Raw genomic sequence first — 60,447 nt, forward strand, 5'->3', positions numbered from 1 at the left:
AAAAATACACTTGATAAAAAAATTATTATCAATAGACAAAAGAATTGATGGAGCAAAATTTTTGACATTTTTATTCAATGGAATTATAAATGACCATAATGATCAAAAAAATCTATTGAAATACAAGAAATCATTAAAAAAAGTTCCTATAATGACGAAAACAAAATTTTCATAATTTTTTTTTTTTTTTTCAAATTCATATTTAACCTATATACCATTTGATAGGGAAAATATTTCCATTAGATAAGACTGATGATATTTCACTATCAAGGATAACGAAATATGACGTAGTTCAACAGTGTAAGGATAACCTTGGCACAATTTGAGGAAGTTAAAGGAGTAAATCATATCCCCGACATATCTGGCAACAAACGGATCTCCTCTTATCTCGCACAAGCGGATGATAAGGGAGACCTAAACCATCGACATCGGCGGAACCAATTTGATTCCAATCGACAACCATAAATAGGGCACCAAGCCATTAAAGAAGGTAAGTGAAAAAACCCCTAAACATGATATACATAATTATTATGTAATACAATTACAAGTACTAACTTAATCGTCGGAGGGTCCTTGGCTAGCACCCCACCGGTGCCATTCGAGGTGACGTCCCTTTATTTTGCAGGTAAACGCCGTCGTTCCGAGTCGCGAGGATTTTCGCATCAACAGCTGGCGCCATCTGTGGGAACCGATTAGTTCTCTGAAGAAATAATAATCCTGACGCGACTTGGCTCGGACGACAAGATGAAAGTTTCCGATTATGGAAACCATCCTAAAGTCATCAGTTGACAACAGGTTTCCATGTTCTTATATAAGGATGTGTCTCTACATCATGATTACTCGTCCATTATACTGGGGGCAGAACAGTGGGTTGCGTGATGTCATCCAGTGTACGATGACAATAATCAAAATTTAGTATGTCGACCCAGGCAGTCCAATGTGGTGTTTTCCATCTAGCGATGCTTGGTCCCCTCACTACTGAGGTTTGGTCCTCTAAGACCAGACTCTATCTCATATCGGGCAGCAGCCAATTACCAACGCCTGATCGTTGAAGACTAAGACATAGTCCTCCTACACCTACATAAGTGGGTAGGTCTTCACCCATCAAGAAGATCACTACCAACAAGGGGGTCTCTACCTACTAGTAAAGCCTCTACTACTGAGGATGTCTCTAGCAACGAAGTCTCATTACTTCATCCGTTTTGCAATTAGGGTGGCCTTCTACATCCAAGGATGTATCAAGGCATTCAGGACCAAGGAGGTCCAATGTCCCTCAAGATCCCATGTCTAATGAGGTCTGTATTCCCAAGGAGGTTCTTAAGTTAAGGGTGATCATTGGCAACGAGGTATTGGCCACCAGACCGTCATCTGTCAGCCGTTAGATACCACGCCCCTATCTATCAGGCATCAAGCCAGTCGCTGGACACTAAGCCTCCACCTACCAGACGACAATCGTCACCTCTCTTCCCTTGCAGGAATTGCCTATCGACTTCAGATTATGTAGAATTTTGGATTGATAATCCATTACAGGTTAATTTTCAATAATTTTTTCTAACACAATCTAATGTTTTTAGACAACTGTAAATTGTTGCAGCACCAGGCACTCTGTCCGCTGTATAAACGTCTATAGAATGGGTCATCACCCAAGATCCCACCATCAGGGGCAGAATAATGGATCACACGATATCAATCGTCGATCTACATATGATGACAAGGTTTAGAAGATTGACGTACCAACCTTGGTACATCGAGCTAATCGGGTTTCTAGTCTTTCTCCTTTAGCGACCCTTCGGGGACACTAGTCCTCCAAGATCGGTGCCCGATCCTCCGAAACCATAACCTGGTAAATCTCTACACATCGGGAAGGGTACAACCCTTGGTTATCATAAATCAAGGCTTGGTTATCTGAAACCAAGGCCTAGTCAATTAAGATTAAGAATCGATTGCCCAAAGTCTACAAAGGCTTGGTCATCCAAGATCAGTGCCCAGTCACCCTAAGTCTGGTCATCAGAGACCAAGACCAGGGCCTAACTGACAAAAGTATGGTCATCAGAGATCAGGACTTAACCTACAAAGGTCAGGTCAAAAAACGTTCCTCCCCCTCATGTGTTATACCTATGTGGTAATTAATTCCCTTACTAAAGGGACGAGCTGAGTGAAACTCGTAAAACATAATTCCCTTAGTAAAGGGACGAACTGAGTGAAACTCGTAAAATTTATTCCCTTACTAAAGGGACGGGTTGACTGAATCCCGTAATCAATATCCCCGTATTATAAGGGATAGTAAATAAATGTCTTGTACTAAAAGGACTCGGGCTGAATGAATCCCGTAATCACTATCCCCGTACTATAAGGGATAGTAAATAAATGTCATGTACTAAAAGGATCCGGGCTGAATGAATCCCGTAATCAATATTCTCGTACTATAAGGGATAGTAAATAAATATCATGTACTCAAGGGAATAATACCCACGTGAATATTACCTAAGGGAAGATTACCCACGGTAACATTACCGAAGGGAAGAGTACCCAAGGATACCAAAAATAGTACCCAGGCGCAGAGTACCCAAGGGTACTAAAAATAGTACCCAACCCAGGGGCAGAGTACCTAAGGGTACCAAAAATAGTACTCAGGGACAGAATACCCAAGGGTATTAAAAATAGTATCTAACCCAAGGGCAGAGTACCCAAGGGTACCAAAAATAGTACCCAGGGGAAGATCCAAGGATACCAAAAATAATATCCAAGGGAAGAGTATTCAAGGGTACTAAAAATAGTACCTAAGGAAAGATTACTCGAGGGACGATTACCCAAGGGAAGAGTACCCATGAGTAGGAAAAAAAAAAAAAAATGTTATTGTTTATGTGAACAATACCCGCGGGTACTGTTCCCAGGGCAAGAGGAAAAAAATAATAATACTGTTCATGTGAACAGTACCTGCGGGAATAGTACCCCCGGGTACTGTTCCCAGGGCAAGAGAAAAAAGGGAAAAAAAGTTACTGTTCATGTGAATAGTACCCGCTGGTACTGTTCCCGAGGGCACAGTGCCGTGGCAAAAAAAAAAAAAAAATCACATTCCCAAAGCTAGACGAGCAAGCTTGGTAATAGGAGGCAACTGATAGGGAAAATATTTCCATTGGATAAGACTGATAATATTTCATTATCAAGGATAATGAAATATGACGTGATTCAACAGGGTAAGGATAACTTTGGCACAATTTGAGGAAGTTAAAGGAGTAAATCATATCCCTGACAAATCTGGCAACAAACGGATCTCCTCTTATCTCGCACAAGCGGATGATAAGGGAGACCTCAACCATCAACATCGGCGGAACCAATTTGATTCAAATCGACAGCCATAAATAGGGCACCAAGCATTAAAGAAGGTACGCGAAAAAACTCCTAAACATGATATACATAATTATTATGTGATACGATTACAAGTACTAACTTAAACGTCGGAGGGTCCTTAGCTGGCACCCCACCGGTGCCATTCGATATGATGTCCTTTTATTTTTGCAGGTAAACGCCGTCGTTCCGAGTCGCGAGAATTTTCGCATCAACATCATCAAAATTTAAAATTTTGTTTTACTAAATTAGCTCAAATAAACATTAATAACAAATAAAAAGTCAGATATCACTGTTTTAGAGAAGTTGGTACCAATAGCTTCTGCAAAGGTTCTTCCAAAATCTAAAATGTTGGGTAAAAAAAAAAAAATTTTACCAAAGCTCTTTGAAAAAAGTTAACCAAACAATAGCTTTCAAGTCCCAAAACGAAAACCAAAATCAGCGTTTTAAAGCCCATCCAAACAGGCCAAACAGGCACTTCAAATCTCGTCTCTTAGCAAACAACATATATGTTTGGTAATGTTTGAGAAGTTTTTGAAAGGCTCTAGAATGACTTTTAAGCCTTGCAAGTCCTTTTCCAAAAATACAAGTACGTTTCACTTAGAAGAAAGCTTTGTATCTTTATAATTTGTCAGTTTCTTGTCCATCTTATCCAACATAGAAATTGTAGCAACCTCTAAATAAGCACTTTCCAACAATCCACGTCGACAAAGTGGCTGAAACATTTTCTTCATTAATTTACATATAAGATGCATACAAAACGTACCATAAAATACATACTGGGCAGACATAGATATATATACATATATACATATATATATATATATATACACACACATATTCATAAGTAGTAAGTGGCAGATAAGATGCATTAGTACTACTACCATATTATACAAAGCACACAGTAACAGTTCAACCCAATAACTTCAACTACTTGAACCTCTCTCTAGTCTCTGGTAGTATGAAACCTCCATGCGAAAAGGTAGTCCTTGGACTCGCAGGACAACCTCACCACATCGGTGAACGCAATCACCGTCCTCTTCTTCTCATCGCTACCCCATTCGATCATTACTTGGCAACAAAACCCGCTAGCCGTGACCGGAACACCCGAACCCGAGAACCGGAGCGTCACCTCCCCACCAATCCTCTTGCATGCATCGCCCGACCCGTCACACGAGCCGAGCCACAAACACTTGGGCTGACCCACCATCTCCTTGTAGGCCGAATTGGTCATCCTGACATTGTTGTTGGAGTCCGAGACGACAGCTGGGAGGGCCTCGGACTCGACATCCTCCTCCACCTCCTCTCTCTTCTTCGTCGGAGGCCGGATGGCGTGGATCGGATTCGGATTCGGGTCCTCACAGATGGACCCGACTCTTATGCTCGATTCGACCGGTCGGACCGGTTGTGGAGCTATGACATTGGAGGAGGTAGTGGGTCCCCCTATTTGCCACAAGAAATCTCTCTCTTGTGGAATTTCAGCCTCTTGGTTCAAATCAACACCATTAACTCCTGTCTCACCATCAAAAAGACATGGAATAAATGGAAGAAGAGGGAGTGTGATCAAGTTTGGCTGGGGTCGGACTTGCGTTCCCGTTTTGGAACGGTTTCGGACTCGGGCTTGGGCTTTGGCGTGGTATTCTGGGGTGAAGGGAGTAAAGGCGGGAAGGGTTGGGAGTGGGTGCTTAGGAGGACCACCGAGACCGAGACCGAGCCCGAGCCGGAGCCCATGAGAGGAGCCTAGTAAGGACATGTTGTTGAGAGAGGAGGAAGTGTTGAGCCCATGAGAGGAGCCTGGTAAAGAGAGGCTGTTGAGAGACGAGGAAGTGTTGAGCTCATGAGAGGAGCCTAGAAAAGACATGTTTTTGAGAGAGGACGAAGTGTTGAGCCCATGAGAGGAGCTCAGTAAAGATAGATTGTTGAAAGAGGTGTTGAAAGAGGAGGAAGTGTTAGGGTTGTTGAGACTGCAAGGTGTTGGTGGTGGTGGTGGTGGTGGAGGAATAGGAGCGAGAGGAAGGAGACGACGAGTGGTTGTGGTGTTGGTTCTTGGTTTCTTGATGGTGGTTGATGCAAGTGAAGACCTCCCTCTCTTCCGGGTCCTGGTGGGCCTGGTCTGCAAATGAGACCAGACGTTGCTGAGATAAGGAGGCTGCCTAAAGTTGATCTGATGATGAGAGAGAGATGGGTTCTCACACACTTGATTCACAGGAAACTCGGGCTTTGGAGCTATGGGCCTGAATCTGGACATGATCTCAGCTGTTTTTGTTGCGTTAGAACAATGATGATGATTCATAGTCTGCATCATCTTGGGTTAGCAATGGGGGAGATGTTTAGAGAGAGAAAGTGAAAGTGAGGAGAGAGAAAGTGAGAGTGGTGTAGGGGGAGGCTTTGGGTTAGGAGAGGTGGGATTATAAGGAAGGGGTGACCAATAAGATATGGGCAACATGAAGAAAGGAATTAAGGAGAGAGTGACACTTGCTAGTGTTGGATGGTACGTGTTTGAGGGATTTTACCAGATGGGGACTTGTGGGTCCATGCATGCTTACACATATCACATATACCATCGGTTACACATGTGAATGTCTGTATGTATATATGTGTTTTTGTCTGTATCTTCAATCTTCATATATGCATCTGGGTATACAATTCGTATATATAGAGAGAGAAAGTGATGAATTTTGGGGCTGTATTGAAGAACGCACCAATGAGGCGGTGGAGGTTCATGCGATTGGACCGAGTGAGGGAGGCCTTTTTAGATGGTAACGCGTGTGGAGGACGGTTACATGCATGAGTACACCTATCAGGAATAGGGTTTGTTTGGGTACGTTATGTTTTGGGAACTAGTTTGACTGTACAGATTAGTCCCTGCTAGGTCATGTAAATTACTTGTTTGGGTAATGGGATCTGATTGGTGGTTATAGAAAAAGGAAGTGGCCGGAGTGGGGACACGTGGCACGTGTTTAAAGCGTGCCTGCTTTTTCCGACCTAATGTACGACGCTTTTTCTGGTCTATTCCCCCACAGTCAATCTCTTCATCCGTCATCTCAACATCACTTTGTCTACAGATTTAGAGAGAAGCAGTCGAAAAATGTATAAGATATGAATTTTATTGAATTTAACCTATCAACTGATTCGTGGTTTGGGACTATTAATAAAAAAACATCATATATTTACACTAACAGGTTTGGTAAGGCGTTTTGAAATTTGAATTACAATATATATATATTTTTTATACCAATTTTACCATACCTCTTTTAATTTTAAAACTTTGATTTAGTGCTTGTCAACTAGCTTCAACCATTGTAATTAGATGCAATATTAATGTAAATGTATTACAACAACATATTAACGATTCTAGACAAGTCGAGTCCAATACTATCTTAATCAATTTTTCTACTAAGCGAGTTTAAAAATTGAGTTCGAATTCAACTCGTTTATTTAACGAATGAGTCCAAATCGAATCTTAAATGAGACGGATAAAAAAATGCGTTTATAAATATGTTTTTTTATGTAAAAAGGTTAAAAATATTAGCACAAAAATATGAAAAAATATGAATATGTTCGAGTATACTACTTTTTTCTGTTTAAGATTTGTCATTACAAATTTGAGCACGCATAATGTATTTTTTTTTATTTTTATGTCTTGCATATTTCCATTTCAATAATATAAAAATAAAAATGATAAGAAAATATGAAGTGTTGTAGAGAAATTGAGAATTTTAAAAAGATTGAAGAGTTTGTATAAATTAGTAGATTGAAGAGGATTGTAGAGGAGTAAAGAGTTTATAAATATGCAAGTGGAGAGTTCTAATAACTAAATTTTAACTATTGATTATAATACTTTGGAAGAATAATGTCTATATATAGGATTCATGAAATGTTTTGTTTATGTGAAACATGAAACAAACGGTGTCATACTGACATAGACACGTCGTGAAGTATTGACGTCACCAAATATATGGAGAACGGTGATTCGATTGTTTTTACCGGAAGAGTGTATTTAAGAAACTAGATTCCTGACGTAGCAGAATTCTGGAGTTTCTTCACCACGATTGGTTGAAGTACTGACACTACCATTTGAATATTAAATGAGAGAAAATAATATTTTTATCTGGCAAGGTAGAGAAGAAACTTGATTACTGACACAGAATCTTGAAATCGACCCCACCACGAATGAGTGAATCAAGACTTGCATCTCTATTGGTACTCAAACTTGTCACGTCAGCTCTATTACTCGTAAATCAAAACTTGCCGCCAGCTCTATTACTCGTAAATCAAAACTTGCCGCCCTACCTCTGCTCAAACTTGTGACTCTATTGGTCAACACCATTACCTTTGGTGCTCAGCACATTGCGATTTTATTGGTTAGAACGGTAAATCTAGTGAAGATAAAAATAAATTGTTTTTATGCGGTGAGTCTATTTTAACATTCTTTACGTGGCAGAACCCTAAAGTACACGCACTTTAACAACAGTAAATCAAGACTTGCACATACACGTGTGTGTATATATATATATATATATATATATATATATATTATAAGAAACATGGATAATGTACATCTCAAAATGATGGGAATTAAGATTATCTCAAAAATAATACTCCTATATAATAATTTTTTTCTTTATTTTATTCCTATAAACGTAAATAAAATAATTAATGTGAAGGTTAGAGCTCGATTTTGTTATTATTATTATTATTATTTTTAGTTTATATTCATTTTTTAATTAATCCAACTATGTTCAATCAGAAAATAAAATTGGAACAAACGTATTGATACCGTCACGAAACCTCTAGAATAAGTGTAGGCGCTTCAGTGCGGACCTAGTATGCCTCCACTGGAATTTTTTTTATTTGTTTAGCTACCTATGTATTTTATTAAAATTTAAAAAATTTCCCCACTCAATTTTTTCAAATACTCCATTATATATACTCTTGTCCCACTGATTTTTTTTATTTTATTTAAACAGTACTAAAGTAATCCGCGGCTCTCACTCTCTGGTTAAGTAATTAGATTCCTATGATTATTATTATTATTATTATTTATTTAAAAGATACTAAAGTAATCCCCATCTCTCACTCTTTTGTTAAGTAATTAGGTTCTATGATTATTATTTTATTTTAAAATAATTATCTTGAAATTCTTTTTTTTTTTTCAATGGCACCCCCTCAATAGAAATTGTGGATCCGTGACCGGGTGCTGCCTTGTATGTAGTAGAAATATATTGTATTGCTTGGTTTAGTTTTCAGAAAATATAGTTTTATTTTCTAAAAATTGAAAAAAAAAAACTGTACGGAAAGCTGTTGAATAATCTACTTCTGATTCAAAAAAATAAAAAATGTTTTCTATAATTCATTAAAAAAAAAAGGACTTATTTCCATATAACTGCATTTTATAGTTCTCTGAACATAGTGTTGTGTTTCTTAGTTTTTAAGAACTATATTTTGATTTGGGGTGATAATTTGTGTTCTTGAGCCATAATCGTGTCGTGTCAACCTAAGAGCATTCTACTAAACAGGTCAATCCGAACACTACCTGTTTAATAACCATGTCATGAAGACTAACCCGACTTATTTATTAAACAGGTTACACGTGTTAAACTGGATCTAAAATTAAACATTATATTATTTAGATTATTTATAATCCTTAAGTACTATAATGAAAAACATATGTCGAACCAAATTATTAAATAGTCTCTAGTCCACAATATAGTAAGTTAAAAAAGAAGTTTAGATAGTTATTACAAAATCTAAATATTCAAAGCGAGAAGAAAAACATCAAACATTCCCCATAGCTAAGTAGGCAGATAAAAATATTTAAATTACTCTAATCACTTGAAAAATCATAAGGTGTGAATTAGAATGAAAAGAAATGACCGTTAAGAATTATGTCTCAAATTCTCATTATTATTAGTTTCTATTTTAGAGTGTATTTTTTTATGGTAATTTCTTATAGAGACGTGAAATGGGCTCTAAGAAATTATAATCCTTGTCCACAAATGAATTGGGTATGTAACTCTATGAATAGACACTTAGGCTATTATTGAGAGTTATGAGTTGAGAGAGATGTAACCTCATGAGGGAGTACGTTGATAGTAGGGGTGAGTTACGGGTTTAGTAGAGTGAACACTGATGGCGAAAGGGAGTCTGGTGGAATAAACGGAGAACTCGGTCAAGAGTTTGTGTGCATGGTCCATTGTTAAAATTTTCTACTATTGTAATATCTTTACATATACAGTGAATCTCTTCGCATCTGTGGATGTAACCCTGATTTTGGGTGAACCACGTATATATCTTGTGTTATGGTTTGAATTGTTGTTTTTCTTTCTTTCTTTTGCTTCCGCTGTGCCCCAACAACTGGTATTAGAGCCGAAGGTGAAGGAAATCTTGAAAACACAAGAAGTCTCAACATGTGCTACAACGGGCTTCAGCTGTAGGTAGAGTCAATCGGCTTAGTTACATGGCATGGAGCTTGAGTAATCAAGGTGGAGCCTTGGGGTTTTGACTGATTGAGCAACGTATAGTGGGGATAATTTGAGCTCTACAATAAGATTGAGAAGATTGAAGTCGCAGAGAATTGTCCAGATTCAATTGCCATGAGAAGCGGTGATTGACGTAATGGAATTTGAGCCAAGGTGAAGATTATTAGGAATTATATCTCAAATTCTCATTATTATTAGTTTCTATTTTAGAGTGTATTTTTTACGGTAATTTCTTATAGAGACATTAATTGAGCTATAAGAAATTGTAATCCTTATCCACAAAGGAATTGGGTATGTGACTCTATAAATAAACACTTAAGCTATTGTTGAGAGTTATGAGTTGACAGAGATATAGCCTTATGAGGGAGTACGTTGATAGTAGGGGTGAGTTACGGGTTTGGTAGAGTGAACACTGATGGCGAGAGAGAGTCTCGTGGAGCACACGGAGAACTCGGTCAAGAGTTTGTGTGCATGGTCCATTATTAAAATTTTCTACTATTGTAATGTCTCTGCATATATAATGAATCTCTTCTCATTCGTGGATGTAACCTTGATTTTGGGTGAACCACGTATATATCTTGTGTTATGGTTTGAATTGTTGTTTTTCTTTCTTTCTTTTCCTTCCAATGTGCCCCAACAATGACAGCTAAGGAGTTAATGTATATTTTTATTAGGATTTATATTAAAATGACCAAATTGTCTATAGGTGAACGAGTATAAACGGGTTATACGGGTTTAACCCCTCAACCATAACACGATATGATTAATTAATTGTGTTAATCGTGTTGACTTGTTTATGACCCAAACCTAATTAAGGCCAACCCAAATACGTTTATCTCATGTCGTACTCGAATCGTATTGACGTGTCACAGTTTGTCACCCCTAATTTTAAATAAGCCAGTCACAAACCAGGCATATTGATATATAATACATATATGATATTGAACTACTTACTATCTTTTTGAGTAACTAATAATATAAGAAAATTTAAAATTTGTTGTTATCAAATAAAAATGGTTAGATAACATTTTGTAAAAGATGAAACATATACATGACAAAAAAATAGAACATAATATTATATGAAAATATGATTATCAATTATGTCACACATCAATTTAATCATCTATTTGTGGCATGTCCAAAAGTTACGGAACAATAATTACAAAAAGAACTTCATGGCTAACTACGTTGTAATTTATACATCTGTATTTATACTATTACGTATTAAATGTAGAAAGAGTTTCGTAACATTTTTTTATAATGTTTTTTTTTTTTTTTAATATAAGTTTATCTTTTTACTAATTCTATTACTTTTTTTAAAAAATTATGTTATCATTGTAACTCTTCCTCAAATAATAATTTACTCTCTCTCTCTCTCTCTCTCCTTCTAATTTTATTCTTTTTCTAACTCTTTCCTAAATAATAATTTAGGATATATTGTTATTCATAACCAAAAACTTTCACAACTATAACAAACAAGTTTCTAATTATAATTATAAATAAATCTAATAGTTTAGGAATTGTTTCTTTCAAGAGTTTCTTAACCTATATAGCCACAATTCATTTTAATTTATCAATAGTACTTCTGCTCACGCACGTGCTTTTTACTAGTTAATAAAAAATAAAAAAAAAAATGTTTTGGTAACCAATATTAAAATTATTTGATTTAGAGTAGGGATGCAACATGGGCTGGACAACCATAATCCAAGTTGAGCTTCACCCAATTTTTTGTGGATTTGAACAATTATTTTTACAATTAAGGTTGGGTTTGTGTTGAAATTTTTTAACCTAAGCGTAATTAAGGTTGGGCTTGAGTTAAGATGCTAGCAACCTGAGTCAACCAAATCCGAAATCTAATATTATTTTCATATAAATTTTTTAATTTAAATACATTGTATATGATATTCAAATTATTTTCTGACTCTTTTATTTATTTATTTTTATTTATAATGCAGTTAACTTTAACAATTGTGACTTGTGATAGTTTCTTAAGCCCTATTACGTTTTTTATATAGTATATTGTAATTCATAACACAAAACTTTCACAATTAAAACAAAGAAGTTTCTACTTATAATTATAAATAATTCTAGTAGTTTATGAATTGTTACTTTCAAGAGTTTCTTAACCTATATAACTAATAATTCATTTTAATTTATCAATAGTATTTCTGTTCACGTGCATGACATGTGCTTTTTATAGTTAGTGACCAATATCAAAATTATTGCTTTAGAGTAAGGGTGCAACTTGGGCTGGACAACCTGAATCAAAGCTGAACCTAACCCATTTTTTTTGAATTTGAGTAACCACTTTTACAATTAGGGTTGAATTTGAGATGAAAATTTTCAGCTTGAACGGGGTAGGCATGGGTTGAGGTGATAACAACCCAAGCCAACCCAAAATCATATTAAATTTGTAGTGTGATAATGATTGGCCACATAGGTAAAACCCAATTTTTTCTCCACGAATATCGACTCGAGTTGTAAACCCAAGATTAAAAATAGAATGTGTGAAGCAATGGCAAACCAAATACCCCATCAGTCCATCTTGCAGAATGCATAATAATTGCGAAGGAAATGAAAGAATCCTGAGCGAAAAACTTGCTAATAAACAAAGGAATCGTTCAAAAACGGGAATGCAATCATCTTAAGCACTAAAACAAGGTGTTTAGGTCTTGCTACTATTAATTATGTGGTTAAGAAAGTGAGAACTTTAGCTCCCATCTCGCAAAGCCATTAAAGGAAAGTACTCTAACTATCCCTAATCAGTTGACTTGATATATTGACCCAACCAAAAGCCTCTGATATAGCTTTTTTCTTCGGCGGAAATGTGTAGTTTTAGGGTTCGTTCTTTCTCTCTGGGGTAGGGAAGTCATCGAATTTGACAATCTAGCTCAGTTAGCTAGACACTGTCGGTTTAGCAACCAAATTCCAAATAGGCTAAACTGTTGGCAACTAATAAGTACAAAAAAAGACACGATTCCTTTTTTCTCTTGGGATTTTGGGTATGGAATATTACCATGTGAATGTGCAAGGATGAGTTCGGCATGAGTTAAGTAGTTAGGGTTAAATATCGGGTAAGGGTTGGATCAGGGTTGAACATTGGCCTTTTTTTAACTTAATTTCCATAATTGTGTAAAAGTTTTGACATCAATTTATTTTTCTTAAAAAAATTAGAAATCAGTTATTCTTTTTAGATATTTTTTGTTAGTCAACAAACAGTCCAATAAACAATGTTAATGTTTAGAACCTATTTTTTAAAAATTCCAAAATTATCCCTTATTTTTTTCCTACCAAACTACCCTGGGGAAGATGATTAGTTGGGCGAATCTTAGTGTTAGGATTGAGCCTACCAAAAAAAACAAAAAAAAACTCTAGGCAATTTTAGCCCAACAAAAAACAATAAACAATAAACAAAAAAATAAAAAATTATTAATAGTATTAGCCCACCTAAAAAAATTTTAGCCCATCCCATTAACAATTTCTAAATCCGCCATTGATCAAAATTATACTCCTCTCTCTCTCTCTTTTCTTCTTCTTCTTCTTATTATTATTTTAAAAATATATATATATTTATGAAATGTGTTGCTGCTCTTCTATGAAATCCAGCCAACGTGTGACTTAGTAACAACTTCCATACCAATATATTAATGAACACAAACTAGAGACCAAAATCTCATCATGCCATATGAAAACTAAAGTCTCGATCTCGAATCTCACCCTCTTCCCTATGATCTTCAACCATCTCTTGCTGCTTGAGCAAAAACAAGAACCAAAACGAAGAGGCAAATCAATGAAGAGATGTAGTCTCGTCCTTGCCACAAATAGCCCAGGAGATCCTAACAGTGCTATCAATTTCTCCCCCACAATTATTTTTTTTTATTTTTTATTTTTTTATTTTTTATTTTCAAACAAAATAGGGGCAACTAGATGTACCTGATACCAAGGATTGAGAAGAAGAAATAAAGACTTTGTCATGTGTTATTGAATAGGATTATGTGTGGAACAAAAGTTTCAATTTTTTTTTTTTTTTTCTTTTTAAAATGGGAAAATCTAATCCATTGATTCATTAAAATCTGATAATAATTTTCATAAAATAAACGTTATATGTGGAATAGTTCTCTATATTTTTCTCAGAACTTAATCAAGTTTTTATCTTGTTGGAAAGATTTTCACGCTAAAATGCCAAAAACTATGGGAATAGGAAGCAAGAAAAAAAGTGACAGCTAATAACATGACAAAAGAACTTATTGAACGTTTCATTTATACAATTATCTCAACTCGGCCAACCATCCGAGTTGCAGCCACTTTAAACTTAAAAAAATGAATAAGAACTAAATTTAACAAATAATTACTAATAAGTGACCTCAATTTTGTGAAAAATACTTGTTTGTTTATTAAACATTGTAAAAAAATTTATTAGGTGATTTTCCTACAAAGAGAAGCCAGAATTGCGACAGCCAGGGTTTAGAAGTTCTGACAAACACTTTTTTTTTTTGGGGACAGGAAGGATCCATGAGGTCCCAAGCTTCAATGCTGCACTATGATTTCATGGCATAAAATCGCTGATCGTGCCGCCTTCTTCTTTTGCTGGTGTTGGTGGCTATGGCAATTATGCCTTCTGAGGAAATTTTGTGCTTTGGCTCTCTCTTTGCAGTAAATTCAGCTTTGAACTGACCATCAAAGGGATTGCAGATTGTACTTGGAAATCAATGTTTGTATGTATTTTGACCAAAATTAGCCTCAATTGGTTACTAATTAGTAATTACCCGGCAGATGTCTTGATAGCCCAGTGAATTACTGTTTTCGGTAGATTTTAAAGTGATAGGTTTCGACCCTCTACATCTACTAGTCTAACTTTTAACTATTCTTCTTGCCTTGTAATTATCTTTTGTAAAGTTTAAGGTCAATCTAAAACTAGTATTTTTTAATTTTAGTTACTAAAATTTAACTTTCCCAAAAATATAACTGTTATTTTCATCAACATACTAATATATTGTTGTAGCTCTGAATTACAGGAAATTTGTTATTTAATTTTATTCTTAATATATATATATATTTTTGGTGGAATAAAATGATAAAAAGACAAGAAAAGGGAATAAGTTATACTATTTTATAGAATAAATATGAGTTTCATATCTCCCCTTTATTAATTACAGATTTGTAACTGTAGAATTGAGATTAATACTCTCCAAATATTGCAGCAAACCATATCTCACGTAGTGATTACAGTTATTGTGTAACGGTCACATTCATGTTCCAAATCAATTATAAGGTGGTGGTGGTGTTAGAGAGCAAGCATTTCTAAGGTGTGTCAATGGCTAAAGAAGGTGGCAAAGGTGGCGCGAAGGTTGAGGAGGTACACCCACATCCGGTGATGGATCAGCTACCTGGCATTCAGTATTGTGTTAACAGTCCTCCTCCTTGGCGTGCGTGCTCTCGACTCTCTATATGCATGTTCTTCTACACACACATATACACACACAAATATCTATATATCATATTCTACAAGTATATATTGTTTGTCAATATTTTACTGTTTTGTTTGATTTAGGCTTCTGAGTAACCGAGATAAGTTTAATTTCCGTTTCCTTGTAATGGATTTGAATTGAATTAAGTATAAATTCAAGTATCTTCAAGGATTTGTATATGGCACTTTTAAATATTGTTGGGGTTTGAGAATTTTTATTTGATTGATTTTGCTTCTAGCATAATCTGGATAAGTTTCAGTATTTTCCCTTTTTTGTTTTAATTATTTTTATTTTGTTAGAACTCTTTACAAAGTTTTGTCTGTTATATTATTATTATAATTGGAATTGTGAATTTGGGGATTTTCTAGGAATTTGTTTGATGCAATTGGTGACCTATTGCTCTATTTTGGATTGAAGAAAAGAAAGACATTCATGTATGTTATTGTTCTCAAAATGCAGCAGAAGCACTTTTACTAGGGTTCCAGCATTATCTTTTGAGTCTTGGTATGATCGTCTTGATTCCAAGTATTACAGTTCCTCAAATGGGTGGTGCCAATGTGAGGATTTAGTTTTGTCATTTTTGATAATGCCCTCGTTGCCTTTTCTAATTCATTTGCCTAAAAAAATTTCAAAATAAAATTCGAGTCTTGTATCCTTTGCAGGGGGAGAAGGCTAAGGTGATACAGACCTTACTCTTCGTTTCGGGATTGAACACATTATTTCAAACCTTATTTGGGACTCGACTTCCATCGGTGATTGGTGCTTCGTACTCATATCTAATTCCTGTGACTTATGTTCTACAAGCCAAGAGATACAATTCATTCCTAGAACCTCATGAGGTGGATTGCACATATTCTATATATGTATTTACAATTTCTTAGACCTGGAAATGTCAAATTTTCAATTTGTAGGATAAAGATTTGGAGACAGAAGTCCGAATTCCGAATGCGAGAGGGGTGTGGGGCCCGCACTCCCCTCTTTGCATTCGACATTCGGACTTCAGACTCCGTATCACAACACTGTACTTTTAACTTCACAATTTTTGCCTTGTGGGTGGTTTTTTCAGAGGTTTGAAAAAACAATGAGAGGCATACAAGGTGCTTTGATTGTTGCCTCATTCTTCCAAATTGCTATTGGTTTCCTAGGCTTCTGGAGAAATCTTGTAAAGTGAGTTATTATTATAGAATGCTGCTTTTATGCATAGCCATGAAAGTGAAATGTTTTAACCTTCCGGGTACCAATTTTTTTTTTTTTTTTTTTTTTTGGAGTTGGATATCCATTGATTCCAGATTTCTTTATACTCTTATCCAGGTTTGTTAGCCCTCTTTCCATGGTTCCTATTGTGACTTTTACTGGACTTGGGCTTTACCAATTCGGTTTCTCAATGGTAAGTATAGTTATAAATTCTTCAGTGTTTTTTTCTCTTTGATGTTGTCATTTCTTTAATCAAGGCCATGTATACACTCTACTCTTCATGTACGAATTAGATACCTCGGTTGAACTCTCGCCACATACATTTTCAAGATAACTGTATTTCGTAGGTTTCAATTTAATACATTGTCAATCTGTAACAACAAGCTCTCCGTAAATTTAATTCATAATATTGTTGAATATGAGAACACAGGCTCTCTGTCACCGGTCATGAGTATGAATCCAATCTATATTTGTATCATTGCTAGACTTAAAATTCTATGATTCCAGAGATCTCTAATGCCGAAAAAACCCTTCTAACAGTTGTGATTTTAAATTCACCTCATCTTTTAGGGGTTTCCTTCCACTTTCTTCTCAGCAATTTGGATGTATACATGAGTTCGTGTAAACTCTTTGATAATCTGGACTAGTTAAGTCCATCATACATGATTTCACATGGTTCGAAAGCAACTGGTTTTTCTTATAGTAAATGAATATTTGGTCAGAAGTACAAATATTATTTTGCAGTATAGAAATGGCATATTTCAATATATTCTATTAAATTGTCCAATTTTGTTATCATAATAAAATTATTTCACTATTAAAAAGGTCTTTTTTTTCCCCTCCCACTGCAGCTGGCAACATGTGTTGAAGTTGGGCTCCCTGAATTAATTTTAATGGTTGTCATATCACAGGCAAGTAAACTGATCTATTTGTTTTACTGTTCTTCCGTTAAAGAGGCTCGTAGTTCAGTACGTTTCTTCATGCAATATAAATTGTGTGCATAGAAGGATGAGTCTTTGGACTCTTGCTTTCTAGTGGAGTGCTAAGTACTAATGCTCTTAGTTGATTCATGCTTTTGCAGTATGTTCCTCAATATGTAAAAACAAAGAGGCCAATATTTGATCGATATGCTGTGCTGTTCTCGGTTGCTGTTGTATGGGTTTATGCACAAATTCTAACCGCGAGTGGTGCATATAATAAATCTACGGAGAGAGAGTCTATTTGCCGCACTGATCATGCTGGACTCATTGGTGGATCTCCTTGGTGAGATTTTTGCACTCAGTCTTGAATAGGACACATTTCCTTTTTCCTTCTTTTTTATTTATTTATTTATTTTTTATTTTTCTGGAATTAAAGTAACAAATTCCATTTTCAAACCACTAGAAGATATCTCTTTTAAATGAAGCCTGGTCAATAAATGATCTTCAAGTGACAAAGTATCATTCTTAGATTCATCTCAAATGCAAAATTTAATTCTTCAACTTTTATATTGAAATCTGGCTCTTGATTCATCGTACAACTTGAAATTTATTGTTTTTAAATATTAGGGATTCATTAAGGAGAACATCATTTCACTTGTGCTCCCAAAAGGGAGAAAGATAAAAAGTGTCAAATTTGGCAGGCTCTTATCAAATACATGTTACTTTATCAAATCAGGAATTATATTACATTTCTAGAATGGCAGGCTCTCACTGAACTCGCGCCCTCATTGTTGTTGGATTGTCAACCAGTCGATCCGAAGACAATGAGGGTGCAAATTCAATGAGAGCCACCCTCATAGTGAGTTTCTCTATACTAGTTATTTCAAAATCTCTTAGTATGAGAACATTAAACAGCTTTTGGAATCAAGTGAAGAAGGAAGCAAAGCTTGTTTGACTGATTAACATCTCAACTGATCCACTCGGGAAACTTTGCACTTCTGCTAACAATTTGTGATCTTATCCTATGCGTTCTGTTGCAGGATATATATGCCTTTCCCATTCCAATGGGGGACTCCCACTTTTGATGCCGGGGAAATTTTCACAATGATAGCTGCGTCCTTTGTTGCTACTGTTGAGGTGCACTCCTTGCTGAACTTATATTGTATCTCCTAGTTCTTGAATTGATAATATACCCTTGCAGTATCACTATATATTGTTCAAAAAGTATATAAAAACCAGTAGGTGACAAAAGAAAAGCATAAAACTGGTTTCCCTATGCTAAAAATGAAACGTAAATATTATTATGACAGAACCTTATTTTTCCAAGTTATATTCTTTACAGGCAATTAATTTTCCAAGTTAAGAATCGCAGAAAGTGACGACTAATTTTCAAGTTAAAAGATTATTTGCAGTTGAGTTATCCACCAAACTATGCGTATGAAAATGAGAAAACAAAAGATGAGCCACAGTGAAAGAATTTATGAAAAAAGCAAACAGTTCCCAAGATTTAAGATTATTTATCCTAACTAATATTTGAGGTAGGAATTGTTCAGAGTGTGTTTGTGCGTGTGTGTAACAGTGTGTGTGTGTGTGAAGAGGGATGGGCACATCCTTGTACTTCCAATTCGTACTGTGAATTAATTCAAAGTCATGCAAATAGAAGTACATCTTAGCAACACTAAAGAGTCTGGAATATTAATCATATATTAATTTTTCGCAGTCTACTGGTACATTTTTTGCAACAGCGAGATATGGAAGAGCCACACCTGTGCCACCTTCTATTATCAGCCGCGGTGTTGGCTGGCTGGTAGGATTCAATTCTGTGATTCTTTCCCCATTATGGTGATTCTCCATGGGTATTACTGCTTCACAGTCATGCATTCTTTTGAATTTCAGGGGATCAGTACTTTTCTGGATGGCATGTTTGGCTGTGTAACTGGATCTTCTGCATCAGTGTAATAAACTAAACCTTGAGAGATACTTTTTGAGCTCAAGTTCTTCTATGAATGAATTGTGTGTGGACATCTACTCGCCCTGCTTCTAGTTCAAGTGCTGCATGAAAATTGCACCACCTCATAGATCATCACATTAGTCCATATGTACCTTCCCGTCTATCATTAGATAAACTTGCTGATGTTTTTGAAGTAAAAAAAGAGTGGGGGTTGTTGCATAGTTTAGAATTTAGATCAAAGTCAATAATTTGAGGCGTCTTGATTTAGGATCTTTGAATGAATCTATAAATTGGAACTGCCTTTTTTTTTTCCAAGTTCTGTTCTCTATGTGGAAGCATGTTGTGTGTTCTAATATTCTCAATTTCCCTAGGCAAATGAACCCCTTTTGAACTATAATTTTTATGAAATGATCGGCAGATGGGCTACCGTTCCAGGGTAAAAGAGATCGGTTATTATTTCAAAGGATATATCCCTGGAAATGCATCTCGATATTGCTTATTCATATTTTAAACCAACTGCAACTTTTTAAGAATTCTATTTTGTGAAATGCATCAGGGTTCACAAAAAGTAGTAGTGATGTCCCAGCCCCAATCATTTTAATTTTTCCTGACACCTGTGCTTATTGTGCTTTGCTCTATTGATAGTGAAAATGCCGGTCTATTGGCATTGACGAGAGTTGGGAGTCGAAGAGTCATTCAAATATCAGCTGGGTTTATGATCTTCTTCTCTATATTAGGCAAGTCAGCCCTTCTCCCCTTTAAACTTTGCTTATCAATTATTTTGACATAAAAGATCACTTGTAACTTTATATCAACTTAGGAGCATTTGAGATTCATTTCTGTTCTGAAATAGAAATTGTTGCTGAGGACCAGGTAGTGACATTTTCCAAAATTTGAAGAAATGTAAAAAAAATACTGTTACTTGTCAATGTCTATGACCTGCTGTTCCATTTTCAAAATAGTGAGAACAGAAATGCATCCGAAGGCACCTAGAATCTGAATCACTCTTCGTTATCTTGCAGTTCCACTATGCATATGCTGACCGAACCAAAAAAAAGAAAAGAAAAATACAATGCCTGTTGTTCAGACAGTAGATTTTTTTTAACAGTTTCTCATGCTGATATAATGTTATCCCTAAGCAGGAAAATTTGGAGCATTGTTCGCTTCAATACCTTTGCCGGTCATAGCAGCTCTATACTGCATCTTCTTTGCCTATGTTTGTATGTATCTTTCTCCTCTTTAGTCGGTAATTTATTAGAACTCTCTTGTGCTCCTTTCATTGATTGCTCTATTTTCCTTAGTTGAGCCGCACATAAATTCTTTGTTAGACAATGTTAAAGGATTTGCATCTATTATGCCTTTATCTAAAAAGGTAGTATATCTTCTTGGCTTTAAATCATTTTGGAGGAATAACAGATAATAAACTCCTAATTGCTAAAAAATTCTACGAATTTAAACACATCTAGAAAACTCATCGAGTATCAACTAGGAAAAAAAATCATTAACTTCCGTCCAAAAGTAAATGTAGTTTCTTTGAAGGCCTCATGAGTATCATTAGAATGCCTCAAAATAGACTATAGATTAGAATATTTGTATACTACAAACGGCCAACACAGCTAAAATGCTGCCAATAGCCATGTAAATTGCATCTTTAAATTCATCTGCAATTTATTTTGGTTGAGAAGGAACTTTTTGTCACATAAATTCTTATAGACATATGTAAATATCTATACTTTATACATGAGGGTGGTTCAATGAGACAAAATTCGACTTATTTTGTTGCATGCAGCTTCTGCAGGCCTTGGTTTTCTCCAATTTTGCAACCTGAACAGTCTAAGAACAAAATTCATACTAGGTTTATCGTTCTTCCTGGGACTTTCAGTACCACAATATTTCAAGGAATGTCAATTAAGTTCCGGAGTTGGTCCTGTTCACACGCATTCTAGATGGGTACAAACATATACATTCTTGAACTAGAACCTGTCATTGTCTATTCACAATTTGCTAACCAGTTCTCTAATTGATTTTGTTTCATAAAATTGCAGTTTAATGACATAACGTCTGTCGTCTTCATGTCCCACACAACGGTGGCTGCTCTAGTTGCCTTGTTTCTGGATTGCACTGTTTCTCGAGGAGATGATGAAACTCGAAGAGATAGTGGCTCACACTGGTTGGACAAGTTTGTAGCGTATGATACAGATGTCAGGACTGATGAATTTTATGGACTGCCATGCAAGCTTAATAAGCTATTCCCGCCTTTATAAGCATTACGAGTGAAGGGAAAACAGAACTTAAACCGCATATTTGCTTCGCCAGATCAATATAACTCTGCTTTGCTTCACAATCACGTAGGTAGATTTACCGCGATAGGCTGTTAATGATTAGGTAAGTTTGTCCAAGTTTTGCTGAATGTTCCTTTGCTCCAATGTTCTCCATTTTGTATGTGATTTGAATGTAAGGTTTTAATGTAACAGTACTGTTGATTGGTTTTTTTATCCACATTCGATGCCATATATATATATATATATATATTTACAAGCTCTTTGTTGCAAGTGCTAAAGCTATCAAAGCAGCTATGGGACTTTTAAGAGTAGTAATTTATGGACCCAATTCCGCTCCCATTAATGGGAATGAGGTGGTGGCCCCACGAATGTGAGTGGAGTGGTGGGCTCACGTGAAATTCGGTGACTATCGAATTAACATGTCATTCTTTTTAGAGTTCTTACTAAATTTCTATTGTGATTTTATTCCCATTGTGAATAGGATGGGCAACATAAATTTTGTCTTTACTCTTATTTACTACTCCTTATTTCATTTATTATATTTGTTTAGGTAAAGTACAAAAAAACCCCTTGAAGTATTGGTCATATAGCAGAAAACCCCCATGATCTAATAATTTAGCATATAACCCCCTGAACTAACTAATTTGTTGCAATTAACCACATCCGGTGATAAGTCGGTTGAATTTGTTCGTGAAGAAGCACACGCGGGTTACGTGACAACCCAAATTTCTTTAAATGACCATACAACCCTTAACCTTTACACCCAGAACCACTTAAAACACCCAAACACGCCCTTATGCTAAATACACACTGTTCATCGTCAATAAAACAGATATATATGTGTATATATAGTTATAATCACTGTTCATCTTTTTCACAGTGTCCATATCCATATCCATCACAATCGTCATGGCCATTCACATCATAATCGAAACCAACTCCTCCACCGTCCTCGCCATCCCCACCGATGATACCATCACCACTGTCCCCACAACTACACCTTTGACACATGGAAAACTGTTGTCACCTCGGCCAGATCATTCAAGAACAGCTTGTCGGCGGAGCAAGAAATCATTGATCCAGCTCACCAGAGTAAAACCAGTAGAGAGAGGAGACCGAAGGTCGGCGGCGGCGGTAGCGAAGCACCGCGGTGGCTTCCCCCTCCATAAATTGACCCACCCTTCCTTCCCGGAATCGACCCAGCGCTGGTTCGCCCTGCGTTCCTCTCCTTTTCTTAATGACAACGGCTTTGCCCAAATTAGCCTCCGCTCCTTCCCGATGCTTGACAGCGGCAGGGATAGGCTCAATTGATGGTATCGGCTATGATGGAGGCGGCGATGAGCTTGGAATGGGGAGGTCGGCGGATGAGGTGAAGCTCGACACTAACTTGCAATAGTGCTCGGAACATAGACGGCGGTGTGCTCGGCCCGTGGAGACGGCTGGTTCGGGACGGCAACGAATCAGCGACTAAAGAAGTCACGATTTCTGGTGATGGGCTGTTATGAAGAAGCTCGGCCGTGATTGGGTTTGATGGCGGGCGGCGGGACTGAAAGGCTGCGACCTTGGCTTCGGATGATGGCCATCGGATTGGGGTTGGCTTTGACATCGGCGGAGAGCTCAATGGTCTTTGTTTAGCAGAATGAATTTATGCGAAAAAGTCTACCCAATTTCCCTGTTTAGGTCATGTGGCTTAATTGGCCCTATCTGGGCTTGGGTTGTTTTCCCCGGGTCCAGACTTGGACTCGGTTTTGGGGCTAAATTGGTGGTTACTGAAATTTTTAGTGAAACAACGTAGTTTTATGTAAGGGGTAAAATTGTCTTTTACTATTTTCGTTATAATCAATTGGCTGGAGATGTCACATTGGGGTTAATTGCAAAAATTCAATAATTCAAGGGGCAAATTGTAATTCAGAGGGGTTAATTACACATGGTCAATACTTCAAGAGATTTTTTTTGCACTTTACCCCATTTGTTATATATATATATATATATATATATATATATATAACGGGGCCCACAAATATATTACTATTAAATTGCATGCAACTTGCAAATCTAATGATGGCATTGAAATCGTAGCCACAAAGGAACATATCTGATTGGTTAACATTATGTATAAATAGATGATAGGAGGGTTAGCACTGGTATACTGATTGTACCTAAAAGTGAAGAAATAACAGTAATCTCTGCTCTGTGTGCGTTATTTCTCTTCATATATAAGGTTTTAATGTTACAGTACTGTTGATTGGTTTTTTTTATTTTTTATTTTTTATTTTATCCACATTCGATGCCATATCTGAAACTTATTTATGGACCGAATTCGACTCCCATTAATGGGAGTGGGGACGTGGGCCCTACGTGAATTTCAGTAAATATAATGTGAGTGGAGTGATGGGCCTCATGTGAGGCTCGATAACTATCGAATTAACAAAGAGCTTTAGGGCTCGTTTGGCATGCATTTTGTTTATGTTGTTTTTGTTTTTTAGATGTTACAATGTTGATTTTGGCAACAAAAACATATTTGGTGCGACTTTGTTTTATTTATACAGTGCTAAAACACTTCGTGAGCAGTGATCCAAAACTAAAATACCAAAAAGTTATTATTTTTTCTTGTTTTGACAATTGTTCATGGCCCAAAATCATAACTTTGCATGTTTCTATTTCTAATATTTCCACAACAAAATATCATTTCCAAACGTGTTTTCAAATTTTTTTCAAAACACTTTTACAGCAAAAAAACACTATTTCTGTTTTAGCCAAAAATAAAACAAATGCTAAACGGTCCTTAATAAATTACTATTCTGACTGTATTGCCCTTGTGAGCAACATAAATTTTGTCTTTACTCTTATTTACAACTCCTTGTTTCATTTATTATATTTAACTTTTTAAAAATAATTTCATTTTGAAAATTTAATTTACCCTTCTCATTCAGGGTAAAAAAAAAAAAATTCCTCCTCTCATCTCCAAATGTCCAAATCACAGATTGTAAAATTACCTCCAAACCCACGGGCCACAGCATTTTTTTTTTTTTTTGGCGGCAATTGAGTTTAACTTTTTAAGCGATCATATTACTGGCGTCCAAAGAGGAATATATTCCGGGAGTGACAACTCTTTAAATAGAAAATCAGATTGATTTTACCACTTTGCCAACGCAAAATATCTATATTTAATGGAACAAAATTGTATGAATGTCGTCCTTTTTCATAGATTTTGTTTCCAAAGCGACGTCGGACCAGATTTGATTACGGTGTCCTTAGATGTAATTGCAGCACTAACCGCCTGCACCTGATCAAGAATAATACCACCTCTGTTTCATCGCCAACCCTATTGTGTGAATTGGCCTCTGCTACTCTTCAATCCTTTCATTTCACTTCTCTCTAAATCTCTTTCTTTCTCTCCCTATATATATGTACACACTTGTAGATACACATATATACAACTGCTTGATATTGCATTCTGCATCCAGCCTTTATTGCATCGTTGATTCTGATTGAATTTGGGTGGGTTTCGCAATTTCAAGGTATGTCTTTCTTTCATGTCCTCTATCTGAATTTTAATTTTAATTTTATGCATGACCAAAAATCATTTTTGAAACTTTTTCCCTATTTTCAACATTTTTATATTTCTTCATTTGTCAATGAGTCATTGATATCATCACCAGAAAAAAAAAAAAAAAAAATTATTATATATGTTTGGAAAAAGGAAACATTCAAATCCAACTTGTATCTATTTTTTTACTGTATTCGCTTGCAGACTAGGGTTTCCATAAATCTCTCTCCACACACACATAAATATGTGCTTTTTGAATGATCATGTTTATTTATTTTTTATTTTTTTCCTTTTGAGAAATTCAGAGACGACATTCACAACGTGTTTGATTCTTGAGATAATCTGGAAAAAAGAAGGAAATGAGGTGAAATTACATTTTACAGGAAATGGGCAGATCAAAACATCAAGGCCAGTCCTAATTGCACCATATAGAAAATGAATAGATTTTTGAGGGACATATTGTCAAGAAATATTTGAACTGCCATTTAATTGTCATAATTGGAGCACCTTTACTTTTTGAAATCAGCAGCTTCAACAGTTGATTGAACAATTTTTTTAATGAAGAACTACCATAAATTAACTGCAACATAATTCGTTCTCAAGACTATCGAAAGGTTCTCCAAGATTCTGTATTTTAAATTTGTAGGTTTTGCAAGGAATACTTTCATTTAATGATCTTACCATGCAATAAAATGAGTTTCTATATCAAACTGCTCCTAAAAATCATGCAGTGGATAAATGTTGAACCACCTGAATATAGGTTTTGTAACTTATTCATGGCATCATTTGGGCTAGATTTATTGAGGAAGTTTTTGAGAAGCTATGCTTCTTTAGATTAGAGAAGTAATGTGGTGCTTGTTGGTTGCATTATATCATAATCTTCTGCCCAAGGAGTCCTTTATATATATATATATATATATATATATTTTTTTTTTTTTCTTCTTTTCTTTAAGTAGTTCAGTTTATTTATGATGGTTATTAATTTATGATCGACAAACTTTGGTGTTTTCTTGCTTCAAGGGGTGAAGGGATGTTGAGTGGTCGTCGTGAAAATTTGACAGCACTTTCTGAATCATTTGATAGTCAATCCGACTGTGAAGATGGGAGCAGAGCTTATGAAAAGGAAGGGAAGGGAAAGAGACTTTGGAAGAAAGTGAAATATCAGCTTGTTGAATACCATTCTTTGCCAGGGTATTTAAGGGACAATGAATTTATTTTGGGTTATTATCGATCAGGATGGCCATTGAAGCAGGTCTTCCTGAGCATCTTCTCCATTCACAATGAGACTCTTAATGTTTGGACGTAAGAAGTCTATCTCAAATTTTACAAGCCTTAAACATGTTTACCTTGTTTTGATTTGCATTTTCTATCTTCCAGTTAATGTTATTACATTATTCGCACTGGCATTTTCACTTGGAGAGTTTACAAGGTTCTTCTTCTAAAAGGAAGTGGCAACCAATCTTTTAAATTTGTACAAACTCAATAATGTTATATATTAATTATATATTTATATAAACAAGTTGGAAATTTGGTCCATTTGGATATTCTTTTTGGAAGGCCTCTTAATTTGGTCAAACATGATCTGTTATATCTACCCATAGATTTACTTAAGATAACATGCGAACAATCTAATGAATTATAAAAATGAAAAAATAAAAAAAATCTAATGAATTCTTGTTTTATTTTATGTTCCCAATTTCTTTATTTTTAGCTTCACGAGAGACATGTACATACATATTGTTACGACAAACGCAGCAAACCCAAGAACAAATCAAGAAACACGACAGAAAAGGTAACACGACACACAAAGAACACAAAGATTTAGCGTGATTGGCAAAGCCTACATCCACGGTGAAGATCCGACAAAAGAATTCACTATGCGAAATTTGGAGATTACAAGTTTAAGCCCCCAAACCCTAGCTCTCGTTCTCACTCTCTTTTTTACGATTTTCAGTGTCTTTCAATATCCCACTCCAAACCCTAAACGCCCTTATATATCGGGCTACAAGAGAGTACTAATTAGGGTCCACGGCCCACAAGAAAAAAACGGGTAAAATTTTTTCCCAACGGTTTGTCGGGTCGTAAACAGGCTGCAACGCGACCCAACACCAAACTCGGGCCACAACATCACACACACACACGTACACACATATACATTCTGGTTGTAAATTTCTATATATGTATGTAGGTTCGTCACCTCTCACTAAACACACTGTTAACTCCTTGTGGCAGGATGAGGAGGCCTTGACTGAACTTGTCAAAATGCTCTTTGTTGATTTGATTCTAGTTTGAGTGCTAGGCCTTGCTTGTATAGGTTTGGATTAGTTACAAAGCCTGATTGACATTTATATCTTTATTTTCTCCACCTTTAAAGTCAGGTAGCTTTTGAGCCTGCTTGAATTTTAACCAATTCAAACCAGCCCAACTACTTTCATTATCAGTTTTGGTATGAATATTCATTGTTCCACATGTAAATGAATAATAGGAAATTATTTTGAATCGTTAAGTGACCACAGAGAGAAGGTGTTCAATAAACTTGAAGTAGCATGCTTAGTAGTTCTCTGACACCCCTTTTCCTGAAAAGAAAAAAATGGAAAGAAAGAAAAAGTGCTATTCTTAACTTAAAATGACACATTGCTTCATTCCTAATGATGTTGGGACCCAGGTGGGGTTTGGAATTGGTGCATGTATTTCTTTTGTAGATGCACATTATTAGCGGATTTCACTTTGTTCGCTTGCCTTTCAGCAATTTTACATTGGTGTATGAATTTTTATTGTGGGTTGAATGTATTGTGAGGAGGAAAGGGGAGGGTTGGAATCCATATATTGCGAATGTTGGTTTATTAGATTGAATATGAGATGAGTCTAGAATCAACATTATTATTGGGACTGGTGAATGTTTTACCTTACTAGGGGATGACAAAATACTGATTTCCATTTAGCTATGGATAAGGCCTTGTGCTGTTCAGTTAAATTCTTTTTGGCAGCTTGACAATTGATGGGAAGCGAGTAGATTATCTTCGAAGGTGGCAGGATGATTGATCAAAGTATCTTCTCCAGCCTTCGGGAGTGACTTGAGAAGCTTCTTAGGAATGAGTTCTTGGTGTAGGACAAGAACAGACTCAAACAGAAGAAAGGAAATAAGAGTTGTGGGCTGGAAATTCAGATCAACAAAGCTATTCAAGAGTTGTTAGTAGAGAAGAAGGATTGAAAATAACAAAGAAAAGCCTATTGGCATAACACCAACAGAAAACAAAAACCTATTGGAATCACTCCAACAGGGCCTAGGTATCAGAAGGCCTCACACCCTCAGAATTTGTGAATCACTCACAAAGAGATCTCAAAGACTTTTTATTCATTCATTTACTGCCTCACCAAGTTTACATCATATCCTTCTTATACCAACTTATGACCCTGAGATTACCCCTAATTGAGGCAATCAATACTTGGCTCTAACATAATAAAAGTAATCACCCCATAATTGAGGTAATCAATATTTGACCCCATAATTGAGGCAATCAATTGACCCTTGGATTACCCCATAATTGAGGCAATCAATTGACCCTCTTGGATTACCCATAGTTAAGGTAATCAATCCTTACCTAATAGCATAATTAAAGTAGTTAAAAGTCGACCAAATCTCCCAATTATTCAAACTCCATGTGGACCCATATTATCTAGCCTATGCCAACTCGAATCTTCGAATCCTCTTTTTTGGCGCCATTGATCTCCATCAGTTCTTCAAATTTCCTTTGGTTAACTAGAAAAAATAGTCTACAGTTCTTTGGATGGAGTGCTTGGCATCAGGAAGTTTATGCAACTTTATCAAGTCCTTGGGAAGTGGCAGTGAAGATACCCCTATGGAAGATGATAGGCTGTGTAAAAGGTGGTTGGAAGGGAGGTTTTGGAGTGATAGCAGAGAATGGACACAAGATGCCCTTGTAAAGTGGGAATGTGGAAGGGGATCAGGAAAGGCTGTGTGAAGCTATTCAAGAATATAGGGTTGTGGTGGTAATGAGTGTGATACAGTTTTGGTAGGATGCTTTGTGTGGAGATTTTCTTTTTTAGAGAAGTCTTTACTTGTATCTTTATTATTGACTTCAACAAGCAGCTTATAATGCAGATTTGTTAGATTTTCAGAGAGAGTTACTTTTGTGCATGTTTTTGGTCTGAGGTAGAATTGGAGCAATCAATTTTTAAATCATCTAGTGCTCAATTTTCTCTTTGAAATGTGCTTATGAGTAGTGAATTTGGTTTTTCCAGGAAAATTAGACCTTGTTCTTATTTTCCTTTCTGCATGAGATGAAATACTAGATGTTAGGCATTTTTCTTTTTTTCTTTCTTTCTTTCCTTCTTTTATTTTATTTTATTTTTTTTGTATTTTGTACTGCTTGTTCCATGACCTTTCATGAAGAGGAAGAAATTAGATGTATATCATTCACTGCTCTTAACATTATTCACATTTGTTTCAGGCACTTGATCGGGTTCTTTATTTTTCTTTCCTTAACTGTCTACACAGCAATGAAAATTCCAAAAGTCATGGATCTCCATTCTCTGCAACAGCTACCCAATTTTCTCAAGGGAACTGATCTGAACAAGATTCGTGCAGAACTCTTGAAATGTATTCCCTCCTTACCCAACATGCCTGATTTTCATCGATTAGGAGATGAGTTGAAGACATCTTTGCCATCAATGGATTTGTTTTCCTCACTTTCTGGTTGGCATATTACGGAACTTCTTACCAACTGTTTGCCTGAGCAGTTCACTGTTACCAGTCAAACAGATGATTCTTTTCTGGTAATACGTCATATCTAATTATTGGTTTCTTTGGTAATTATATAAAGTTGAATGCTTATTTGTTGAAGAATTGTCAGATGATAATATTTCACTCTTTAGTGAGTGGTTACTAAGTAGACAAATGTGTGAGGCAATTTTAGTTTTAAGGTCTTCATAATTTATCAATCTGGAACAACTATTATTAGCATGCAAAACAGAATGATGAAATTGTCGAAAGATGGCCTTGTATTAGTTAGAAAATGAATACACACTCTTTTACTGGTATGTTTAGTTTTGATTATAGAGAATGGCTATTGTATTTACTTATTTTTCCTACATATATATGCATTAGCAACAAGATAAAGAAAATATATTCTCCAGGCAACCTACCAATTTATTACAAGATTATTGATAGCATTTTTTGTTTTTTCTCAACGATTTTGTCATCTACTGCTTCCCCTTTGTAGTACACTAGCCAGTGTTGGGAATGAAAACCTCGCGTTAAAGAAAAAACAAGGATCATGCCCAAATGTGAAGCTTAGGAATATGGAGAAAAGCAAAGGCAGGGGACCACAAACATGTAACGGGGATTGCATGGTTCAGCACTATATCTGTGGGCAAATCCGTAAAATAATAATTCAATATCAATTTGGAGACTGAAACATTCATAAGATTTAAACATCCATGAGACAACCTGGTGAAACCCATTAGCATCTTTCTCTCACAGCTTGCTTGACCTTATGCCCTTCTGTTCCTACGTTGCATACAACAATCCATCTTCACTTCCATGTTTACATCCGGGGACTTCTGTTTGGTGCCGCTCGTCAACCTTGAACCTTAGGTATACCTCATTTGATGCTACCAAGAGATGAAGGGAGTGTCCAATGGAGAGGATCACTCCCTAGAACCACAATACTCGATTGGTACTATGTTGTGCTGCATAGTCTCTCTCTCTCACAACAACCCCAACACACCCCCCCCCCCCCCCCCCCCCCCCCCCCCTCTCTCTCTTCTAAAATCTCTTTTCCACATCTTCAAATACTAGATTGTTAGAAAAAGTATTTTGGTGTCTTGACAAAGTACTCTATATAAATAAACCATTACCTATTATATCCATAAGAAAGATTTAGGCTTTTTATGTTTCTTTAATTTAGTCGGGGGGAAGAAAATGGAAGGTTAAATAATTCCCATCATTTCCTACTCTATTCAAATAATTTCTAATGAATATCAGGAATCAAGAAAAAGAGAAAAGTAAATAAAAATATTATATATTTGATCCTTGCTTGCTCTCAAGTTTTTATTCGTCCTCTTGTTTCCTCTGAATCTTCGTGAACCAACCGGGGAACATGGATCCTATCCTGTATTACCTTTCTTTTCTGTTACTACGTCTAAAAACCAAACACAGCCTTTGATGTGGTTATTTTCCTATATTAATTTAATTAACACCTAGATGGAAATATATAAGCTTTTGGAGGGATGAAGGGGATAAAACTGAGTTTAATGTACACATCCTGATTCACTTGATTCTTTTTTTATGTATTTCTTTTGGCAGGTGATTCACTTGATTCAGTACTGCAACTGGTTTCAATAATGTTGGAAAGCTAAGAGTCTTAAAATTACATTGAAACAATAAGGGGAAAAAAAAAAAAAAAAGGCGGCTTGATTATAGACAAAAAATTATTCCCTCGGAGGGATATGAAAGGTGTAAAACGGAATTTTATGAACACATCCCCAATTAAGTCATAACTCATGCAAGTGATTTTAACCACATTGGAGGGCTTGGAGGTTTTAAATGGTTATATTAAAAGAATTAGGAGAAAGAAAAATTTTATCTGATTGGAGAGAACTGGGGGATTGGACTAGTTGGCATTTCCGATGCAAAAATAATTCAGATTTGGACACTTAAATATGCCCAAAACCAGTTTTTCAACCAAGCACCCAAAAATACCACACCTGCGTGCTAGTGATATAAGATTTGGTCTCAATATTATGTACTCGACTCATTTCACTTCCTCAAGTTAATTGGTAAATGTGTGTGTGTGTGTTTGTTTTGTTTTTATTTATTAGTTTTTTTATGTAGTTCCTTTTTCTCTTTCTTTTTTCCCTAATTCAAAATAGGTTCAGGTCCTTGTGGATTCAGGTTGCTGCGAAAGCTATACTTGGTCAGCACCTTCTTAGTTGTTTATTGCTTCTGGTATATGGCTTTATCTGTTGAACCATTTTGAAGGGTTTCTTTTTTATCTTGGTTTCATTTTCTTCCCTCTCAGAGGGCTTGCATTTATCTTCCAACTGGTTGGTGAAATTTTAGGAGACAATTTCTTTCAAAAGACTCAGAAATAGGAAAGTAAATTGTGTGCAGGGAGAGGTTGGATTGAAATTTCTATTTAGTTAGACAGATGATGAAAATATTGATTTCCCTCTGTCCTTGCATCTTCTTTACATTAGTTTGAACTGAGTGGATTTTTTCCCCTCTAGTTAATTTTTCACAAGTCGTAACATGTGTTCCACTAGATGAATTCTCTATACATTTTCAGACTCATATTTTGAAGAGACACATCTTCAAAACTGAGCATCCTTGTTTTAATGCAGGTAAAATTTGTTGCTAGACATCTATGACCTACCTTTACATCTATGTCAGGAAAAAATAATGGATGTTTTTCATGCAAGTGATGATGAAGAGGGTAGTGAATAGATGGTTGAAACTGTATTGGTCCCATAGGCATATTATAGTTTGTAGTTCTCCCTTTGCTTGGATGGTACCATATACTCTTGACATTTATGCTCTGAAAAAGGATTTATATTAAAATCTTTTCATGAGATATTATTATATCTGCAGAACTCAAAAGTATATTTTATCAAAAATATAAATAAAAAAAAAATAACAATATGCATAATTTCTCATGTGAAAACCGTCTCAAGTATCAATTACTAACTGGGAGTAGACTGACCGACATTTTATAAGCAGTATGGTGGTCCTAAACAGCTCTTTGTTGTATTACAGAGTATTTCTTCCATAAGGAATTGTAGTCTTTTGTGATGTTTCTTTGTTAATTTTACCCCACTTAAGGCTATTGCGGTTGCTAATTTTTTCTATATTGCATGCAGAGTAACATAAAAGATAACATGGCCAATATGGTAGCTCCCCTGTTGGTTCAGCAGCCAATCACAAGATGGCCTTTTTTTGCCTTCCTGGGCGGAGCCATGTTCTGCCTGCTAGCCAGCAGCACATGCCACCTCCTTGCATGCCACTCGGAAACCCTTTCATACATATTGCTCAGGCTCGACTATGCAGGCATTGCTGCACTCATTGCGACCTCCTTTTATCCTCCTGTCTATTATTCCTTTATGTGCAACCCTTTCTTCTGCTATCTCTACTTGGGGTTCATTACAGTATTAGGGGCCGCCACCATTGGTTTCTCTCTCTTCCCAGTTTTCGAGAAGTCCCATTTCCGGAGCTTCCGTGCTGCTCTCTTTTTTGCTATGGGCATGTCAGGAGTGGCACCCATAATACATAAACTGATATTGTATGGGTCCCAGCCGGAGGCCCTTCAGACCACTGGTTATGAGGTACTAATGGGAGTCTTATATGGAACTGGAGCATTTTTATATGCTATGAGAATCCCGGAGCGATGGAAGCCTGGCAAGTTTGACATTGCTGGACACAGTCATCAGCTCTTTCACATCTTGGTTGTTGCAGGGGCTTACACACACTATCAGGCAGGGCTGATCTATCTCAAGTGGCGGGACATGAACGGTTGTTAGAGAATGAATCTGACTGTAGTGGACAACTTCTTGTAGTTCTTTGACTGTGCTGGTGCAACTTTGGCTTGTGGATGAAGCTTATGAATTTGAATGAACTATGGAGTTATATATAATATGCATCCGAGTTCTTCTTCACTTTCTATTTTATTTTATTTCTCTCTGTATTTGGTTGTTAAAGCTAGAGTTCTTTTGAGGCAACTACATGAACTGTTCTCCCATTTGAGGATTGACTTCTCAATCCATATGACCCTTGTTTGCAATAGCTGTATATGGACGGGTTTTCGCAAGTTGTTACCCTAATTGTTCAAGTTTGGATGCCACACTTTGAGATGCATTTTAAGTTCTACATATAATGACATTTACTGTGTGTGTGTATGTGTAATTTTGTGCATTTTTCGGGCGTTTGAGATTCTGTTGGTGTCTTCTTGCAAAAGTATAGTGCATGTATTGGCAAAGTAACGAAACACATAAAATAACATGTTCCCTGATTTGATTAGGATCCTAGACATAGTTCTTCTGTGACATTCAGGCTCTGGTTTACATCCATTCAGTCTGATCACTTTCCCAGTTTCGCGGCCTTTTGTGTCTGTTGCCACTGTCACAACCAATCCTTTTTCTCACAGAGTACAATTATCATGGCCAATTCATGCTTTCAGTTGAAGCTAACTGTACTCATTTCTGTGACAGAGGTTGCCAAGACAGGGTTGACTCCGTTCTTATTGATGAAAGCACCAGTGAATTATCATTCGGATGGTGAAATTCACAATTCGACACATTCAAATATCTGGACACATTTGCTTGTGCGTCGATTTGCCGGGACAATGAAATTTTTTCTCTGGTTTTAGAAGTTATAAAGAAACATTTGGCACAAAAAAAAAGGGTTTTCGGAGGTTGACATTTACAATTCGACACATTCAAATATGTGAATAAAGTGGATACATTTGCTTATATGAAAAAATTTCTCTGATTTTAGAAAGTTATAAAAATACATTTGGCAAAGAAACCAAGGATTGTTTGACAGATAAAAATAGAACAAGTTTGTGCTTTCATTGAGAGTTGAACTCAAGACCTCCCGCTTACTAAACGGGTGCTCTAACCAACTGAGCTATGGAAGCATTGATGTTAACAAGCTTCTAGAATCATTATAATTTAATAATATAAAGGCTTGGACAACGACAACCCATGTGAATTAGCTGCACAAAATGAAGTAATATTTGTAAAGACCAAAAAGGGCACTCTGGGCAGTTCTTTATAGTTTGCTCGCAATAATAAGTCAACATTGCCAAATAAATCTGAGACATTGGTGTTCTTGGGTACCATGACACCCACATTCCAAAAGTTTGATAGGTTTTTTGGACATCTTATTAGGCCTTCTGGCTTACCAACTCAAGCCCAAACTCTCCTCCGGATAAGTTCCACATATTGGTAAGAAAGTAATGACAATACTCGAATGCATGGGCTCACAAATCACTTCTCACTTCTCACACTTCTCACTACATACTTAAATAAAGAGTTGTGATCGTGAGTCGAAAGTCCATGTCTACATTTGTGTGAGTGGAATGACATATTCATGATATCGTTAAATATAATAACTATCATTCATTTATATAAAAAAAATGTGGTATGTATCTAACTCTCAAACTATTTATTATTTTTGTTCTAGTAATATGCACTTACTTCGTTTTTTAGAAAGACTTAAAATTCTCAGCATCCGTCTTTGTGAAATAGAGAAGATACCGTTAAAATTTATACAGGCCAAGAGTGATTGATTCATCTTTTCTCACGTGGTCACCCTTTGTAAGTGTTTAAACAAAGGCATTATTGAATATTTTCCTTCATTCAATAATGTCTTTGCTTAAACACTTATGAAGTACAATTTTGTGAGTTGCAGTTCTCAAAGTGAAAATCTATTTTGAGATGGAGAGAATAATAAAAATTTTGATCGATTTTTATAACCGTCTGATGTGACAGTCATTAAACCAAACACTAAATAGGAAACAAGCTCTTGTTAAGACACTGGTTATTGGAGTCACAAAAAAAATCGAATGTTATAATATTACTCTTGAATGAATAGACGGTAAGTTGGTCACTTTAGGTATAGAACTAAATAAAAAATAATAAAATAATAAAAAAAGTTCATAGTTGCTAAATGCATTTACTAGATTCCATCTTTCATCCCTAATGAGAATATTGGAGCATCTAATTAACTTTTTTTTTTTTTTTTTTTCTTTCTCTCTTACCTATAAACCTAACTATTTTAGTAATAATCTACCAAAATAAGCATGTGCATTCTATATTTTTAATGGTTCATAAAACAACTTCTTCAAATGAGCAAGGCATATCAGGGCCGCATATAGGGCCCGAAAACCTGGAATGTGCAACCCATTGTTTTTGTACATTTTGGGCTCACAAGAATTTTATATTAATTATAAAGCAACAGGACAAAGATCTAAAGCACGTGGCCAGTGTATATCACACGTGTGACACTTGACAATTCTACGTAATGGATCTATGCGCCACTCTATCATCCTATTAGGCCCACAAGATTTGACTTGTGATCTCATATACTCCAATTCTTTTTTAATAATATAAATCATCAGCTGTATAACTGAAAGCCACTAAACTTGAAGTTATATTCACACGTAACTATTTAAACCCCTCCATCACAAAAAACAAAAAAAAAGAAGGTTAATTACGTTCACACCCCCTAAAATTTACTCTATTGACAGTCAGACGAAAGTTAACCTCTTTTTTAATAATAACACCCCCTCAACTTTGATAAAGTTAACAAAGACCCCCCAATCTTCACCTGTCACATCTGATATATGATGAAATGACCTATATGCCCTTTGACTTGTTAACAACAAGCTTTGAATTATGAAATGACTTAAATGCCCTTATAACCAATTTTAATCCCCTTTAACTATATTATCAAATTCATATCACATCACCCCAAAGTAAATATATATATATATATATATATATATATATATATATATGTGTGTGTGTGTGTGTGTGTGTGTGTGTGTGTGTGTGTATATATTGTGTGTGTGTGTAAGTTCAGCATCAGTGGAGATTCAGTGTGTAAGAGTATCAATGGAGATGTCTCTCTAAGGACTCTCTTTCCATATATATATATATATAGATGTACGTGTGGGTATGTATATATATAACATATATATATATATATATATATATATATATATATACACAATATTGACTATATGAAACCTCAAGCTTCAAATAATGAAGCAAAGCCAGAATTTAATTGCAAAACCCAGAAACAGACGTTAAGAAAAAAATTAAAATAATAAACTGATTTTTTGAAAAACAATCATACATATAAAGTACAAATACAATGTTTACACACGCCAATTAAATTGATTCCCTTGTTGTCAAACATTTCCCAAAATATCAGCATAACGTTGAAGTGAGATTAGAGTTAGAGAAGATTCACCAATGAGATTTGCAGATGATTTCTCACAATCCAAGGGTTAGGGAAAAGGTAACAGAGAATATGGTCTCACACCCAACAAATCCACTCTTACCATACCTAAGTTGCAAGACCCATTCACGAACCCAAACCATAGTCGCACGATTTGAACCCAAGCAACAACACCCATCGCCAACAATCTCGCCGGAATCTACAACAATTGTTACCCGAATCTTCCCAAGCTTTTGTCCCCATCAACCGTCATCGTCCTCGGAGTGTTTTCGCTGCTACATCGTCGCTAGAATCTAATACTTTGTCGTCGGAGTTGTGTTTTACTGTTGTCACCAGCAACCATTGTCGTAGTCATGTCGATTTGGTTGTCACCAGAGCCTCTTGTCGGATCTTTGTTGTTAGAATCTTCATTGGAGCTTTTCCCTAGAAGCAAGAGGTGGAAGAAGACACAGATCTGGATCGTTCTTGGGAAAAACGGGAGAGGTGAGAAAAAAATAAAAAGTAAAAAATAGTATTAATATTGAATTTTCTTATATAGGGCATTTCAGTCAATTGATGTTTTATATATTTTATATTAAAATTTGATTAGATATTCAAGGGTAAAGTAGACATTTCACATATTTTAAGGGTTTGTTTGGATACAAAATTTGACAGGGGGTGTCATTGTTCGAAAAGAGGCTAACTTTCATCTAACTGTAAATAGAGCAAACCTCAGGGGGTGTGATTGTAATTAACCAAAAAAAAAAAAAATACTACTAATAATAATAATAAAATAATAAATAAAAATCTCACAAACAGTAAAGCCGAAAAAGAGAGGGGACACTTCGACTTTTCAAAATTTTATTTATAAATAATTTTTTTTAAATAGTAACTATTAGAGTATTATTTTATATAATACATCGTATGATATATTCATGTTAGACTTGTCAATGGATCAGATTTTGATTCAAATTTGATAATCTTTTACCTTAACAAATCAGTAATAAATTATAGGTAATTCGATCCAATTATATATATAAATATATGAATCTTATATATATTAGTTATCTACTATTAAATTTATATATATTAACTATTACCATTACAGTTATTTGATTGCATAGTTATATTATGTACTATCATGTATATTAATTATTCGCCAATCTATATAACCTTATAACTATACATGTCGGTCAATATGATTTTAATTGTAGTTTGAATTCGATCTGATCCGAATCCAAGCTAAATAGAAGATGGATTCGAACATTCAGTCTGATAATTCGTTAGGGTGTTAGAGTGTTTCTCAAGTTCATCATAATACTTTTGTTCGAGGTGAAGAAATTTTTAATTGAGATGGAGCTATGAAAAGATTCTTATTCGAGGTGGAGCTATGGAGAAACACGTGAAAATTGAATTTTGAGCCAAGGTTAAGATTGTTGGGTTTGTCGCTCATAATTTGTATGCAAAAAATTAGTTCTTTTTTTTTTCGTTTTGGAAGGCTAAAATTTGTGGAGGAAATTTTATCCCACTAAGTTTCTATTTTAGAGTTGAGATTGATATGGTAACTCCTTGTATGCAAGTTGAGGAATACATGTACAACAAGGAATTGGTTTGAAGACTCTATAAATAGATATGGGTATGAGAGGTATAGAGAGAGAGAGAAAAGAGAAAGAAAATATGTAAGGGGTTTAAGGGTGAATGTTGTGAGGAGATGGGACAATATATGTAATTTCGTAGGTGTATACAAGTAGCCTCAAAAGAGATGATAAGTGAGTGAGTGGGGTTTTGACATATGGTTGTATATTTTCTTCCTTAATTTATAATAGTGAAATCTCTCTGTCCTATAGACATAACTCTAGAGTTGGGTGACCCATGTAAAATATTGTGTTGTGCGTGGATACGTGTGATTGTTATCTCCATATATGTTTGTGTTGATATGATATGATGATACTTCCGCTATGTGTGATGAAGTGGGGATTTAACTCTCAACAATAGCCGACCGTTGAGCGGGTTGGAGGGAGTTAATTTTTCCCAGCAATTGGTATTAGAGTTGATGGTTGGTTAAAGCCTGTGATTAGTCTTGAAGATCAGTAGAAGAAGATTGCTGTGAAGTTTGTCAAAGCAGAAGATGATCGTGAGGTGCTATGGAGATTCAATCAAGAGTTGAAATAACACAAGGTATGTTGATGATGTGAAGCCCATGAAGAACAACTCTTGGGACAAGCCAGATGATGTTTTTTTTCAAGATGGGTCAAATGTAATAGAGTTGAAGCCCACGAGGAACAAGTTTTGGGGACAAGCCAAGAGTGAGTGCTAGTTCTCAAGATGGGGCAAGGGTGTAGAGAATGAAGTGGTTTACTCTAATCCTGATAAAGAGTAAAGGGGAATATGAAGAGTGAAGATGAAAGGTTTGTTGCTTTGAGGGAGAAAAATAATTGATGAAGTTGAGTTGAAGATTGGTGGGTTGCCATGGGTGAGCAATTGAACACCAACGGAATGGATAGAGAAAATAGAAGAAAAAAAATAAAGAATGACGAATTTGAGAAAAGATGGAGATTGTTAGTGTTTCTCAAGTTCATCATAGTGCTTTTGTTCGAGGTAAAGTTATAAAGAGATCTTTGTTCGAGGTGAAGCTATGGAGAAGCACGTGAAGATTGAATTTTGGGCCAAGGTGGAGATTGTTGGGTTTGTGACTTAAAATTTGTGTGCAGAAAATTAGTTTCCTTTTTCATTTTGGAAGGCTAAAATTTGTGGAAGAAATTATATCCCATTAAGTTTCTATTTTAAAGTTGAGATTGATATGGTAACTCCTTGTATGCAAGTTGAGATATGTATGAGAGGTTTAGAGAGAGAGAAAGGAGAGGAGAGAAATGATGTAAGGGGTTTAAAGGTGAGTGTTGTGAGGAGATGGGAGAATATATGTAATTCCGAAGTGTATACATATAGCCTCAAAAGAGATGATGAGTGAGTGAGTAGGGTTTTGACATGTTGTTGTATATTCTCTTCCCTAATTCATAACAGTGAGATATCTTTCTTTTGTGGACGTAGCTCTAGAATTAGGTGAACCATGTAAAATATTATGTTGTGCGTGGATGTGTGTAATTGTTATCTTCATATATGTTTGTGTTGATGTGATATGATGATACTTCGGTTGTGTATGATGAAGTGAGGATTTAACTCTCAACAATAGCCGACCGTTGAGCAGGTTGGAAGGAGTTAGTTTTTCCCAACAACTGGTTTTAGAGCTGATGGTTGGTCAAAGCCTGTGATTGGTCCTGAGGATTAGTAGAATAAGATTGTTGCGAGGTTTGTCAAAGCAGAAGATGATCGTGAGGTGCTATGGAGATTAAATCAAGAGTCGATAATAACACACGGTATGTTGATGGTGTGAAGCTCATAAGGAACAACTCTTTGGACAAGCCAAATGATGCTCTTTTTCAAGATGGGTCAAAGGTGAGTGTTGTGAGGATTCCCGAGTGTATACATGTAGCCTCAAAAGAAATGATGAGTGAGTGAGTGGATTTGATATGTGGTTATATATTCTCTTCCCTGATTCATAATAGTGAAATATCTCTCTTCAATGGACGTAACCCTAGAGTTGGGTGAACCATATAAAATATTGTATTGTAGGTGGATGTGTGTGATTGTTATTTCCATATATGCTTGTGTTGATTTGATGTGACAATACTTTTGCTGTGTGTGATGAAGGAGGATTTAATTCTCAACAACAACTGGCTGTTGAGTGGGTTGGAGAGAATTAATTTTTTCCCAATATTGGGATCCGAATCCGATAATCTGTTAACTTAACAAATTGAATATGAATTTGATCGATCAGATTCGTGAGATGCCTAATTCACGTTGTATTTTTTATTTATTTATTTATTTTTTCTTTTTAAAAAATATTATATTATTTTTCGTGTCCATATCCATTTTTCTTAACCAATAATTATCTTTTTTAACATATTATTTATTATACTAAGAGGTACAAGTAATGGTCTTAAGAGAATCCTATCATCAAAAGTGTCATAAATTCTCAATATTTAACAATTAGATTAACCTCTTTGCGATACGTGGAAAGTTAAATAAAGGGAATTTTACAGAAAAATGGAATTAACAAAAGTATATTACCAATTTATGAACGTAGTCTGCATATTTACCATATCATAAACTAAAAATCAAGACCTTTTATTTGAACCTTTTAGTAAGATAAAATTATATTTTCATCCCTAAAGCTTATTTTATGCACAACTTACCCAAAGAACAACTTGTGCAAGCTCTAGAATTTTGTTAAATAGCACTCAGGAACTGTTACATCGCACAAGAATTAGGAAACACAACGCGAAGCCTACAAAAAAGAATAGAAGAACTTAGATCTAGAATTATTCTAATACAGAATATTTTAGAAGCTAGATGGCAAAGATTTTAGCTAGGTTTATGAGTAGAATAGAATTTAATAATTTAGATAACTCTATAAAACGACTAGAAGAAAATCTTGATTATATTAAGGAACAAGTAGCACAAAATTCTAGCCCAAATAATTTAGATAACAAAATAATATTAGTCGTCATTAAAGATATAAATAGCGATATTAAAAGTATTTCTGAAAATCAAAAAAATAATTATCGACTATTTAAAATCTCTTAAAATTGATATTCAAAAGCTATTACAATAGTTTTATGAGTACTAGTAATCCTGATTATCTAATAGTTTTAGCCGAACTTAAGAAAATTGACAAAGACCCAGTAAGATTTACAAGTTTTAAAACCGAGGTTCAGTCAACTAATATAAATATTAGACAAAATAACTTTTTAATCTAATTATTATTCCAATCATTTGAAAAAGTTAATAAACTTGAAGAAAAATTAGAAGTAATACAAGAAAGTATTCATAGAGAATCTTCAAAAATTAGAAGTAATACAAGAAAATATTCTTAGAGAATCTTCTAAAGAATTATCTGAATTATCAGATAAAATAAAAGATTTAAGGGTATCAACTAATCCGTTCTCGCCTACGACCACCAAGCGCGTGAATTTATTATAACCACATAAACAATGGCCATTATCCTTAGAACAACCAAAGAAATAATGAGGGTAGAAGATTTGTATGATAATGAGTATGATGCTAAAAAAATATATAGAATAAGGAATGAAGAAGGTAAAAAATAAAGTCAACCTTTATTCCAATAATTTATTAGGTTTCCTGAGCAAGATATATAATCATCTTAGCCAGAGAAGAATAAGTACAGTTAACAATCAAGTTATTTTAGACCTTATAACACCCGAAGCTTGTTAAGAGTTAAATGATAATAATTTAGAACTTATGCATTTAGGTGTCATAATAATAGGATTAGTAGGATTAAACAGAGCTAAATTAAATCTTTAGTCACTCAGTTAGAACCCTTACAACTCCTACTTGAAAATAGTTATAAAATAATTCAAACAGATGCATCGGCTCAAGGATGGACAGGTTTTCTTCTTCAAAGACCTACAAAAGAATCTTCTCAAGACGTAGAACAAATTTGTCGCCATGCTAGTGGAACTTTTAATAAAGCACAATCTACTTTTCCCTTAACAGATCTAGAAATTTTAGGAGTAACCAACTTTATTGAAAAATTTCAGATATTCCTTGATAACGAATTTCTTATAAAAACAGATTGTGATAACATAGTCAAATTTGCAAACAAAACAAAGTAACAACGGATGTCTGCAAAAAGATGGATTTCCTTTATTGACTGTATTATTGGAAGAGGTTTTAAATCTATATTTGAACATGTCAAAGGAAAAGGAAATTATTTAGCAGATATTATATCTCGTTTACTAATTGACTGTTAAACTTTGCAGGAATGGAAACGAAGAGCAGCAACAACTATAGCCTTATACCAGACACTTCTAATCATCTTTTGATTATCCAAAACTCAGCTCAACAGTTCCGCGTTAGACATAATCTTTTTCCTAATCAAAAACTTATTTTAGATAATATTTGGTTTTCGAGAAATAATCCCAATAGAACCCGCGTTAGAAATTTAAATACTTTAAGTGAATATTTTGTTGTATTTAACAAAGCATATCATACTCTACAGCAAGAACAAGAGACGTTTACGTCTCATTTTAAAAAGTTGAATTTAACTTATAAAAAAATAATAGCAAATCCCACAGAACTAACCATTTCTGAGTAAAGGACTAATGAAGATGAAAATTTTCAGAAAAGTTCAATTTCTGCAGGTACAAACCAAGTATGCCAAGTTATTATCCATTTTCTCTCCAACTTATAGAGAAATCCTAAGACAACAAGTTGAGCTCTTCCCTGATGACATCAAAGAACTTATCCTTGAAGAAGCTAAAGTCTGATGGTTTCAAAGAATGGGTTGATATCCAAAACTACCTCAGAAACAACAGTCCACCCAAAGGAACCTGATATCATTATTATTTCTTACGATTTATACAAACTGGCAACTACATACCTACCATCATCTTGTTAGACGTATACATTGTTTTCTTTTATCCTATTGAAATAACCAGGAAAACCTGTTTCTCTACAAGAACTACCACCTGTTACTTAAGCAAGCTTTTAGAATTAGGAATGGTCAACAACATTTCCATACCAAAAGACATGCCATTAGAATATCTAAACTCCTTAGGTAACTTTTCCAATTGATTAAACTAAGCCATTGCTTTCGAACAAAAACAAACCTATAATTTCATACCAGAAAGTCCAATTCTCCTTCAAATCAATAGTACTCCTCCTTAATGGGTAAAAGATGGAGCTATAATTCTGGGACAACATTAAATTTACATTCATTCTGATCCCACAGAAGTCCAAGTTCTTACACGACATATCGATTTTGTAAATAACTTTTGTAATATAGAACCAGCTACCTTTAACCATTTGGTTTATTATAAAGCCTATCGTCAGGTTAACTCAAGCTACAACCCTGGTTTCAAACTCTACGACTATAATATAAACATGGAAATTTTCATCAAAGTCAGAATTCCCTATGTCATCAGATCTCCCCCAGAAATTGAGATATCTCCAAAAGTTAAAGAAATAATAAATGAAGAAAAGATGTTGGTTGAACAGTTCGAACTCGCCTACAGAAATGAAGAAATCAGTTCACTAGACAGCAATGATGCATATGTGGCCCGCAGAGATGACAGCCCACTAGATAGCAATACCGACAGAAATTAGTCCAATATGCTAGATTTCTAATAATTGCAAAAAACATCCAATAAAAAGCAGATTCGTAACAGTGTACCGATAAAAGTAGATCCACCGAAAGTAGATCTCAACAGTAAAAGTTGATAAGACTCTCCAGAAGTAGACATCAATAATTCAACAATAATTCAAGCCATCTTATCTCTAAAGCATCTTGCATCTCAACCGTCTATGCAGTATCTGCAATCTCAACCGAAGATTCATCTCCCACTTCTCCTATAAAAGGAGCCTCTCTGCTCAAGCGAAGATTATCGAGTTCTAGAGCAATCAAGTTAAGAGCCATCAAGCATTCTAGCCTTCAGCTATAGTTTCCTAGTGTGCTTTCTTTATTTCAGAGTGTTATCTTTCTGTAAAATATTGTGTGAGAGTGTATCTATGTATAAACAGTGTGTATCTATGTATATATTTCTTATGTAATAAATCTTCCAGTTTCTTCTTATTCAAAACTTCCTATTTAGTATTTTAAGTACTTTCGGGCAAAAGACTTCGGTCGACAAAAAGATCAAATATATAGATTTTATTTAGCTAGACAGTGTAGATCCTAGAATTTTCTTGAATCCAACCAGTACAAGCAGCTTTAGTTTTAATTTAACAATTTCTTCTGTGAGTTGACTCGAACTGTTGGCTCGTTGGCCCGTTTTTGCCAGTGTTCAGGCGTTTTTAGAGGGCATTATCAGAGCGTTATTAGGTTCGACAGTCATTTCTGTGATTTAATTGTTAATTTTATCTCTATGTTATCAGAGCCTATACTGTTTCGTTAAATTTACTTTATATATAAGATCTTTTGTCTAAAGAAGTCTATAAGTCCATATTAATCTATTGTGATATTTTAATTTATTGTAAAATTTTTTAAAAATATTAAATAATTTGTTCAAGGATCATTTCATAAAGTTCATTTTATAGAAATAATTTAGTGATCCACCCATTTATTAAAACTTCATGACTTTAATCGCATAAACATATAGTATACACTTATTAAGCCCATGTATTGATAATTTACCCTTAAATAAAATATTTAATGCATCATTTTATCCCCTAAGTACGGAGAGGAGAGTTCATGGCTCTGGATGATCCACCTAATAGCATTACTCATTCAAGAAAGTAACTATGATAGGTGAAAACAAAAATAATAAAAAAAGGAATTAAGGTGGTGTTACTGAGAAGTAGACATTGTGAGTGGTGACGATTGAAAGCGTTGGTATTGGCAATGGACGATCACAAATTAGTTGTTGATGGACTCAAATTGGCTGTCATTCTGAGTCTCATAAGTGGGACTGCCCTTGTTCCGTCCCCTCAAACATTAAATGGTCTGTAGCCACTCTACCCTGCATTATTGCCTCTTCAAATTTATCGTCATGCAACATTTTAACGACGGCTTAAAATTGCGAAATTTATTAGTTATAACTGACCAATGATTATTTTATACAACTTTACCGAACTAGTAGTGTATGTTTGTACATTGAACTTTGAGCTTTCATTTAATTGTAATTTGAATTTTGAGGGTCATAATTTTTCATTTGGGTAGTTTGTTTTTTTTTTTTTTTTTTTTTTTTTTTTTTTAACATAAGGTAACGTATTTGGCGTGCAAGATTGTTTATTCACTTTTTGAAAATTGGTTAGTCACGTCAACACAATGTTGAAAAAAAAAAAAAAAAAAAAATCAAGAAGTGAGACAGGAAAACTGTGTTGAGGGATCCTAAAATTTGTTACAACTTTTAGATTTTCGGATATCTATCCATAGACATTGTGATAGAAAATAATCTCGTTGACATGACACTCTACTCAGTTTTTTTTTTTCTACTTTATATTCATATTAGCTACAAGTGTTTATGTTTTTTTTATGCTTTTTTATTATTAATAAAACTCTAATTATAATTTATAATATCATTGATTGATACGTTAACTTTTGTGAACTTATTTATTTATTTTTTACAAGAAATTTACATCCGTATTCTTAATTACTGAAGTTATAAAGGAGTTTTTCATTAAATTCGAACAACTAGCCACTTGATAATTTCGCATTATATATCACAAACTCTTGAGAAAATAAGTGGTTTTCAGCAATAATTAGTGTTTTCACTTCCAAAAACTTATACAATTCGATAATTCTAAGGTGATGTGAAATATATATATATATATATATATATGTTACAGTATATAACCAGCCACAAGTGCATGGACGAAGCGAGGAGAGAATAAGTGATGGAGGGGGTTTGACTATGGTGATGTGACTTGGGTTGTTTTGTCTTTAAACCTTTAAAGAAAGGGATGTAAAATGGTAACATGTTGGGAGGAAACTCTTGGAAGGGTTTGAATTTTGAGGACAGTTAGTGGTTTCTCCTTCAACATTATGGCAATGTTTGACCTTATTTTGGTGTGGGACCACATTACCAAGCTAAGGCTGCTTGCAGCAAAGCCCATACCCTAGTAATGTTACCACAGCAAGAAAAAAAACATATCAGAACCAATTGGGTTACCAACTTAATTAATCTGAATCAAACTTTGGAATGTAAGTGTCAAGATTGGCTTAAGAACCAAAACCCCATTTAAGGGCAATTGCAAATTAGATTAGTGTTTGGGACCATTTGAGTCAGATGGACCACCCTACACATGCCCATGAAGCTTGAGGTATAGAGTCACATTCGGTAATGATATACCCAAAAAAACAGGCCATCACAAGGGCATTCTCACCGTGAGAGCGCCCTTATGACATATCTTGTCACACAAATATCACTGTTTTTGATTATTTTTAAGTTTCATCTGGATACCGCGTAGAAGCATGGTTTGGTATCACGGTATTGGTTACAGTCATGTTATAACAGTCTCGAACAAATATCAATGTAAATCAACCGAACCAACCGAGGTGTGTAACGGTCTTGAACAAATATCGATGTAAACTGGCCGAACCAATCAAGATATGTAACAATATCGAACACTTGAAAAATGATTACGAACTGGACAATATGTCACGTAATATCGGTTGATACGATGCATAATATCGGCCGATATAACAAACTATAGTAAAAATAAAATAAATTAAAAGAAGTAATGGTAACAATTTTTGATCTTTTTTGAAAAAGATGGTAGATTATTTTGCTAGTATTGTAAGGGGGAGCAAAACAGGTAATAAATTACCAACTTGGTGTCAACTTTTCCTCCATTTCCTTCCACTTTTGGAAGAATAAAGAAACTATTGGTCAAAAAGTTAGTGAACCCTCCTCCTTCCACTTTCCCTCCACTTGCATATCTTTCCCTATCTTTTTTATTTTGTTTCCGTCTATCAAACCAGCCTTTAGGGTGATTGGTGTCTCTTCTGGGCATGTGGGGATGACAGATTTTTTCACATGAATGATTTACTTGTACTATGTTTACAAAGTCCTTAAATGATGGAGTTCAGTACAAATATCAATCGGCAACTTGGGTATACTCTTATTTTCTTCTGTGCGTGTCAGCAATGTCCTTTGCAACTCCTATTCCATTCACTCACTAAATTTAGGGTTTTGTATTTCCTAAAAATTTAGGATAATTGGCATCTTTTTTAACAAATTTTGACATATTTGGTAAATGTGAGTGGTAGAAATATGCAATTAAAACCTTTACTTCGAGATTTTCTTTTAATGCATTTGCCCTTGGATTCCTTTTTTTTTTTTGTCGGATTCTAGCTCTCGAAACAACTAGTTATCTCTTCAATAAAGTAACACGATATAACCAGATGATTGATGATTTACTTTCGGCTCATTCAGAATTACATATATGCTATATTTGAAAGTAATCGATGCAGTAAAATATCATATTCCATTCACTCTCTAACCAAAAAATTTAGAGTTTTACATCTCCTAAACAATTCGGATAATTTGCATGTTTCTTCACCAACTATGACATATTTGGTAAATGTAAGGGATACAATCTGCAATTAAAGCCATTAGTTCAATGGTTTACCATTTGCTCATTCAAAATTACACTTATGTTACGTTTGAAAGTACCGAATTAACGCCTTACACTTATTTCATTCAATCACCTAAACAATTTGGATAAAATTGGTAAATATGAGATGAAATATGCAATTAAATCCATCAATTCAAGATTTTCCTTTTACGTGTGGCCTCTTGGATTCCAATTTCCTTGTCAGATTCCTGTTGTCCAAACAACCAATCATCTTCTCAGTAAAATGACACGACACAACCAAATGATTGATGATTTACCATTTGCTCATTAAAAATTACATACATGCTATATTCGAAGTACCGAATTGACCCCAACAAGTGAAAATGTGATTTGACACAACTCAGCCAACAACTACGGAATACTTATTTAACTCAAATGCTGTGAAAATGAAACATGAACTCAAAAGGAGGTGGATTTGGAAAAGGGGGTTCAACATTTTGTTGAGATGAGGACATCAACATTGTACTATGATACCATTGATACGGTGCAAGGGGTTGGCATTGAGCTGGCTGTTGCACAAATGTGGATGAAACCGTCACCTCTACTCTAATCCCTAATGTTACCGCTATAAAAGTTGCCAATGCCAATGTCCAATGATTCATCTCTCTCTCTCCTCTCTCTCTCCTCAACACCAAAGACAACTGGCAATTTTGATTCATTCACAAAACAGATAAAATAAAGAGGCCAAGGGATAGAGCACAGGACAAAAAGGTCTAAATTTGAGGGTGATTCATTTGGGTTTTTTTATTTTTATTTTTTTTGATACCTCTCTCCACTCTCTCTTCTCTTCTCTGTTTATATAGAGAAACAAGAAGAAGAGACCAGTCTATATCAATCCCATCTTTTTCCAGCTCTCCCTCTCTCTCTTGGTTGCCATTAATATTAGAGAGAACCCATTTGGAGTTCACTTGCTAAGACAAGCGAAGAACATGAATATATCAACTTCTGAATGTAGTAGTGGGTGTGAGTCTGGCTGGACTATGTACTTAGATCAATCCTCGAATTCTGAAGATCATCAATTTCACAAAAGCAGAGACCATAGAAGATGCAAAGCAGAGGAGGAGGAAGATAATGAGGATGATAAAGATGAGGACTTGTCCATGGTTTCTGATGCATCCTCTGGGCCTCCACATTTCCATGAAGTTGATCAAGATTGTTATGCCTCTGAAAAAGCAAACAAGAGAGACAAGAAGAAGAAGAGCAAAGAAGTACATAAAGGCCACCAACACCATTCATATCTTGATGACACTGCTAGCTCCCCTGTTCTCATGACCTATTCCAAGGCAAGTCCACACACACAAACACACACACACACACACACACGCACACATTCTTTAGCTTTTGCTTAATGGGTTTTCTTCCTTTGTGTATTCTACAGAAGAATTTAGGTGTTTCTTCCAATGAATCTTCAATGGAGCATGTATTGGGATTTTCACAGGGCTTCTCTACAACACATCTTAAGGTGCTAATCTTCCACCTATTTTTTTTTTTCCCCCCAAATTCTCCTCGATTTTTCTTATAGCTTACTTCAGATTTGGTTTATTAATTCACACTGTATATTCTAGGATTAATTTGACTCGAAAAGTCGTTGCAGGGAAAATCTACATTTCGGAAGCACTTTGGTTCCTTCAAGTCGTCTGTGGCTGGAAAACCAGATTCAGGAGCAGCTGGTGAGCATCCATATATGTACATTTTTGCTATGATATAATTCAATAATGATTTTAAAGCTAGAAAGTTTAACGGAAGAATTCCATATCGGTCAGATACACTCAATTAGGAGTAACGTGGAATACAGTTGAGTGTATCCACCGAATAAGAAGTCTTTTCAAACTCTTCTGATTAATAGCATTACTCATACAATTTCATGGATCAATTCTTGAATTCTTGCCCTAAATTGATTCCTCTCTCACTCACTATCTTGTGTGTGTCTATTTTGACAGGTGGTGTATAGAGGGAAGAAAGTAGGAATGGAGGAATAGTAATAGTTTTTTTTTTTCTTCTACTGTGCTGCTGTTGTTTCAATTGCATGAGGGAGAGATGGGACATGTTAAACACAAAGGCGTTAGAAACCTTGTTCTTTTTCTTTTTCTTGAATTTTTCTTCTGATGTGTTCCTGTCAATGCAGTAGGGAACAACCTGAGAACATAAATGTTAAAATAAAAATTTGATGATTTTATTTTGTATAGTTTATTCTTTTTCCTTTTTTTTTTTTTTTTTTTTTTTTTTTTTTTTTTTTTTTTTTTTCTCTCTCTGTCATGGATGGTGGTCACCATGGACATACCCTGCTCTAAATAGTGCCCCATACTCTTCATTCAATTCATTGCTGCACAATCCAATTCATCAAATTACTAGACATAACAGTCAAAAACCACAAATACAGAAAAAAAAAGAATACAAGTGACAAGTCATTCCAAAGTTGTTACACTAGTGAACCTACATAGGCCATAAATCACAATAGTGCACTCTAATCATTCAAAGGATAAAAAAAGAAAAAGAAAAACGAAGAAGGATTGAACACTTTTGTAGGCAATAATAGGAACTTCTAAAGAAGTGTGGTTTTCTGATCAAGAGCAGTGGCACTGCATTTCCAATGACCTAGCTGGCTGGAAACTAAATGAAGTGGAGGTGGGTAAATATGGTAATTTTTAAAATTTTTGTAATGGAAAACGTGATCTTTGGTGCACAAGGTTGCAAAGTAAGTTTCAAATACTTGCAATCAATTACAAAATACTCTAATCATTTAAATTTAGATATTTTTGTTACGTGTGACACTTCGATGTGAAACTTTTTATTTATGAAGATTCTTGATACACGTAGGTCTCATTAATTTTGACTAAAGGGGGTTGTCCAAAGGAGCACCCCACCACCCTAGGACGTTTGCCCACCAAGAATGTGATCCATATATAATGCTAAAGCAATTATTGAGTTTGTTTAGGTGGGGTTCTTTGAAAATCTTTATTACATGGCCTCCCATCTTTAGGGTTAAAACTCATATCTCAGAAAATGACATAGTTTTAAAGGAAAAGCCAAGGCCTCCCTATTACCTGTACCAATAAAATCTTCCTTAGTGGTACTCTCAACTTGTTAGGAGAAAATCATAGATTAAAAGGCAGTCCTAGCATACTGATGTAGTGGGTAGTTTCAGGCTTGATAGTCAGATCAGATAATAGAACACAAGTAATTTTCACTCTAAAAAGGACCTTTATATCTTTTCATTCACCGACTAATCATGTATGTTCTTGTGTGTGCGCTTATTTTTGTACATGTCCTGCTAATTACAAAAAATTATTGGATATTTTGAAAATACTATAAAGTAATATCATAAATTCAATAGTGAGTATTTATTTTCTATGAACAAAAAGGAATGTTAGTGAAAGTCGCTTGACACTTGCTTTTAGTGATTAGTTGTAGTCACCAAGGCGACTGTCGCTCGTCTTCAGTAATTAATTGAAATCAATCACCTTATATTCTAACATAGAAAATCACTCTTGAAAGGCGAGTTTCGAGCAACAGTATTACCGCTAGCACTGAGATTAACAAAAAGGAATAAGTACTTATTTTCTATTAACGGAGAAGAGTGCTAGCGATAGTTGCTCGACACTCACCTTTAGTGATTGGTTGCAGTAGCTAAGGCGATTGTCGCTCCTTTAGTGCTTGGTTGCAGTAGTTAAGGCGACTATAGCTCGACACTCGCCTTCAGTAATTGGTTGCAGTAGTTAAGACGACTGTCGCTTGACACTCGTCTTCAGTGATTGTTTACAATAGCTAAGGCGACTATCACTTAACACTTATCCTTTTAGTGATCTATTACAGTAGCTAGAACGACTATCACTGGACACTCACTTTTAGTTATTGATTGAAATCAATCATTTTACATTCTAACGTAACCACCCTCTAGTAAACTATGCTAGCACTCGGGATTAACAAATGAGACTGTAGAAGCCACATTATTGGGTACCCTTGTTTCTAAAGCCATGTGCCTCATTTAATACAGAAAGAAATTAATTATTCTTGAGGCATATGACTATCATATGTAATTTTTAGCCTTCTTTATTACAAGTCAAATGCTTGTCCCAACATGTAGAAAGAAACACTTGCCCATGTTAGGTTGAAAATGAAAAAAAAAAAATAAAAAGAAGAGGAAAGAGTTCGAGTCATGCATTAACTTGTGTCTTTTCATTTCTTTTTGGATCAATAATTGAACATATCTACACACGCGTGCGCGCAGAAAGAGATAGAAAGAGAGAGGAAGTCAAATTTAACACATGAAATTATTGAAAGATAAACATCAAAAGCTTACAAGAGTTTAACAATTTTTTCAATCCCAATGAACACTAAACTAAAATATACACAACCATGAATAAGATTCTAAAACATGCACTATAACAATAATGCAAATTAATAACGATGGATAAGGATTGAAGCTTTGGGACACATTTTCAAACAATAAATTAGGGCAACGCAATTCCACTAGTGGAGCCCTTGGCTTAGGTTAGGTTGAAGAGGGCTAAATATATATATATATATATATATATATTTATGTGTGTGTGTGTGTGATAGGGAATCTTCCAACTGTGTTACATACCATTTGGTAGCACATACCATCAAATGGTACAAAGGTCATTAAAGACAATAGAATAATCTCTCCCAAGTGATATTAAAGCTTGAAATGGACTTGTCATAATATATAATCCTCAAAACAATATAAATAATGAGTCCCATACACATCAAGAGAATAGACTGAGCAGTTCATGGTCTAATCAAATGCTTCCTCTAGGCTCTAACAACCATTGAAGACTTGATTTTGTCACAATTCAAATCTTATGGTACATATCTTGATTCGAAGCCAACAAAGCTTGAGGATTGTACTTATCTCCTAGCAATGGTTTCCAATGCTTTGAGCATCAAAATCAGATGGAAACATAGCCTGTAAGATATTTTTTTATATTTGTCACCCATATGATTTGGATATGTAATTTATTTTTATTATTTAGTGGTTAAATAAAATATATATGAGATTAATATTATATTATTTGGTCAACTTATAGTTACCTTTATAAAAATACATATTCCTATCAGTTATGTACACTAATAAAAACAACATGTATAAACTTTTATGTGTGCAAAGATCAAGAAAGAGAAATCAATTTCCACGCTCTGCCTATTATTTGGAGTTGTAGCTTAATTCGTTGTGAAAGGATCTCGATGTTTACCTCTATATCTATGATATTTGCAATTACAGATCGAAATATTTATATCTAACTATTCATGTTTATTTGTGATTAATGATTTGCACGAATAATTAAAGTTTACATGTGGTATCAGAGGTTACGGTTTATAAACTCATTATTTTTCATTAATGTTGCATAAGTTTTCGGCGCCTATATATACATATACAGTAACATTCTCATGGAACTGTTTGTGTGGATATGTTTTGATTAGTTTTTTTGTGGGTATGTTTGGATCAAGTTTTGTGCATTGATTTTGGTTTCTATACATGGTTTTTCGAACGTTGGAATTGCATGAAAGTCAATTACTTAATGATGCATGTATGCACGTGTATAATAAAACAAAGAAGTTTCATTTTCGTGCGTGATTTTGAAAAGGAATATGTATGTTATTATATACTAATTTTAATATCATTAGGGATGAATTTTATGGACACCAAACATGTTAGTTTTGGTTTGGGTATCACGATTATCGAATTTTATTGAATTACGTAAAAATTAAACTTGAAACAATGTATATAATTTGGTTTAAATATTTTTCATATATTGAAGATACACAAGTACTTTTTTGGACACCCAATGAGTTATGTGGTCATTGGTTGTATGTGATTATAAATGAGTATTCTAATTTTATTTTTGAAGATATAAATTATTGAATACATAAAGTTTGCGTATTTATTTATTTAATTAAATAAATTTAAATTTCTGGAATGATACGTGAGTTTAGAAATTTAATTTAATTTTGTTAGATATAATAAATAATTATTTTGTACCCATACATACATATATTATAGAGAATCAATTTTAAATTGATTCAGTTATGGCATCCGAGTCTGAAAATAAAAATAACATATTTTATTATGCATATAAAATAAAAAATGATATTTTCTTTAAAATTTCGAACTATTAAATTTTTGGAACTGAAGTTGTTTAAACTTGGATCGATCAACTTGGATCGATCAGTATAAGTATCTATGTATAATGTTTAATGGGTAAATTAATGATAAATTAGTAACTAACTAATTTAATATTTATGTTATGTTAGGGCCGATTAGTAGCTACCAAAGTGCCCTAACTATAATAATTGATGAATATTAATTTTAGTAGTAAATATAATTAATGATAAATTAGTCACTACCTAATTTAATATTCATATTATGTAAAGGTTGGTAGCTGCTAAAGTGGCCTAACAATAATATTTGATGAATATTAATTGTAGTAATAGACATAATTGCAATATTTCATGAATAATTGATGCTTATGATTTTTTGTGATATTCATGAATATTGAGTTTATTTAATTATAAGAAATAATTTTCCAAAGGGAATTGATTTTCAAGTGATTAAATAAAAGTTAAGGGGTTGTATGTAATTTTTAATTAGGTAGATATAGGATATTCAAAGATAACTTATTTGTTTAATTAAATAATGCATCACCAATGAAGGTATACATATAAATACATGTAAGCATCATTATTGGTATTTTATAGTTACCACCCAAAGGGGTACTATAGTTATACATTATATTTATATTTTTAAATTATACATACGTGTTGTTAACTCAAAGCATTATTATTGTGAGTATTTTATCTTATTATATTTTTTTTATTACATCCCTTAATTTGAATGCTACATCAATTCTGATTCTCAATATGACTAACTTTCCATAATAGAATGAGTAAGTTAAGTATTATGGTTATGCGAATAATTATTCCCCATAGTGATAGTGCTAAGGAATATTTGACTATAAGAACGTTTTTGTATTGTAGATAAATATCTAAAAACAAAAATATTGATTGATATCACTACTATATATTTTTTTGTTGGTACTAGAACCATGTATGAAAATAATTTTGAGATGACTAATGTTGCTACAAAATTGAGGACCTTAGGGATGATTGTAGATGAGAATTTTTTCGTTCAATTTATTCTCAATTTCTTGTTTACTCAGTATGTGTTATTTCGAATTAATACTATTAAGACAAGTGAAAAGTGAAATAATTGACCATTATGTTAATTTAGAAGTAGACTAGGTTTAAGCAGTATGGTAATCATTATGTTTATCTGATGATTCAATAAGTTAGAAAGAAATTTGGGAATAAGCCTAAAAAGGCATTAAGTGAGTAACACTCAAAATTAAAGATTTAGGTCAATTTACTAAAAGAAAGTAATGTAATAATGCAAAAGTGTCATTTATGTATTAAACAATTTTAGAAAAATTACATGAAAAATAAAGAATGATTCGAAAAGAAAGGTAAATTTTTTGACTTTTGTATATTTCGAATCACTTATTGATATTCCTTCTAATACATGATAGGTTGACTTAAGTACTAATGTTTATATTTCTAATAGGTGTAAGGATTATTTATGGCCTAAATCACAAATTCAAATGAAAATTTTTTATTTATAAGAATTAGGAAAAAGTTTTGTTAAAACCATTGAGACATTTTGTTTGGTCTTAGATAATGAATTTTATTTAAATTGTTTTAAACTCTTTATATTTCTTTAATTTCGCGTAATTTGATTTTATTTCAAAACTTTATGTTAATGGTTTTTCATTTAAATTTGATAATGATATTTATTTAAGAAATTCTAATTTGCGAGTTATGGTATTATTGTTGATGATTTTTGCAAATTCAAACTTAATAGTTTATTTATTAAAAACCTTTTGATATTGCATTATAATGTTAGAATTAAGCGTAACTCAATTAATAGAAAATTTATCTTTCTTATGACATAAAAAACTAGATCAATATCTAGTGAAAGGTTGGGAAAATTAGTAAAGGATGTGATTCTTCTGAATCTAAACTTTACTGATTTTGGTGTGTGTGTGGATTGTATTAATGGTAAACAAACCAAACACACAAAGCAATGAGTCACAATAAATACATAACTTCTTGAAATTATTTACACAGACATTTGTAAACCTTCTAATGTTCCATTTTTTTGTGGAGAAAAGTATTTTATCGTCTTTATAGTTGATTTTTTACGTTATGGATATATCTATTTGTTACATTAAAAATCTCAAGTAATGGGTACTCTTGAAGTATATATAAATGAGATTGAAAAATAACTAGATAGAAAAGTGAAAATCATAAGGTTATATAGAGGTGGTGAATATTATAGAAAATATGATAAAACGGGTTAATACTCTAACCATTTGTTAAACTCTTTGAAATGTATGACATTTGTGCTCAATACACTTTGTTATACGTGCCACAACAGAAGCGTGTAGCTGAAAGGCGTAATCGTACTCTTATGGATATGGTTAGGAGTATGTTAAGTAATTTCTCGTTACCTATAACGTTGTGGATATTAAGTAATCTAAAGGGTACAAGTTTTACTATCTTAAACATAGTACGATAATTATTGAAACCAGTACTGATAAATTCATTAAGAATGGTGAAATCAATGGGAGTGATAAAAATAAGAATTTGATCATTCCAGGGCACAAATCTCTTTACCCATAACTTATAAGGAAATAATTATTCCTTCAATTGTTGAACTGTATAACAACGAAGAATAATTGAATAATCAACAACTTCATAATGAGATTGTCACTAATGAATAGATTGTAGAAGAATCATAAGGAATAACATTAAGACGATTTCAAAGAGAAAGGAGATCTGTTATTCCGGATGACTATGTGATACATTTGCAAGAATCTGATTTTGATATATAATGAGATATATACGGATCCAGTTACATATTTACAAGCCATTAACAGTAATGATTTTACTAAATGGATTAGTGCCATGAATGAAGAGATTATAAAGAAACATTTTTTCCAGTATCTAAGAAGGAATCTTTTAAAATATCATGACATTAGCAGCTTATTATAATTTAGAGTTACATCAAATGGATGTGAATACAATTTTTATGAATGGGAATTTATAAGAGTAAGTCCATATGGAACAACCTAAAGGCTTCACATTAGAGGGTAAAGAATTCATGGTCTGTAAACTTAAGATAGGAATATATGAATTTAAACAAGCTTCCTAACAATGGTATATTAAGTTTAATAATACCATTATTTTTTTTTTTTTTTGGTTTTAAGGAAAATATTGTTGATCAGTGTATATACTAGAAGGTTAGTGGGAGTAAGTTTATATTTCTGATTTTATATGTTGATGATATTTTGTTTGGTAGTAGTGATCTTAGTTTATTATAAGAAACTAAAAGTTATCTCTAAGAACTTTGAAATGAAATATATGAATGAGGTATCCTACGTGATAAGAATAAAAATATTCCACGATAGATCACGTGAATTTTTAGAATTGTCTCATAAATAATATATTGAAAGAGTTCTAGAAAGATTTGGTATGGAATATTATTCAACCAGTATTGTTCTATACATAAAAAGGGGATAAATTCAGCATAATGCAATCCTAAAGAATGAGTTAGTTAGAAGGTAAAGAAACAAAAAATATTCTTTATACATATATTGTAGAGTTTGATGTATATATAAGTTGGTAAGGGATAAAAGATTATATGCTCATGTCTAGGAAGACATTTTTATGAATATGTGGATAATAATTAATTCACAATTGGTTATTTGTTCCTTTTGGCTGGAAGAACAATATTATGAAAAAGTGTAAAGTAATTTATTATTACTTTGTCTATTATGAATTTTTAAATTGTAGCATGCTTTGAAGTTACAATTTATGGTTGCAGAATTTATTTCAAGAATTGGAGTTACGGGTACCATTTCCAGATTGCTGAAAATTTATGCTGCAATTGTTGATTTTCTTATATGAAAAATGATAGTTATTCTAAAGTTGAAATATTTTATCATTAAAGAAGATATTTAGAAATAACGAATGTCTATTGAACATATAAGCACACAACTTATGATTGCAATCCATTAACGAATAAACTACCACCCAAGACATTTATATAACATGTTAAAAGAATGTGTCTTGAATGTAGTAAATAATGATTATTTTTTAACTGTGGATTGTTTAACAGTGCTTATATATATTTAACATTTTGCGCTCATTATATGTGTTTATGATATTTCCTATTAAACAATGTACATGTACGTAATACTTTGATGGAATAGTCTTGAAAAAGACCTTATTGTTAGATCATTATTGATACTTCTCATTTATATACTATGTTGAATAGGCTACTAGTATTGTGGTACATGGAAGAAACTGTTTCATTTAGTGATATACAACCGCCATGACTCGCATTGATAAATTATTTACCATGGTATTTATGATGACTAATTTAACGAGTCAATCTGATTTATGGTGCACACTAATGACTATTTTACTAAACCACTACAGAAGTTATCATATGGGTCAAGTGGGAGACTGTAAGATATTTTCTTATATTTGTGGCCCACATGATTTGGACACGTGATTTATTTCTATTATTTGGTGGTTAAATAAAATAGATATCAGATTAATATTATATTATTTGGTCAACTTATAAATTACCTTTTTGGTAATTAATTATTGGAGAAGTGTTTCCTATTTATTCCTTACTTTGATGGAAAGTGAAATTAAAGTTACAAAAACGAAAACTGGTCCTCTTTTTGCCTTTATAAAAATGCATATTCTCATCAGTTATATACCCTAATGAAAATAACACGTATAAACTTTTATGTGTGCAAAAGGCGAAGAAAGAGAAATCAGTTTCCACGCTTTGCCTATTGTTTGGAGTTGCAGCTTAATTTATTGTGAAATGATCTCGACGTTTGCCTTGATATCTACGATATTTGCAATTACAGATCGAAGTATTTATATTTAACTATTTATTTATACATTATAGATATGTGAGAATAATGAAGTTCTAAGATTTGGGATTCATATTTATTTGTGGTTAATGATTTGCACGAATAATTAAAGTTTACATACGCATCCTGAGTAAGAATTAATTGTAATAAATATTGTGGACATAATACTTTTTATTCATGATCTAGATTATATATATATATATATATATATCCCCACATAATATTATATATATAAAAATTGACGTATACCTACCTATTCATGTGTCATTTAAAAGACATTAGAAATGTTCCATTCTTCGGGAAAATTACCACCAAATTATATTATTTTTTATGAAAAGACAAGTAAGTCCTTAAAATTTTACTTTAGGACCAATAATAAGTCTTACTTTGAATTTTTTTTTTCTATCTATATCCTAAATTACTAAAATTTTCATTTATACCCTTATTGAATAGAAGTAAAATTTTATGTATAGTTCATATATATATTTTTTACATATATATGCTTTTGTAAGTTTTAGTTACTAAATAATATTGTATTATGATTTTAAATAATAATTAATCTAATTTAAATTCAATTTGAAAACTCTTGTGTAGAATTCACGACCCCCCCCCCCCCCCCCCCCAAAAAAAAAAAAAAATTTATTCTATAAAAAAATCAATGAAATGTATTTATTTTTTTTATTTTTTTCCTTTTCATTAAAATTTTAGGTCTAATTTTGCAAGGTATAAATGAAAGTTGATTTAATATATAATTTAGCAAGGGTATATATGAAAGATTGAGCGATGTAGGACTTCAATGGAAAAAATCTCAAAAGTAGGATTTATTGATCCTAAAGAAAAAAATTTAAGACTTATTTGTCTTTCAATAACAAAAGTAGGACTTGTTAGTAATTTTTTCTCTCTCTCTTTTTTTTTTTTTTAGTTTTCTAATTACTCATTTGCAAAATGTTGCCTGTCAGTCTATTCATTTGCTGATAAATCATCCTCACTTCATATAAAAGTATCCTACAAAGCTATACTAAAAAGTACATGCACAAACTTTGTTACCAAAATGGAGATGCATGCATTAGGCTTTTGAAATATATGAAAACTGACATGCAACAGATCTAGAAAGATTGCAAAGTAGAAAAAGTTTCACTTTGTGCCTTTTTTTGTTGACATTA

At 34.0% G+C, this 60,447-nt stretch overlaps 4 protein-coding genes and 1 non-coding gene across 5 annotated transcripts; 3 read left to right on the forward strand and 2 right to left on the reverse strand.

Moving 5' to 3' along the window:
- Positions 1-4,066: 4,066 nt before the first annotated feature.
- Positions 4,067-5,716, reverse strand: LOC132278669 (uncharacterized). The gene has a single exon (XM_059780512.1). It carries the CDS (start codon positions 5,651-5,653, stop codon positions 4,295-4,297), a length of 1,359 nt encoding a protein of 452 aa, XP_059636495.1. The 5' UTR covers positions 5,654-5,716; the 3' UTR covers positions 4,067-4,294.
- Positions 5,717-15,144: 9,428 nt separating this feature from the next.
- On the forward strand, positions 15,145-21,627 carry LOC132277639 (nucleobase-ascorbate transporter 7-like). The gene is made up of 14 exons (XM_059779477.1): positions 15,145-15,256; positions 15,758-15,855; positions 15,961-16,137; positions 16,365-16,465; positions 16,610-16,685; positions 17,344-17,403; positions 17,574-17,755; positions 18,453-18,549; positions 19,133-19,219; positions 19,309-19,367; positions 20,009-20,100; positions 20,506-20,583; positions 21,153-21,313; positions 21,409-21,627. Exons 1-14 carry the CDS (start codon positions 15,145-15,147, stop codon positions 21,625-21,627), a joined length of 1,599 nt encoding a protein of 532 aa, XP_059635460.1.
- Positions 21,628-24,735: 3,108 nt separating this feature from the next.
- On the forward strand, positions 24,736-34,067 carry LOC132278925 (heptahelical transmembrane protein 4-like). The gene is made up of 4 exons (XM_059780835.1): positions 24,736-25,166; positions 26,216-26,497; positions 29,668-29,992; positions 33,077-34,067. Exons 2-4 carry the CDS (start codon positions 26,226-26,228, stop codon positions 33,731-33,733), a joined length of 1,254 nt encoding a protein of 417 aa, XP_059636818.1. The 5' UTR covers positions 24,736-25,166; positions 26,216-26,225; the 3' UTR covers positions 33,734-34,067.
- Positions 34,068-34,774: 707 nt separating this feature from the next.
- Positions 34,775-34,848, reverse strand: TRNAT-AGU (transfer RNA threonine (anticodon AGU)). Its single transcript has one exon. It is a non-coding gene; the product is annotated as a tRNA-Thr (tRNA).
- Positions 34,849-45,576: 10,728 nt separating this feature from the next.
- On the forward strand, positions 45,577-50,497 carry LOC132277640 (protein SOB FIVE-LIKE 5-like). The gene is made up of 6 exons (XM_059779478.1): positions 45,577-45,676; positions 46,524-46,564; positions 49,271-49,597; positions 49,693-49,776; positions 49,900-49,984; positions 50,255-50,497. Exons 1-6 carry the CDS (start codon positions 45,577-45,579, stop codon positions 50,263-50,265), a joined length of 648 nt encoding a protein of 215 aa, XP_059635461.1. The 3' UTR covers positions 50,266-50,497.
- The last annotated feature ends 9,950 nt before the right edge of the window (positions 50,498-60,447 follow it).

The sequence above is a fragment of the Cornus florida genome, unplaced genomic scaffold, assembly GCF_030987335.1.
Source record: "Cornus florida cultivar Cherokee Brave unplaced genomic scaffold, ASM3098733v1 CherokeeBrave_3.0.0_Hap2_Chr10, whole genome shotgun sequence".
In the NCBI taxonomy this organism is placed as follows: Eukaryota; Viridiplantae; Streptophyta; class Magnoliopsida; order Cornales; family Cornaceae; genus Cornus; species Cornus florida.

Coding starts and splice junctions, on each gene's coding strand:
- LOC132278669 (XM_059780512.1), bottom strand. CDS start 5,653: ATGATGCAGACTATGAATCATCATCATTGTTCTAACGCAACAAAAACA.
- LOC132277640 (XM_059779478.1), top strand. CDS start 45,577: ATGGACGATCACAAATTAGTTGTTGATGGACTCAAATTGGCTGTCATT. Junction 45,677..46,523: donor GTCCCCTCAAACATTAAATG/GTCTGTAGCCAC, acceptor TATATGTTACAG/TATATAACCAGCCACAAGTG. Junction 46,565..49,270: donor ATGGACGAAGCGAGGAGAGA/ATAAGTGATGGA, acceptor TCTGAATGTAGT/AGTGGGTGTGAGTCTGGCTG.
- LOC132277639 (XM_059779477.1), top strand. CDS start 15,145: ATGGCTAAAGAAGGTGGCAAAGGTGGCGCGAAGGTTGAGGAGGTACAC. Junction 16,466..16,609: donor TTCTGGAGAAATCTTGTAAA/GTGAGTTATTAT, acceptor ACTCTTATCCAG/GTTTGTTAGCCCTCTTTCCA. Junction 18,550..19,132: donor CCTTTGTTGCTACTGTTGAG/GTGCACTCCTTG, acceptor AATTTTTCGCAG/TCTACTGGTACATTTTTTGC.
- LOC132278925 (XM_059780835.1), top strand. CDS start 26,226: ATGTTGAGTGGTCGTCGTGAAAATTTGACAGCACTTTCTGAATCATTT. Junction 26,498..29,667: donor GAGACTCTTAATGTTTGGAC/GTAAGAAGTCTA, acceptor CATTTGTTTCAG/GCACTTGATCGGGTTCTTTA. Junction 29,993..33,076: donor AAACAGATGATTCTTTTCTG/GTAATACGTCAT, acceptor TATTGCATGCAG/AGTAACATAAAAGATAACAT.